Below are 72,089 nucleotides of genomic sequence, written 5' to 3'. Positions count from 1 at the left end.
ATTACCTTTTGCACGAGTACATTCCATGTCTTTGACATGTACTGGGGTAAGTCTGGTCTATCCGCCGGGGAAAGGATGTTGGAGTTAAGCTGACAGGATTGGGGGGATTGCAGGAAGAGAGAGGCAATCACTGTGTGTACTCTTTTTGAGCAACCCATAAACAAAGAGACTAACTAAACTCAAAACATTAAGTGAAACTTAACAAATCAAGTTGAAATTTGGTTGCTGGGTGATGAATCACTCGTGTCCCCACGGGGCCCACCGGTCGCAGGAGGCCCCGAGCGTGCCGGGTTCACCGCGTGCTCCATCTCCAGGGCCACCCGGGCACGAACGTGGCCACGGAAGAGCGGCAGGCAATCCGGCTGAACGACCCCCCCGGACCAATTGATGGCTTTTTTAGCCAGGCCGACAAGGGTGACCGTAGATCAGGAGCGTGGGACTGAAGTGCAACCAAAAAAAACGAGGAGCAGCCCCTTCAGGTAATGAAAGAGGGGCTACAACCTCTCACATTCTATGTAAACGTGAAACACGGACTCCTCCAGGCTGTAAAAAAGCAGGCGGCCTGGGAGTCCGTGAACCTATTTAAAACCATATTGCACAGGACCGCTCTGTGCAACACCCTCCAGGCCAAGTCCCCGATGGAACAAGGGAGGACTCCCGCGTAGAGAGCCCTCCATTGGGGACCTCCGCCACCGCCGGTCAGCAAGATGCCACGCCATGGCGTGTGCAGAGAGCAGACGGCAAAGTGGAGTGTGTGTGCAGGAGCAGCCCGTACAGGAAACTCCTCCGCGCGGAATGAAAAGGCACGGAGGGTCTTTCCTCGAGACGGCGCAAGTTGTGAGGAGCCGGTTCCCGAGGAGAGTTTCGGGGCCGGGCGCCGATTAGGAACTCCGTCTGAACGGGGGTAAGCTCGGACGGGATCGCCCCCGTGCTTAAGCCGCCTCGATACACCTAGTGGAGCCGGGGCCCAGTGCCACTTCACCGACTCGATGGCTTTGACTGCGAGCCGGACGTTGGCCCAGGACAGGCGCCGTGCCAGCTCCTCCGGCGCTATGCAGACCGCTCCTCCGCCGTAGAGCAGATCCCCGACTCTGGTCACCTTGCCAGGCACAGCCCTGCGCTCCGCCAGCCACCCGAACCCACAGTTGTGGAGGTGTGGATTCCTGAGCAACGGCTCCCGCAGGAGAGCCGCCGCTCCCGACGGGGGGGGGGGGGGGGGTGGGGTGGTGGGGGGGGGGGGGGGGAAAAAGAAAGAGTTCTGCCTGGAAGCGACGTAGTTCCAAACCCATAGCAGTTCCTGGTAGAAGACAGGCAGCTCCCGCAGGCTGGCACGCATGCCGCCCACTTTCACAAACAGGAGCTGCGTGGCGTAATTGAGGCCGTGCAGCTGGTGGAAGAAATACGTCGCCAACGCACACCATCTCAGAGGACACAGCCCAGCGTAGCTCTTGTCTGAAGACAACCAAATGTTATCAGAAAATAAGCAACCACTCAAATTTACAAGGAGACAAAATCCAGTCCAATGTTGAACAGTTTATTTACAGTTAGTGACAGTTGATATTACAGAGCCCAGGTCTCACAGCTCTTTGTACAAAGTCACACAACCCATCATTCCCTGAAGGACAGGGTCTCCCACACAATTATATAAACACGAGTACTGAACACAATACGCTTCAGTCACTCTCCCCCAGGGTGTGCTTGTCAAACAGGTACTCTCCCATGCCATTCTCAGGGGCTCCCAGTCTCTTCAAGTTGGTGATGTGATCTCCAAGCTTCTTGATCATCTTCACTTGCTCATCCAAGTAGTGGGTCTCCAGGAAGTCACACAACTGAAAGAAACGAAGTGAAACTAGTTATGGCCAGTAGCAGATATCAAGGAACATCCAAGCTCCCCCCACTTACATAGAAACAGAGATAGGAACAGGAGTAGGCCATTCGGCCCTTCGAGCCTGCTCCGCCATTCAATGAGATCATGGCTGATCTTCGTCCGAGATCATAGCTGATCTTACCAGTTCAGTACCCCGTCCCCGCCTTTTCTCCGTAACCCTTAATCCCCTTAGCCTTCAGAAATATATCCAATTCTCTCTTGAAAATATTTATTGAATTAGCCTTCACAGCCCTCTGTGGCAGGGAATTCCACAGGCTCACCACTGAGTGAAGAAATTCTTCCTCATCTCTGTTTTAAATGATTTGCCCGCTATTTTTAGACTGTGGCCCCTGGTTCTGTGCTCCCCAGCCATTGGAAACATTCTCTGAATTCAGCCTGTCCAGGCCTGCCATAATTTTATATGTTTCGATGAGATCCCCTCTCAATCTTCTAAACTCCAGTGAGTACAAGCCCAAACTATTTAATCTCTCTTCGTAGGTCATTCCCGCCATTCCAGGTATCAGCCTGGTGAATCGCCGTTGCACTCTTTCCATGGCAAGAACATCCTTCCGCAGATGGGGCGACCAAAACTGTACACAATACTCCAGATGCGGTCTCACCAGCACCTTGTACAGCTGTAGTAAGGTATCCCTATTCCTATACTCGAACCCCCTTGATATGAAGGCCAACATACCATTTGCCTTCTTAATCGCCTGTTGCACCTGCATGCTCTCCTTCAGTGACTGGTGCACAAGAACACCCAGGTCCCTCTGCACTTCCCCATCTCCCAATCTATTGCCATTTAGATAATAATCTACCCTCCTGTTTTTACCCCCAAAGTGGATAACCTCGCATTTATCCACATTATAGTGCATCTGCCACGTATCCGCCCATTCCCCCAACCTGTCCAAATCGCACTGTAGCCTCCTGACATCCTCATCAGAGCCCACCCCTCCTCCTAGTTTAGTGTCGTCAGCGAATTTGGAAATATTGCATCCAATTCCCTGATCCAGATCATTTATATATATTGTGAACAGCTGGGGTCCCAGGACAGATCCTTGCGGCACCCCGCTGGTCACTGCCTGCCACTCCAAAAACGAGCCGTTTATTCCAACTCTGTTTTCTATCCGCCAGCCAGTTCTCTATCCACGTTAATACTTTGCCCCCAATCCCATGAGCCTTAATTTTGCATGATAATCTTGTGTGGAACCTTATCGAAGGCTTTCTGGAAGTCAAGGTACACCACATCCACTGGCTCTCCCCCATCTATTTTACCAGTTACTTCCTCAAAAAATTCCAGCAGATTAGTCAAACACGATTTACCCTTTGTAAATCCATGTTGACTCTGTCCGATCCTTTCCCCATTTGTCAAGTGCTCCGCTATTTTATCCTTAATAATGGACTCTAGCATTCTGCCCACAACCGATGTAAGGCTTACTGGTCTATAATTCCCTGCTTTCTCTCTACCCCCCTTTTTAAATATTGGGGTAACATTAGCTACCCTCCAATCCACGGGTACTGTTCCCGAGTCAATGGAGTTCCGGAAGATGATCCTTAGAGCATCTGCTATCTCCAGGGCCACCTCCTTAAGTACCCTAGGATGTAGTTTATCAGGCCCCGGGGATTTGTCGGCCTTCAGTCCCCTCAACTTACCCAACACCATATCCCTAGAGATACTAATTTCTGTCAGCTCCTCCCTCTCATTAGTCCCTATGTTTGCCGATATTCCTGGGAGGTTATTTGTGTCCTCCTTTGTGAATACAGAACCAAAGTATGAGTTTAATTGGTCTGCCATTTCCTTATTCTCCATTATATATTCTCCCGAATCGGACTGCAAGGGACCGACTTGGGATTTTACCAGTCTTTTCCTCCTGATATACCGATAAAAGCTTTTGCAGTCTGTCTTTATGTTTGCTGCAAGTTTACTTTCGTATTCTATTTTCCCCTTCCTGATTAATCCCTTTGTCCTCTTTTGCTGTATCCTGTACTGCCCCCAATCTTCCAGTCTGGTGCTTTTTTTTGCCAGTTGATATGCCCTTTCTTTTGATTTTATGCTGTCCCTAATTTCCCTCGTTATCCACGGTTGAGTCACCTTTTTAGGTTTATTTTTATGCCAAACCGGTATAAACATGTTCTGGAATTCTTCCATTCTATCTTTGAATGCTTGCCATTGTCTATCCACTGTCAATCCCCCCAGAAACACCACCCAATCAATCTTACCCAATTCCCGTCTCATACCCTCGTAATTCCCTTTATTTAAGTTCTGGACCTTAGTCTCTGATTCAATTTCCTCACTCTCCATCTCGACTGAGAGCTCGATCATATTATGATCGCTCTGACCCAAGGGGCCTCGTACAAGAAGATTGCTGATAAGTCCCTTCTCATTGCACAATACCCAGTCTAAAATGGCCTGATCTCGAGTCGGCTCCTCGACATATTGGTCCAGATAACCGTCCCGAAAACATTCCAGGAATTCCTCCTCCTCAGAATTTTTACTAATTTGGGTAGTCCAATCAATATGTAAATTAAAGTCACCCATGATGACAGCTGTGCTCTTATCGCACGCTTCTCTAATTTCCCTTTTTATGCCTTCCCTCACCTCCATATTACTATTTGGAGGCCTATATATCACACCCACTAACGTTTTCCTCCCCTTGCTATTTCTCATTTCTACCCATACAGATTCCGTTTCATCCGAGTTAATATCCTTCCTTTCCATTGCATTAATCCCCTCCTTTACCAGCAATGCTACCCCACCTCCCCTACCTTTTTGCCGATCCTTCCTAAATATTGTATATCCCTGGATGTTAAGTTCCCAGCCTTGCCCACCCTGCAGCCACATTTCTGTAATCACAATCAAATCATACTTGTTTACCTCTATTTCCACAACTAATTCATCCACCTTGTTCCTAATGCTTCTAGCATTAAGATACAAAGCCTTCAGGCTTGCTTTTTTCACACTCTCATTATGAATTAGTTTGGCCCTTTGTGTTTCTCTCCTTTGCTTATTGCTTCTCACCTTTCTACCATCTATTTCTAACTTCATATGACTTCCCTCTTTTCCACTACCTAGGTTCCCATCCCCCTGCCAAATTAGTTTAAATCCTCCCGAACCGCCCTAGAAAATATTACCCCGAGGACATCGGCTCCCTCACAGTTCAGGTGTAGACCGTCCCCTTGGTACAGGTCACTCCTCCCCAAGAACTGGTTCCAATGCCTCAAGAATTTAAATCCCTCTCCCTTGCACCACTGCTCAAGCCACGTATTTAGCTTATCTATCTTACTCTCTCTAAACTTATTAGCTCGTGGCACTGGTAGCAATCCAGAGATTACTACCTTTGAGGTCCTACTTTTCAATTTAGCTCCTAACTCCCTAAATTCAGCTTGTAGGACCTCCTCCCTCTTTTTACCTACATCGTTGGTACCTACATGTACCACGACAACTGGCTGATCCCCCTCCCCCTTCAGAATGCTCTGCACCCGCTCCGAGACATCCTTGACCCTTGCACCAGGGAGGCAACATACCATCTTGGAGTCTCGGTCTCGGCCACAGAAACTCCTATCTATCCCCCTTACAATTGAATCCCCTATCACTATAGCCCTATCCCTCTTTTTCCCGCCCTTCTGTGCAGCAGAGCCAGTCATGGTGCCCTGAACCTGGCTGCTGGTGCCTTCCCCTGATAAGTCATCTCCCCCAACAGTACCCAAAACGGTAAACCTGTTTTGGAGGGAGATGACCGCAGGTGACTCCTGCACTACCTTCCTGCCTTTACCCTGCCTTTTGGTCACCCATTTACTGTCTGAGCTAGCCTTTACCTGCGGTGTGACCAACTCACTGAATGTGCTATCCACAACATCCTCAGCATCGCGTATGCTCCAGTGTGAGTCCATTCGCAGCTCCAGCGCCGCCATGCGGTCCGCTAGGAGCTGCAGCTGGACACTTCCTGCACACATAGTTGTCAGGGACAGTGTCCCCGATTTCCCACATGGCACAGGAGGAGCATGACACGGGTCCGAGCTGCCCTTCCATGACTTAACCCTTACAATACCCTTTTATTTACTACGATTTAGCTTAATTATTGAATTCTACTTAGAATAAGTTTGTGAAAGTACTCACCAACCAGTCACCTACCTGTTTTCTGGTGTTGTATTTTCACTGCCGCCTCCTGTCCTGTAACCTTTTCCACCTAGGTTAGGCTCCTGAAATAAAATAAATTGAACCTACCTTTTCAACTTCCCCTAACCCCTAAAAGGTTAGAGGAGGTGGAAGGGTGGGAGACACCACACTGTAGTGTTTCGGGTTTAGCTACAGCTCCACCTATATAAGAGTTACTGGCCTCCTGCTCTCCCGACTGCACCAGCTGTGATTGGGAGTTGGGATTTTAATCCTCTTGGACTGGAGGATAGTCAAGTGGTGTAATTGAGATGATGTAAATTTGCTCAAATGATCTAGTAATTTCTGTACAATAGATGCTTAGATCCTGGAACCACTGCGACACACTTATTCTCAATGTCCACATAAGGCCAACTGTCCCATCCTCACCCCAACCCCCTTAAGAACCCAGGAGACACCCCAACACAACGCGATTGGGCATGTAGATTGTTGAATCGGCTCAAGGACAGCAAGGTTCCACCACCTCCAACATACCCAAAAACCCACCAAGAACTTACATGAGGGTCAGTGCTCCCAGTGGAGAGTTTGTGCAGATCCAGCAGACTCTGGTTGACATTCTTCTCCATCTGCAGAGCTCTCTGCATCACCTCCAGACCATTGCTCCACTCATCCTGCTCTGGTTTCTGAAGGTGAAAGTCACAGTTCACTTACAATGAATTAAACAAAAAAGACACAAGACAGCACAAGGAAAACAGGGGTGAAAAGCAGCCAGAAATCCATGTTACCATGAACCAATGTGTCACAGGAATATAGAATGACAGCATTGCTTCAGAAAGTATTGGAAACAAGGGGAACCCGACAGAAGGCCACGCATTTATTGAATCCAACCTTGATGTCCTCCAAGATGATTCGGCCTCCACGCCGATTCTGGAATTTCATCAGTTTCTCAGCATCCTCGTGTTTCTCATGTGACTGCTCCTTGAGGAACTCTGCAAAGTGACGCAGGGCAACATCATCCCGGTCAAAGTAATAGGACTGTGGAGAGAATTTTAAACAGCTTCAGCAGACCTAGATCTTCATATACAATGCAAGATTATATTTACCCCTAGTTAGCTAGTGGGTTCTTAATCTTGCAAAAATAGATAGAACCATAGAAGATAGGAGCAGTAGTAGGCCATTCGGCCCCTTGAGACTGTTCCAACGTTTAGTGAGATCATGGCTGATCATCCAAACAAGTACCCTGTCCCTGGCTTCTCCCTTGATCCTGAAGATACCATTGGTTAACTAGCAAAATGCAATTCACTTCACTAATCTGAACATGTTGGCCAGCTTCTCCTCCCAAGAACCAGGATGAAACAGTCAACCAGCAAATAAAAACTATAAACTACAGTTCAGGATTATATTTCATGACCAGTCAAACTAAACTCTACTGCTGGATAAGTAGTCCCTCCTCTACTTCCTGTCATTCAGATGAGATGTTAAACAGAGGCCCTGTCTGTCCTCAGGTGGATGTGAAAGATCTCAAGGCACTACTTCAGAGAACAGGGGAGTTCTCTCCAGATTCCCAGGCCAATATTTATCCCTCAACCAAAACAGATGATCTGATGAGTCTCATTGTTTGTGCAAGCTTACTGTGCACAAATTGGCTGCTGCATTTCCCACATAACAGGTGACTTCATTGACTACCTCCCAAAGTGCCTTGTAGCCAAAGAGATCTAGGCACAGTGAACAAGGCTTCAACACCAGGATTCCCAGAACTTCACTTCCAGTTAAACAGAAAGCTAGTGAGGACCTGCCATCATGTCACTCACTACAGTCACCCCACTGAAACTGAACTTTGTTTCATATCAACAAGCACCAACAGTCACTTGACCAGGTTTGTGCTCTTCTGTTACAAACTCAGGCAGCAGCTGAGCTCGTTCCATATATTAAACCTGCTCAACAGAGTGCAGCTGCTTCAAGGAGCAGGCCATCAACACAACAAGCTCACCCTGAAGTACTCACTGCTCAAAGATTGCTTCCCCAGGTAAGGAAGTCAAGAGAAATATAGTTGAAAGCCAGTTCATGGAACTACAGAATGTCCAGCTTTTAAGAATACAGCAACAAGGAATACAAGACTCACCATGGAAAGATAAACATAGGAGGAATAGAGCTCCATGTTAATTTGCTTGTTGACAGCATCCTCACAGTCCTTGTGGTAGTTCTGACGTACTTGGGAGGCCATCTTCACTATTTCCTGTTATACTATTACTGCTCACTAGCACCTAGAAAGTTCAAAAACTAACCCTTTCTAACTCAAGCTCTTGTATTTATACTACTGGGACAGCCTGCATTCAAACAAGGAATGACAGCACCAATGATGATTGACAATCCCTGAGAGCCAATCAGGAATCTTTCCTGAATCCAGGCACCAATTAACAAAGGAGAGGGTGTGTGGGGGAGGAGGGGGTGAGACCCAGAGCCAATCAGAGCTATGGAAAACCGGCAGGTTTGGGAGATCAGTCTCGGTGATGTCACTGCTTTTGGGTTCCTTGACCTTCTTCAAATCGGAAAGTCTCTCGTTGTTTGATGCTCTCATTTGAATTAAATGACAATTTGCTGCTTTTCTAAAGCTCAAGGTGCTGAGAATCATCCTTCGCTATCGATGAATTTTCCTACAATTGTTCCTTCATCGTCGCTGGGTAAAAATCCTGGAACTCACTGCCTAACAGCATTGTGGGAGTACCTTCACCGCACGGAGTTCAAGAAGGCGGCTCACCCCCACCTTCTCCAGTGCGACTCGCGCCGAGCAATACATTCTGGCCGTTGACAGCGACGCCCACATCCCATGAATTAATATTCTAAAAATGGAATAAATTGATTGGAAACATCTTTGTGTGTTATGGAACATACACCAGAGTATTATTCATTTCACATTTTCAGATTCTGTAGAACCGGGACCCATGAGGCTTGACTTTCCATTAAATATTTCTCCCCATCACACAATCCCTTCGGATGTAAAGACAGAAATTTCTCTTCCAGAAAAAAACAGGCAAGTTCCCGATGGCGGGGAGTCCAGAACCAGGGGTCACAGTCTAAGGATAAGTGGGAAGCCATTTAGGACTGAAATGAGGAGGAATTTCTTCACCCAGAGAGTGGTGAACCTGTGACATTCTCTGCCACACAGGGCAGTTGAGGAAAATTCATTAAATATATTCAAGAAGGATTTGAATATATTTCTTGAGGCTAAAGGGATCAAGGGATATGGGGAGAAAGCAGGGACAGGGTACTGAATTTGGATGATCAGCCACGATCTCATTAAATGGCTGAACAGGCTCGAGTTGCCGAATGGCCGACTGATGCTCCAATCTTCTATGTTTCTCTGTGTATTTTCTAGCCCGTCACTCGGGGAGCTGCTACCAGGGCTGTGCTTCTTTGTAGTCAGACTGTAGGAAATGTATCGGCACGGAGCGGGGTGAACGTCGACCTCATAGATTTTGTGAGATGCAAACAGTTACCATTAGTGCCGTTCTGACCTCAGTGCGGGGAGTGCTTGCAGCCGAACCGCACCCGAGTTCAACGTGTTAAATTGGTATAGAACCTCGGTTAGACTACACTTGGAGTACGGTGCACGGTTCTGGTCTCCATAGATTCATAGAATAGTGCAGCACAGAAGGAGGCCATTCGGCCCATCGAGTCTGTCCCGGCTCGTTCAAAGAGCAATCCAGTTAGTCCCACTCCCCCGCTCTTTCCCCAGGAACCTGGAACTTTTTTCTACTTCAAGTATTTATCCAATTCCCTTTTGAAGGCCACTATTGAATCTGTATCCACCGCCCCATCAGGCAGCGCATTCCCAATCCTAACCACTCCTTGTGTAACAAAGTTTTTCCTCCTGTCGCCTCTGGTTCTTTTGCTAATCATCTTAAATCTGTGTCCTCTGGTTATCGACCCTTCAGCCATTGGAAACAGTTTCTCTTTATTTACTCTTTCGAAACCCTTCATGATTTTAAACACCTCTATCAAATCTCCTCTTAGCCTTTTCTGCTCTAAGGAGAATATTACAAAAAGGATATAGAGGCACTGGAGAAGGTGCACATTTGATTTACAAGGATGATAGCAGAACTGAGAGGTTATATCTATCAGGAATGACTGAACAAGCTGGGGCGCTTTTCTCTAGAAATAAGAAGGCTGAAGGGTGACCTAATGGAGGTCTTTAAAATTATGAAGGTGTTTTGATAAGGTAGATGGAAAGAAAATGCTTTCACTTGTGGGGGAGTCCAGAACTGAGGGCCATAAATATAAGATAGTCACTAATAAATCTAACAGGGGATTCAGGAGCAACTTCTTCAGTGGTGAGAATGTGGAACTCGCTACCACATAGGAGTAGTTGAGGCGAAGAGCAGAGATGCATTTAAGGGGAAGTTTGGAAAGAAGGGAATAGAAGGATATGCTGATCGGATTAGATGAAGAAGGGCAGGAGGAGGCTCGTGTGGAGCATAAACACCGGCACGGAGCAGTCGGGCCGAATGGCCAGTTTCTGTGCTGTAAATTCGATGTAATTCTTAAAACACGGGCGCCTGTAAAGTTTTTCACATCGAGTGAGCTGAAGACTTTGTTTTGTCTGAAACATGAAGCCGTGAAACCCGTCAGCACGCAAACCCATCCCGACTCGTAGAATTGCGGCTCATCATCGTGTGAAATGTGGGGACTCAGATACCCCAGAAATGCCTCCGAGAGATGCAAAGACATCAACGTGGAATGGCTGAAGACGGCAATTTCATTGCACCTGCTGCAGTTCTCAGCGAAGTTCCTAAATTAGCTTGTAAACACTGGCGTGTTGCAGCTGCAGCATCATCAACGGATGAATCCATTCCTGGGGGTGAAGGACACAAATGGAGATGCAGTCGGACTTGGAAAGGATGATTGCTATTTGGTATGAACTGCACAATGGGCCTGAATACCAATCAATACATTTATGGAGGAGCTGCCGGTATTGGGTTTATACATTGATGGAACAGGCAGGGAGGGGGAAGAGAGTTTCAGGAGAAGTATCTATTTAACTTGGGGGTTTTACTTTGTGCATTTAATGAAATACATTTACTCCTTCCGGAAGGATTATATTTTGTGGGAATACAGTTCCGCACGTATTCCTCGTCCTTCAATACCTTACCCAAGACCATGAGTGTTGGCAGGTTAGTCAAACATGGTGGGGGAGGGGGAAGGAGAGTGGTCCCAGAACAAAGCCCAGTAGGGTACTCAGTTTCCCAGTAAGATATTTTCAAATTCTCTACCCCAAAGGGCTGTGGATGCTGAACCATTAACTATATTCAAGGCTCAGATAGATTTTTAGATTGTAGTGGGATCAAGGGATATGGAGATCGGGCTGGAAAGTAGAGGTGAGATTGAAGATCAGCCATGATTTTATTGAATGGTGGAGCAGGCTCAAGGGCCGCATGGCCGACTCCTGCTTCTAATTATGTTATGTGGATAGCAAGCCGATATGGCAATTGTTGATTCTCCTCCACCACCACATCAATTGTAATCCCCTTATCATGAGTTCAGTGAGCTCCAACATTGCTGGTCTGTGCAGCAGTTATTTGTTTCTCTGCCCAGAAAGGCTATAGCGGCAGTGGTGAGTTTGTTAACGGAGTTACCCCCACTAATGACTGATGGGGATCTGTAGCAGTTTACAGAATACAAACTGCTCTTCCCCAGGGAAAATATAATTCTTAGAGAATGCGAAACCAGAGCTTTCTCTTCATTGGACTGAAATGACAGAACACAGTCACAGCAAATCATCCTTGTGTTTATTATAACTTGTATTTCATTGTAGTGGCTAAATTATAACTCTCCAAGCTCTCAAGGGCAGGGGGAATATTCATCACCATGGCAGCAAGTACTTCTATTTAACTGCCTAGAGCCCAAGCTTTGGAATACCCTCCCTAAACCTCTCTGCCTCCTTTAAGACTCTAAAACCTACTTCTTACCAAGCTTCAGGGGTCCCTGGTCCCATTAGCTCATTTGGCTGAACACACCTTTGTACATTAAGCTGTTGTATTACAGCATTGCAGTTTGTTTGCAACACAAGATCGACGAATTTCTTAGAAATACATAGAATATCAAAGTTAAATAGATTAAAATTACCCTGCCAAAAAAATAAATAGAACTGTTCCCATTTGTGGAAGGGTCGAGAACCAGAGGACACAGATTTAAGGTGATTGGCAGGGGGCCCAAAGACAACATGAGGAAAAACTGAACGCAGCGAGTGGTTAGGATGTGGAATGCACTGCCTGAGAGGGTGATGGTGGCAGACTCAATCTCTGTTTCCAAAAGGGAATTAGACAAGTACCTGAAGGATAAAATGGCAGGGCTCCACAGAAAGGGCAGGGTGTAGTACTAGCCAAAGTGCTCCTGCAGAGAGTCAGCATGGGCTCGACAGGCCGAATGGCCTCTTGTGCTGTAACCATTCTATGACCAAATCCCATGACAACACTGCTGCACAGCCCAGTGTAATACTGGAAATGTAACCAAGTTATGCTAACTGGAACAAAAACCACTAAAATTTACAAGGAGACAAAATCCAGTCAAATATAGAACAGTTTATTTACAGTTAGTGACATTTCACATTAAGAGCCCAGGTCTCTCAGCTCTTGCACAAAGTCACAAACCATCATTCCCTACAGGACAGGCATCTCGCACACAATTATAAATACAAGTACTAAACACAATAGGCTTCATCCCTGCAGTCAGTTTAGTCACTCTTCCCCCAGGGTGTGCTTATCAAACAGGTACTCTCCCATGCCATTCTCAGGGGCTCCCAGTCTCTTCAGGTTGGTGATGTGATCTCCAAGCTTCTTGATCATCTTCACTTGCTCATCCAAGTAGTGGGTCTCCAGGAAGTCACACAACTGGAAAAAGAGGGGAACTAGTTATGTCCAGCAGCAGATTTCAAGGAACATCCTAGCTTCCCGAAAGAGTTCAATCCACTTGGACTGCAGGATAGTGTTGTGGTGCAATTGAGATTAATGGAATTACTGCATCATTAGATTAAACTTCCTGCAGAATAGGGGCATAGATCCTAAAATCACTGGGGCACATTCACTAGTCAATGTCCACAGTAGGCCAACCTCCCACCACTCAAAAACCTAAAAGGCAGCAACACAAAGCTATTGGGCGTGAAGATCTTTTGAATAGGCTCACGGTACCACCACCTCCAACTTAACAAATGCCCACATTACAGCTTCAAGAACTTACATGAGGGTCAGTCCTAACAGTGGCGAGTTTGTGCAGATCCAGCAGACTCTGGTTGACATTCTTCTCCAGCTGCAGAGCTCTCTGCATCGCCTCCAGACCATTGCTCCACTCATCCTGCTCTGGTTTCTGGAAAGGGAAATTCAGACAATTCACTGTACAATGGAATAAACAAACAAACAAGTATTGAAGGAAATTAGGGGTGCAAATATCTAATGTTACCATGAACCAATGTGTTAGAAGAAAATAGAACTACAGCATTAAGCCAACACAACTACTGGAGTCAAATAACAGATGTAGTTAAGGGGAAGCTAGATAAGTACTAGGGAGAGGTGTATAGAACGATATGCAGATAGGGTTAGATGAAGCATGGCTCGTGGAGTATAAACTCTGTCATGGACCCACTTGGCCAAATGGCCTGTTTGTTATAAATTGGAACCAATGGCTTTAGAAAGTATTTGAAACAATCAGTCTACGGGTCCCAGACAGAAGGTCACTTGTTCATCAAGCCAAACCTTGATGTCCTCCAAGATGATTCGGCCTCCACGCCGATTCTGGAATTTCATCAGTTTCTCAGCGTGCTCCCGTTCCTCGTGCGACTGCTCCTTGAAGAACTCGGCAAAGTGACGCAGGGCAACATCATCCCGGTCAAAGTAGAAGGACTATGGAGAGATCAGAAAAGTCGTTGGGTATCCCATGGCAGATCTATCATGGGTATTGTACATAAAGCCAACCTGGATTTTGCTTTAATTCAAAGGGTTCAATTCTCACTGAACTTGCAGTACATGGAAACTAGCACAGGCCTACTTACTTAACTAACCTGGTAGCAAGTGGACAATCTTACCCCTAGCAATAGGGAAACTGGCCAATGGAAATGGCAAAAGAACCAGAGGCTACAGGAGGAAACTCAAGTGCATGCACTGCCTGAAAGGGTGGTGGGAGCAGATTAAATAGTAACTTGCAAATATTGGCCCAGATCTATTGCCAAGGGGCACTAGAAACAAACCCATTAAAAGTAGAGTCTAGCCACAGTACACAATTCATGTAGTACATCAAAGAGGAGAAACTGGTCTGAATCTTACTGGCTACATTCATCCCATGGAACTAAAATTACCACAAGCAGCATTAATTTGGCACCTTCAACACTAATCAAGGCATTTCAGAGGAGAACCAGATACCAAGGAATAAAGGTTCATAAACCTTCAGAATTTGAAGTGCTTGGTCAAGGTCAAGAAGTAGGAAAGCAGAGTTAAGGGAGAGTTCCCGAGTAGGGTCAAAGTGGCTGACGGATTTACCACCAGTACGGCAAAGGGAGTTAGCGAAAAGACAGAAGGGCACAAACTGAGAGTTAAAACTAAGGTTAATATTAGGAACATGAGTAGGCCATTCAGCCACTCGAGCCTGCTCCACCATTCAATTTGATCATGGCTGACCTGTAGCTTTACTCCATCCCCCTTGAGGCACTTACCCAAGAAAAGCATCTGTCTTGAAAGCTCCAATTGTCCCAGCATCCACAGCTGGGGGGAAAAGCAGGTAAAGAGAAAAAAAAAAAAAAAAAAAAAAAAAGTGTTCCAGATCTCCACCACCCTTGTGAAAAAGTGCCTCCTGACTTCCCTCCTAAAAAGGGCTATTTCTAATTTTAAGATTACATCCCTTTATTGCAAAAGCAAAGTAGGGAAAGGCCATGGAGTGATTTAGAAGTGAGGATAACAATTCTGATTTCCACACATTGGAATACACTCTGCATTCAAATATAAACTTCAACAACACACTCAAGAGCCCAGGAAAGAGAGTCATTAAGATACTCAGAATATGGTTCAGTTACTGCAAGGACCAGAGAGGCAGTTTGTTAATGGACACACAAAATGATAAATTGCATTATATTTTAGCTTTAAAAAATGAATTTACTGTGCATAGATTGAGGGGTGGGCTAGACACAGCACAGAATTTAGTAAAGTAACATTACATAGTCTCCATTGTGAAGTGGTCAGAAATACAAGACTCACCATGGAGAGATAAACATAGGAGGAATAGAGCTCCATGTTGATCTGCTTGTTGACAGCATCCTCACAGTCCTTGTGGTAGTTCTGACACACTTGAGAAGCCATCCTAATTATTATTTTTTGCTAAATCTAAACTTTGTTGAAGTAAGAAGCTGGAATTTAACCAACCCCCCAAACTCCTAATATTTATACCGCTGGATAATCCAAGGCGTGGCCGCCTAGATGATGAGTGACATTCCTCAATACCCAATCAGAAGTGGCAGCCTCTCTCAGAGCACCAATCAAGTAAAGGGAGGAGGGGAGATGACTCCCAGAGCCAATCAGAACTTTGAGTGCATAATTGGGCTGGAGAACCAAATTTTAATTTGATTATTAAGGTTTATTTGAAGTTTTATTGGGTTATTACAGCTTTATTGGTTTATTTACAGTTTTAATGGTTTATTTACAGTTTTTATCTGTCTAAATTTATGGTTTCACCAAAAGAGGATCAAGTAAAGGGAGGAGGGGAGATGACTCCCAGAGCCAATCAGAACTTTGAAAAATGAGTGTCATTGGCTGACAAGGCAATAAGGACCCCAAGGGTAGGGGATGGTAGCCTAGTGGTTAAGTTACTGAACTAGTCATCCAGAGGCCTTGAACTAATGATCTGCAAGACCTGGGTTTAAATTCCCACAGCAGCTGGGGAATTTAAATTTATAGAAAAAAAAGAAGGATCCCAATCGCCCTGACTTTTCTCAAACACAGTTTGAATATCTGGAATCACAGGCTTATCTTTAGGCTAATCGATTGGGACGATTAAATCATCAATCAGAAACACTTAAACCATAAGTGGCCCCTTTTTAAAGGGGCACAAACAATAAGTTCCAAATTATGACAAAACCAACATAAAAACCTTTAAAATTATAATTGAGTTCCCTGGATCCACTCTGCACTCCAGTCCCTCTGGTGCCCACCGGTTATGGAAAGCCTCAAAGGGAACCGTCAGACACCGCGTGCTCCCTCTTCAGGGACACCCAGGCATTGGTTGTAGCCGCGGAAGGGAGGCGGGCAGCTGGAGCGAACACCCCCCCCATCGACCACACTCTGCCTGGACCAGTTGAGGGCCACCTTGCCCAGGTTAATTGAATCCTCCGTTGTTTGCGAGTCAGTGTCTTTTTAATAGTTCTGCGTGGTTCAGTGGGTTGGTCATTTTCAGGTATCTGTGGGTTTGAGGCAACATCCAACCAGATCAGTGAGTCTGCAAAGCGGGTCAGGTGAAGTGAAAGAGCGTGTGATGAATGTGACAAACACAAGCGCTCAGAAGTAAGAGAGGAAATAGCAGAGGCTCTGACCATCATTTTCCAATTTTCTCTGGCAGAGGACTGGAGGACTGCTAACGTGATACCGATGTTTGAAAAGGGACCATGTACAGCAGTCACCTCAAAGCACGGGAGAGGTACCACCAACGCTGCCTCTGCAAGATCCTGCAAATCCATTGGCAGGAGAGGCGCACCAACGTCAATGATCTCGCTCAGGCCAACATCCCCAGCATCGAAGCTTTGACCACGCTCGATGAGCTCCGATGGACGGGTCACATTGTCTGCATGCCCGATACGAGACTCCCAAAACAAGCGCTCTACTCGGAGCTCCGGCACGGCAAGAGAGCCCCAGGTGGGCAGAGGAAAGGCTTCAAGGACACCCTCAAAGCCTCCTCGAAAAAGTGTCACATCCCCACCGACACCTGGGAATCCCTGGCCCAAGACCGCACAAAGTGGAGTCGAAGAATCCGGGAAGGCGCCGAACACATCGAGTCTCTTCGCCGGGAGTAAGTGGAAGCCAAGCGCAGGCAGCGCAAGGAGCGCATGTCAATCCAAGCACCCCACCCACCCGCCCCTTCGACCACCGTCTGCCCCACCTGTGACAGAGACAGTAGGTCCCGCATTGGACTCATCAGTCACCTGAGAACTCGTTTTTAATGTGGAAGCAAGTCATCCTCGGTTCGGAGGGACTGCCGAAGAAGAAGAAGAAGAAGAAGATTAAAAATGGAGAATGGGATAGACTGAATAATTACAGGTCAGTCAGCCTAACCTCGGTGTTGGGAAAATTATTGGAAACATTTCTGAGCGACAGGATAAATCTTCATTTAGAAAGACACAGATTAATCAGGGACAGTCAGCATGGATATGTTAAGGGAAGGTCATGTCTGACTAACTTCATTGAATTGTTTGAGGAGGTAACAAGGAGGGTCGATGAGAGTAGTGCGTTTGTTGTAGCCTATATGGATTTTAGCAAGGCTTTTGATAAGGTCCTGCAAGGCAGACTGGTCACAAAAGTAAAAGCCCATGAGATCCAAGGCAAAGGGGCAAGTTGGATCCAAAATTGGCTCAGAGGCAGGAAACAAAGGGTAATGGTCGAAGGGTGTTTTTGTGACTGGAAGGCTGTTTCCAGTGGGGTTCCGCAGGGCTCAGTAATGGGTCCTTTGCTTTTTGTGGTATATATCAATGATTTAGACTTGAATGTAGGAAGTATGATTAAGAAGTTTGCAGATGATACAAAAATTGGCTGTGTGGTTGATAATGAAGAAAGCTGAAGACTGCAGGAAGATATCAATGGACTGGTCAGGTGGGCAGAACAGTGGCAAATGGAATTCAATCTGGAGAAGTGTGAGGTTATGCATTTGTGGAGGGCTAACAAGGCAAGGGTTAAATGGTAGGACACTGAGAAGTGCAGAAGATCAGAGGGACCTTGGAGTGCATGTCCACAGATCTCTGAAGTTAGCTGGACAGGTAGATAAGGTGGTTAAGAAGGCATACGGGATACTTGCTTTATTAGCCGAGGCATAGAATATAAGAGCAGGGAGGTTATGCTTGAAATGTATAAAACACTGGTTAGGCCGCAGCTAGAATACTGCGTGCAGTCCTGGTCACCACATTACAGGAAGGATGTGATTGCACTGGAGAGGGTACAGAGGAGATTTACGAGGATGTTGCCTGGGCTGAAGAATTTTAGCTATGAGGAAAGATTGGATAGGCTGGGTTGTCCTATTTATCCCTCAAATAAAAACAGAAAATGCCGGAGACACTCGGCAGGTCAGGCAGCGTCTGTGAAGAGAGAAACAGAGTCAACGTTTCAGGTCGATGACCTTTCGTCAGAACTGGAAAAAAGCCGGAAATGGAACAGATTCTTAAGCAAGTGAAGAGGCTGGGAAAGTGGGGAGGGGAGGAAAGAACAAAAGGGAAGGTCTGTGATAGGATGGAAGGCAGGAGAGATTGAGACATTGAGAGATATTCAAGGCAAAGGGAGATGGTAATGGGACAGGTTAAGAAACAAAGGATGGCTCTAGATGAAGTGTAAATTGTGCTTTCTTTTAATATTAATCCCTCAACAAACATAACAAAAACAGATGATCCAGTCATTATCACATTGTTGTTTGTGGGAGCTTGCTGTGTGCAAATTGGCTGCTATGCTTCCTACATTACAACAGTGACTGCACTTCAAAAAGTACTTCATGGGCTGTAAAGTGCTTTGAGACATCCGGTGGTCGTGAAAGGCGCTATAGAAATTCAAGTCTTTCTTTTCCCTAGTCTCATTCTTTTGTATTTTCCCACATTATATGCCATTTTCCACCCACCTATCCCGATCCCTTTGTATTTGTAGGTCCGCCTCACCCCCATTATTAGATTCATGCCAGCTTTAAATGATGGTTAACTGCGTATGTGTGTTTTTGTAATGTTTTAAATATTACCTTTTGCACGAGTACATTCCATGTATTTGACATGTACTGGGGTAAGTCTGGTCTATCCGCCAGGGAAAGGATGTTTGAGTTAAGCTGACGGGATTGGGGGGATTGCAGGAAGAGAGAGGCAATCACTGGGTGTACTCTTTTTGAGCAACCCATAAACAAACAGACTGTAACTAAACTCAAAACAATAAGTGAAACTTAACAAATTAAATTGAAATTTGGTTGCCGGGGGGTGACGATGCACTCCAGTCCCCGCGGCGCCCACTGGTCGCGGGAGGCCTCAAGCGTGCCGGGGACACTACGTGCTCCATCTCCAGGGCCACCCGGGCACGAACAAGAGACAGGCAGTCGGGCCGAACGACCCCCTGCTGTCTGGACCCAGTTGCTGGCAATCACTGTGTGTAGTGCTGGTTGTGTAGATATTGTCCCACTTGTGAGAAGAGACTATCTGGTATAGACTTGTTTCAGTGATTAATCTCTCGATGTTTGACTGTCCAGGAGGAAAGTACAAATGCAAAGAGGCGAGGAGACTGTTGAATCTTCTCTGGTGGAACAGGAAGTCCAGTAAATCATTGAGATGAGAGTTACTGGCGTTTCCCTAAATCTGGCGAGGGAAGGACAGTGCTGGGATTCCGTGGATACCTCGTGCTCCCGCTAGGATCAAAACACTGTGGGATCAACAGCAAAGAACAGGCTAAGAAAGTGCATCAAAGGTGGAATACTATTGAATTAAAGATGAAGTAAGGAAAAGTGGGACTAGTGGACTGACACGTGTTCATGTGATACAGGCATGTTGAGAATAACCTTGGATTTTCACCCAAGGTAGGTCAAAACTCAAAGCTCTAACACTGTGACCAAGTCTCTAATTGGTTATCCAGTAGTTACCTTGCTCTATTCTCCAACTCTCCATTAGGCTTAGAAGTGGCAGCTTTGGCAGTTGGAACCTAGTCCAGTGTGGTTCTAGGCCAATGGGACTCCATGAAGAGAGTATTCATCTCTCTCTCCCCCCCCCCACAAATTTTCTTCAAGAAAGGAATCGCATAAAGGCCAGTTGGAACTCCGATTTGAATTAGGACAATGCCGCTAGACTAGATTGGGTGTTTAAACAAATTGTCTGCAACTTAAAGCATCAAATGAAACTTAATTAAAATTTGGTTGTTGGGCATGATGATGCACTCCAGTCCCTACCGGTCATGGAAGGGCTCGAGCGCGCTGGCAGACACCGCGTGCTCCATCTCCAGGGAGAACCGGGCACAAACATGGCCACAGAAGAGAGGAAGGCAGGTGAGCCGAAGAACTCCCTCGACCGCCCGCTGCTTGGACCAGTTAATGGCCTTTTTGGGAAGGCCCAGGAACAGCCCTACGCGGAGGTGCTCCAATCTGCCTGCTCCCTCCACACCGGGTGACCGAAGATCAAGAGCGTGGGACTGAAGTGCAGCCAAAAATTGAGCAGCCCCTTCAAATAATGAAAGAGGGGCTGCAACCTCTCGCATTCTGTGTAAACACAGCCCAGTGTAGCTCTTGTCTGAAGACAACCAAATGTTAATCAGAAAATAAGCAACCACTCAAATTTACAAGGAGACAAAATCCAGTCCAATGTTGAACAGTTTATTTATAGTTAGTGACAGTCTCACAGCTCTTTGTACAAAGTCACACAACCCATCCCTGAAGGACAGGGTCTCCCCCACAATTATATAAACACAAGTACTGAACACAATAAGCTTCAGTCACTCTCCCCCAGGCTGTGCTTGTCAAACAGGTACTCTCCCATGCCATTCTCAGGGGCTCCCAGTCTCTTCAAGTTGGTGATGTGATCTCCAAGCTTCTTGATCATCTTCACTTGCTCATCCAAGTAGTGGGTCTCCAGGAAGTCACACAACTGAAAGAAAGAAACAAAGTGAAACTAGTTATGGCCAGTAGCAGATATCAAGCAACATGATCTCCCCCCCAACCACTCCCCCCACCCTGGAGTTGGGATTTTAATCCTCTTGGACTGGAGGATAGTCAAGTGGTGTAATTGAGATGATGTAAATTTGCTCCAATGAACCAGTAATTCCTGTACAATAGATGCTAAGAACACCAACAGCTTTATTCTCAATGTCCACATTAGGCCAACTGTCCAGTCCTCTCCCCAACCCACTTAAGGACCCAGGAGAGAGACACCAACACAAAGCAATTGGGCATGGGGAACATTGAATAGGCTCAAGGACAGCAAGGTTCCACTACCTCCAACACACCCAAAAACCCACATTAAGAACTTACATGAGGGTCGGTGTGCCCAGTGGAGAGTTTGTGCAGATCCAGCAGACTCTGGTTGACATTCTTCTCCATCTGTAGAGCTCTCTGCATCGCCTCCAGACCATTGCTCCACTCATCCTGCTGTGGTTTCTGAAGGGGAAAGTCACAGTTCACTTACAATGAATTAAACAAAAATACACAAGACAGCACAAGGAAAACAGGGGTGAAATGCAGCCAGAATTCCATGTTACCATGAACCAATGTGTCACAGGAATATAGAATTACTGCATTAAGCCACCAGAACCATGGAATCAAATTGGAACCAATTGCTTTAGAAAGTATTGGAAACAATGGGATCCCGACAGAGGGCCACTCATTTATTGAATCCAACCTTGATGTCCTCCAAGATGATTCGGCCTCCACGCCGATTCTGGAATTTCATCAATTTCTCAGCATCCTCGTGTTGCTCATGTGACTGCTCCTTGAGGAACTCGGCAAAGTGACGCAGGGCAACATCATCCCGGTCAAAGTAATAGGACTGTGGAGAGAATTTTAAACAGCTTCATCAGACCTAGATCTTCAAATACAATGCAAGATTATTATGTTTATCTAGTTAGAGAGTTCTTAATCTTGCAAAAAGAGATATAAAAAAAGATAGGAGCAGTAGTAGGCCATTCGGCCCCTCGAGCATGTTCCGCCATTTAATGAGATCATGGCTGATCATCCAAATTCAGTACCCTGTCCCTGCTTTCTCCCCATATCCCTTAAGCCTCAAGATGCCATTGGTTAACTAGCAAAATACAATTCACTTCACTAATCTGAACATGTTGGACAGCTTCTCCTCCCAATAAAAAAACCAGGATGAAAGATTCAACTAGCAAATAACACAAAACTATAAACTAATGTGGAGGATTATATTTCATGTCCAGTCAAACTAAACTCTACTGCTGGGTAAGTAGCACCTCCTCTACTTCCTGTCAGTCATTCAGATGAGATGTTAAACAGAGGCCCTGTCTGTCCTCAGGTGGATGTGAAAGATCTCAAGGCACGACTTCAGGAGAACAGGGGAGTTCTCTCCAGTTTCCCAGGACAATATTTATCCCTCAACCAACACCACTAAAACAGATGATCTGATCATTCTCATGGTTTGTGGGAGCTTACTGTGCACAAATTGGCTGCTCCATTTCCCACATAACAGGTGGCTACAAAAGCACTTTGGGAGGTAGTCAAAAGGCACTATATAAATGCTTATTTTTCCAAATCTAAACTAACATTGGGCATGGAAGGAGAAACTTCCTCAATTCCAGTAGTTTTACACTACAATGTAGTGCAAAAGATCTAGGCTCAGTGAACAAGGCGTCAACACCAGGATTCCCAGGACTTCACTTCCAGTTAAAGAGAAAGCCAGTGAGGACCTGCCAACATGTCACTCACTACAGTCACCCCACTGAAACTGAACTGTGTTTCATGTCAACAAGCACCAACAGTCACTTGACTAGGTTTGTGTTCTTCTGTTACAAACTCAGGCAGCAGCTGAGCTAGTTCCATATATTAAACCTGGTCAACAGAGTGCAGCTGCTACAAGGAGCAAGCCATTAACGCAACAAGATCACCCTGAAGTACTCACTGCCCAAAGATTGCTTCCCCAGGTAAGGAAGTCAAGAGAAATATAGTTTAAAACCAGTTCATGGAACTGCAGAATTTCCAACTTTTCAGAATACAGCAACAAGGAATACAAGACCCACCATGGAGAGATAAACATAGGAGGAATAGAGCTCCATGTTGATCTGCTTGTTGACAGCATCCTCACAGTCCTTGTGGTAGTTCTGACGCACTTGGGAGGCCATCTTCACTATTATCTGTTATACTATTACTGCTCACTATCACCTAGACAATTCAAGAACTGACTCGTTTTAACCCAAGCTCTTGTATTTATACTAGTGGGGCAGCCTGCATTCAAACAAGGAATGACATCACCAATGATGATTGACAATCGCTGAGAGCCAATCAGGAATCGTTCCTGAATCCAGGCACCAATTAACAAAGGAGAGGGGGTGTGGGGGAGGAGGGTGAGACCCAGAGCCAATCAGAGCTATGGAAAACCAGCAGGTTTGGGAGATCAGTCTCGGTGATGTCACTGCTTTTGGGGTCCTTGACCTTCTTCAAATCGGAAAGTCTCTCGTTGTTTGATGCTCTCATTTGAATTAAATGACAATTTGCTGCTTTCGAAAAGCTCAAGGTGCTGAGAATCATCCTTCGCTATCGATGTATTTTCCTACAATTGTTCCTTCATCGTCGCTGGGTCAAAATCCTGGAACTCCCTCCCTAACAGCATTGTGGGAGTACCTTCACCGCTCGGACTGCAGCGGTTCAAGAAGGCGGCTCACCACCACCTTCTCCAGGGAGACTCGCGCCGGACAAGAAATTCTGGCCGTTGACAGCGACGCCCACATCCCATGAATTAATATTCAAAAAATGGAATAAATTGATTGGAAACAACTTTGTGTGTTATGGAACCTACACCAGAGTATTATTCATTCACATTTTCAGATTCTGTAGAACCGGGACCCATGAGGCTTGACTTTCCATTAAATATTTCTCCCCATCACACAAGCCCTTCGGATGTAAAGACAGGAATTTCTCACAGAAAAACAGGGGTGTATTTTCTAGCCCGTCACTCGGGGAGCTGCTACCAGGGCTGTACTTCTTTGTAGTCAGACTGTAGGAAATGTATCGGCACGGAGCGGGGTGAACGTCGACCTCATAGATTTTGTGAGATGCAAACAGTTACCATTAGTGCCGTTCTGACCTCAGTGCGGGGAGTGCTTGCAGCCGAACCGCACCCGAGTTCAACGTGTTAAATTGGTATAGAACCTCGGTTAGACTACACTTGGAGTACGGTGCACGGTTCTGGTCTCCATAGAATCATAGAATAGTGCAGCACAGAAGGAGGCCATTCGGCCCATCGAGTCTGTCCCGGCTCGTTCAAAGAGCAATCCAGTTAGTCCCACTGCCCCGCTCTTTCCCCAGGAACCTGGAATTTTTTCTACTTCAAGTATTTATCCAATTCCCCTTTGAAGGCCACTATTGAATCTGTATCCACCGCCCCATCAGGCAGCGCATTCCCAATCCTAACCACTCCTTGTGTAACACAGTTTTTCCTCCTGTCGCCTCTGGTTCTTTTGCGAATCATCTTAAATCTGTGTCCTCTGGTTAGCGACCCTTCAGCCATTGGAAACAGTTTCTCTTTATTTACTCTATCGAAACCCTTCATGATTTTAAACACCTCTGTCAAATCTCCCCTTAGCCTTCTCTGCTCTAAGGAGAATATTACAAAAAGGATATAGAGGCACTGGAGAAGGTGCACATTTGATTTACAAGAATGACAGCAGAACTGAGAGGTTATATCGATCAGGAATGACTGAACAGGCTGGGGCTCTTTTCTCTAGAAATAAGAAGGCTGAAGGGTGACCTAATAGAGGTCTTTAAAATGATGAAGGTGTTTTGATAAGGTAGATGGAGAGAAAATGCTTTCACTTGTGGTCTTTTGTGGTTGCACAATTTATCTGCAGCTTAAGAAAATGTCAAATAAAGTTTATCAACTTAAATTAAAGTAACATCAGCCAGGGATCAGTTGTCCCTCCTTTTGGTTGTACAATTTATCTGCAAATTTAAGGAAAACGTCAAATAAGGCTTATCAACTTAGATTAGAATGACATCGGCCGGGGCGACGATGCACTCCAGTCCCCACGGCGCCCACCGGTCTCGGAAGGCCTCGAGCGTGCCGGCGGACACCGCGTGCTCCATCTCCAGGGCCACCCGGGCGCGAACATAGCCGCGGAACGGAGGCAGGCAATGCTTTCGCTTGTGGGGGAGTCCAGAACTCAGGGCCATAAGTATAAGATAGTCACTAATAAATCTAACAGGGGATTCAGGAGCAACTTCTTCAGTGGTTAGAATGTGGAACTCGCTACCACATGGAGTAGTTGAGGTGAAGAGCAGAGATGCATTTAAGGTGAAGTTTGGTAAGAAAGGAATAGAAGAATATGCTGATCGGATTAGATGAAGAAGGGCAGGAGGAGGCTCGTGTGGAGCATAAACCCTGGCACGGAGCAGTCGGGCCGAATGGCCTGTTTCTGTGCTGTAAATTTGATGTAATTCTTAAAACACGGGTGCCTGTAAAGTTTTTCACATCGAGTGAGCTGAAGACTTTGTTTTGTCTGAAACATGAAGCCATCAAACCCGTCAGCACGCAAACCCATCCCGACTCGTAGAATTGCGGCTCATCGTCGTGTGAAATGTGGGGAACTCAGATACCCCAGAAATGCCTCCGAGAGCTGCAAAGACATCAACGTGGAATGGCTGAAGACGGCAATTTCATTGCACCCGCTGCAGTTCTCAGCTAAGTTCCTAAATTAGCTTGTAAACACTGGCGTGTTGCAGCTTCAGCATCAACGGTTGAATCCATTCCTGGGGGTGAAGGACACAAATGGAGATGCAGTAGGATTTGGAAAGGATGATTGCTATTTGGTGCGAACTGCACACTGGGCCTGAATACCAATCAATACATTTATGGAGGAGCTGTTGGTATTGGGTTTATACATTGATGGAACAGGCAGGGAGGGGGGAAAGAGAGTTTCAGGAAAAGTATCTATTTAACTTGGGGGGTTGTACTTTGTTCATTTAATGAAATACATTTACTCCTTCCAGAAGGATTATATTTTGTGGGAATACAGTTCCACATGGATTCCTCATCCTTCAATACCTTACCCAAGACCATGAGTGTTGGCAGGTTGGTCAACCATGGTGGGGGAAGAGAGGGGTCCCAGAACAAAGCCCAATAGGGTATTCACACTTTCCTAGTAAGATATCTTTGGAATTCTCTACCCCAGAGCACTGTGGATGCTGAATCATTGCCCTTCGTTTGCAACACAAGGTTGAAGTATTTGCAAGAAATACCTACAATTGAAAGGAGATCTTTCAACCTGTGTCTGAATATCCAAGTTAAATATAGTCAAATTACAGCAGCAAAAAAAAAAAATTCATATGACTGTTCCCATTGGCAGAAGGTTCAAGAACCAGAGGCCACCAATTGAAGGTGATTGGCAGGAGGCCCAAAGGCAACCTGAGGAAAAACATTTTTATGCAGGGAGTGGTTAGGATCTAGAATGCACTACCCGAGGGTGGTGGAGGCTGATTCAATCGTGGCTTTCAAAAGGGAACTAGAAAATACCAGAAAGAAAAAAATTGCAGGACTACAGGAAGAAAGGGTGGGGGAGTGGGATGAGCTGAAATGCTCCTGCAGAGAGCCGTACGGGCTCAACGGGCCGAATGGCCTCCTGTGCTATAACCATTCTATGACCGAATCCCATGACAACACTGCTGCACAGCCTAGTGTAATACTGGAAATGTCACCAAGTTATGCTAACTGGAACAAAAACTACTAAAATTTACAAAGAGTCAAAATCCAGTCCAATATTGAACAGTTTATTTACAGTTAGTGACATTTCACATTAAGAGCCCAGGTCTCTCAGCTCTTGTACAAAGTCACAAGCCATCATTCCCTACAGGACAGGAGTCTCGCACACAATTATAAATACAAGTACTAAACACAATAGGCTTCATCCCTGCAGTCACTTCAGTCACTCTTCCGCCAGGCTGTGTTTGTCAAACAGGTACTCTCCCATGCCATTCTCAGGGGCTCCCAGTCTCTTCAAGTTGGTGATGTGATCGCCAAGCTTCTTGATCATCTTCACTTGCTCATCCAAGTAGTGGGTCTCCAGGAAGTCACACAACTGGAAAAAGAGGGAAACTAGTTATGTCCAGCAGCAGATTTGAAGGAACATCCTAGCTTTCCCCTGAGTGTTTAATCCTCTTGGACTGCAGGACAGTCTAGTGGTGCAATTGAGATTAATGGAATTACTGCATCATTAGATTAAACTTCCTGCACAATAGGGGCATAGATCCTAGAATCACTGGGACACATTTACTAGTCAATGTCCACAGTAGGCCAAGCTCCCACCAATCAAAAACCTAAGAAGCACCAACACAAAAGCTATTGGGCATGGAGATCTTTTGAATAGGCTCAAGGTTCCACCACCTCCAATTTAACAAATGCCCACATTACAGCATCAAGAACTTACATGAGGGTCAGTCCTCTCAGTGGAGAGTTTGTGCAGATCCAGCAGACTCTGGTTGACATTCTTCTCCAGCTGCAGAGCTCTCTGCATCGCCTCCAGACCATTGCTCCACTCATCCTGCTCTGCTTTCTGGAAAGGGAAATACAGACAGTTCACTGTACAATGGATTAAACAAACAAGCATTGAAGGAAATTAGGGGTGCAAATGTCTACTCTTACCATGAATCAATGTGTTTGAAGAAAATAGAACTACTGCATTAAGCCAACACAACTACCGGAGTCAAATAACAGATGTATTTAAGGGGACGCTAGATATGTACTAGGGAGAGGTGTATAAAAGGATATGCAGATAGGGTTAGATGACACACGGTGGGAACTGGTTCGTGGAGTATAAACTCTGTCATGGACCCACTTGGCCTGTTATAAATTGGAACCAATTGCTTTAGAAAGTATTTGAAACAATCAGTCCGAGGGGTTCCAGACAGAAGGTCACTCGTTTATTGAGCCAAACCTTGATGTCCGCCAAGATGATTCGGCCTCCACGCCGATTCTGGAATTTCATCAGTTTCTCCGCGTGCTCCAGTTCCTCGTGCGACTGCTCCTTGAAGAACTCGGCAAAGTGACGCAGGGCAACATCATCCCGGTCAAAGTAATAGGACTATGGAGAGATCAGAAAAGTCATTGTGTATCTCATAGCAGACCTATCATGGTTATTGTACATAAAGCCAACCTGGATTTTGCTTTCTTTCAAAGGGTTCAAGTCTCACTGAACTTGTTGTACATTAGCACAGGCCTACTTACTTCACTAACCTGGTAGAGTGGACAATCTGACCCCTAGCAATAGGGAAACTGGCCAATGGAAATGGCAAAAAAAAAAAAAGAGGCAACATGAGCAAACTCAAGTGCATGAACTGCCTGAAAGGGTGGTGGGAGCAGATTAAATAGTAACTTACAATTATTTGCCCAGAGCTATTGCCAAGGGGCATTAGAAGCAAACCCATTAAAGTCTAGTCACAGTGCACAGTTCATGTAGTACATCAAAGAGGAGACACTGGTCTGAGTCTTACTGGCTACATTCATCCCATGGAACTAAAATTACCACAAGCAGCATTATTTTGGCACCTTCAACACTAATCAAGGCATTTCAGAGGAGAACCAGATACCAAGGAATAAAGGTTCATAAGCCTTCAGAATTTGAAGTGCTTGGTCAAGGTCAAGAAGTAGGAAAGCAGAGGAGTTAAGGGAGAGTTCCCCTGAGTAGGGTCAAAGTGGCTGAAGGATTTACCACCATTAAAGCAAAGGGAGTTAGAGAAAAGACAGAAGGGCACAAACTGATACTTAAAACTAGGAGATTAAGAATATTAGGAACAGGAGTAGGTCATTCAGCCACTCAAGCCTACTTCACCATTCAATTTGATCATGGCTGACCTGTAGCTTTACTCCATCCCCTCGAGACCCTTACCCAACAAAACCATCCGTCTTGAAAGCTCCAATTGTCCCAGCATCCACAGCTAGGAGGTGGGGGGAGGAGAAAGCAGGTAAAGAAAGTGTTCCAGATTTCCACCACCCTTGTGAAAAAGTACCTCCTGACTTCCCTCCTAAATGGGCTACTTCTAATTTTAAGATTACATCCCCTCATTGCAAAAGCAAAGTAGGGAAAGGCCATGGAGTGATTTAGAAGTGAGGATAACAATTCTGATTTACACACTTTGAATGCAGAGTGTATTCCAAATATAAACTTCAACACCACACTCACAAGAGCCCAGGAAAGAGAGTCATTAAGATACTCAGAATATGGTTCAGTTACTGCAAGGACCAGAGAGGCAGTTTTTTAATTAATGCACAAGATGATCAATTGCATTATATTAATTATAGCTTTAAAAATGAATTTACTGTGCATAGATTGAGGGGTGGGCTAGATACAGCACAGAATTTAGTAAAGTAACATTACATAGACTCCACTATGAAGTGGTCAGAAATACAAGACTCACCATGGAGAGATAAACATAGGAGGAATAGAGCTCCATGTTGATCTGCTTGTTGACAGCATCCTCACAGTCCTTGTGGTAGTTCTGACGCACTTGAGAAACCATCCTAATTATTATTATTTATTGCTAAATCTAAACTTTGTTGAAATAAGAAGCTGGGATTTAACCAACCCCCCGAACTCCTAGTATTTATACTGCTGGATAATCCAGGGCGTGGCCGCCTAGGTGATGAGTGACATTCCTCAATACCCAATCAGAAGTGGCAGCCTCTCAGAGCACCAATCAAGTAAAGAGAGGAGGGGAGATGACGCCCAGAGCCAATCAGAACTTTGAAAGGGGGTCGTCCGGCCGGATTGCCTCCCTCTCTTCCGTGGCCATGTTCGCGCCCGGGTGGCCCTGGAGCTGGAGCACGCGGTGTCCGCCGGCACGCTCGATCACTTTCGTGACCGGTGGGCGCCGTGGGGACTGGAGTGCATAATTGGGCTGGAGAACCAAATTTTAATTTGATTATTAAGGTTTATTTGAAGTGTTATTGGTTTATTTACAGTTTTAATGGTTTATTTACAGTTTTTATTTGTCTAAATTTATGTTTTCACAAAAAGAGGATCAGAACTTTGAAAAATGAGTGTCATTGGCTGACAAGGCAATAAGGACCCCAAGGGAAGGGGACAGTAGCCTAGTGGTAAATTTAGTGAACCAGTAATCCAGAGGCCTGAATCATTCTCTGCCTTGCTCTGAGTGCTGCAGGTTGTCTCTGGCTTCCTCAGAGTGCTGCAGGAGGAAAGAAGAGCGTGGTGGCCTCCTGACCTGGCAAGAAGGAGAAGCACCAGTCCACCAACAGCCAGACCATCTACAACTGAGGTGCCTGGAGGGAGAGGAGGAGAGGAAAGGCCTCCATCTCAGGAGAGGGAGAGAGGGGAGAGGAACACCAGCCAACGTCTACTTGGAAGGAGGGGAGGAGCTGCATCGTTACTTCCAACATCTGCAGGTGGGTGTCTTTTTTGGGCATTCCCCAAAAGACTGTGTATTCTAGGTGGGGGGAGGAAAGAAGACGGGCCGGAAAGCCTGGCCTGGGTCGGCTGGAGCTGCCCAGGTGAAGCCTCTTACTCGCTTACCTGCATCGAGAAGACCTGGTGTGGGGCTGAGCCTGGGCTTTTTCCAGCCTACCCAGGCGAAGACATCTTCTCCCCCTGCCCGAAGATCATCTTCATAGACTTTGTTACCATCGGGGAGTGCACCCCTGCTGACACCCACCCACCAAATACCACCTAGAGTGGTGACCCTGCCTTTGCGGGCCCCCCCCTCCTATCCACCCACCCCCTCTCTCACTCTCTTATCCCTCTCTTTTGTCTCTCTCAAAGGGCACCTCCCTTAAAATCACCAATAGCCACTTTGAGCAGAGAGGAGGAGGCCCCTCTCCCAATCATTCCATCAAGGGGAGAGGTGGGCCATTGGCTTTAAACTCCCTCTGCTCGGTGGCAGACCTTACATTTTTACTGAGGCCACTTAATACCACATGGCCTGTGACTTGGGGTGTGTGTAGCTCCCAAAAAATCACCCCAGTATGGCTTCGACATCTTCGGCGGTGACGGGGCCAGCGAGAACGTATGCGGCGGTGACGGCCAAAGCCGCGGCTGCTCCCGCTCCTTCCGCTGCCCTGTCACCGTTCCGACTTATTACGAAGAAGCTCGGGGTGAAGAGCTACACTCACCCCAACATGACTATCGAGGAATGTGTGAAGGCGATGGCTGGGGTTGTCGGCCCTTCAGCCATCCTCGCCGCCTCGAGGATGTATGGGAAGGCTGTGTTCTTCCTGGAGTCCGAGCGGGCGGTGGCCCTGGCCATCGCCCAGGGGCTCACCGTGGGCGGGACCATCCTGCCGGTGGACCCTCTTGAGGCCACCGCGCAGAGGGTCGTGTTGTCTAACGTCCCGCCCTTCATCTCCGGTGAGCTCCTCCTCCCCCACTTGCACCAACTTGGGGAGGTGAGGTCGGGGATTACGCCGATCCCGCTCGGATTCCGGGAACCCAGCCTTCGCCATGTCTTCTCCTTCCGGCGCCAGGCCTTTATCCAGCTGGCGCGGGAGGGGGAGACGGACGGGGCCTTTTCCGTCCTCCGCGAGGGGACCCCGTACCGCGTCTTCTATACGACGGACGGCGTGCGGTTGCACGCCTGCAAGGAGGTGGGGCATATCCGTAAGAACTGCCCCGCCTCCAAGGCCGCCAGATCGTCTGGCGTGGCCGTAGCTGGCGCCGCCGCCGCTCCTCCCCCCGGGTGTAGCCGTGCCCCCCCTCAAACAAATACCACCGGGGTGCGGTCGTCGTCGGAGGTCGATGCCATCCTGGCCTCCGGCGGGGGGGGAGGAGGGTTGTCCGGTCGGGAAGAAGACGCGGGGGAAAAGTAAATACCGGAGGGCGGGTCCCCCCGAGGAGGGCGTGCCCCACAATATGGAGCCCCTGACGCCAGAGAGCGTCGCCGCGTTAATCGCGGAGTGCGGCGGCGGGGGGGACCTCGTGCCCGAGCCTGTGGCCGCGACCGCCGAGGCGGTAGCGCCAGAACCTGCAGCCGGGCTTGGGCCCGAGGGACCCGAAAAACCCGCTCCACCGGGGGGAGCGGGGGAGGCCTCTGCGGAAATGGAGGTTTCCCTCTACCCCTCCGCACTTAAAAGAAGGCGCGACCCCCTGGATGAGGAGGAGGACCGGGAGGAGGAAGGTCCCTCCGGTCAGGAGGAGTCGTCGCCCGCCGCGGGTACTGCACCACACCCCACCGCTAATACCATCACGGGCGAACGGCAGGGGTCGCCTGTCCCTAGGGGGGCTGAGGCAGAGGTTTCTGCCCAGCTCGTGCCTCCCGGGGATGGGGACGAGACCCTGCCCGTGGGGGGGGTCGCGGAGCAACCCGCGGCAGAAGTAGATCCTCTTTCAGTACCGTTACCTCTCGACGGGTCGGGCGGCCTGGGGTCCGGGTCGGGCGAGTCCTCGGATAATGAGCTCGCCCAAAGTGACCCGGTCGTCTCCCAGGTGCTGCTCGACCTCGTCGAGGGGTTAAATGAGATTACCCCATCCGCTGGGTCGGAGGCCGGTGGCGCAGAAGAGGAAGGCCCTCTGTCTCTGTCTCCGGTGCCGGGCGACATGGAGGAGTTCGTTTTTACGTACTCTCCGATCTCTCCGGTCGTTCTGGCGCCTGGGGCGGAGGGGGGCTCTGAACCGCCGCCGTCTTCTGGCCCGGCACCCCTAGAGGAGCCCAGGGAGGAATCCTCCGCTACCGATCCTGGGGGTGGGATCCGGGCGGAGGCGGGGCCGGCCGTTGCGGCCGAGCCGCTCGCTGCGCTCCGCGTGGCGGACGGGTCGGCCGCCGGTGGCGACCCCCCGGAGGAGGAGGGGGACTCGGTGGTGGGGGCGGAGGAGGAATGCGACTCCATCGCTGATGAGGAGATGGAGGACCTCGCGCCCCTCGCCGGGTCCCCCCTCATTCCCATTGAGGATCTCCGGGACTTTGTGGCCACGTGCCAGGGTCGTCAAAGGACCCGGCTGGCCCTCGATAGATGGTCGGGGCTGGCGCTGCTCGTCGGGTCGGCCCGCGTCGCCTTCAAGACCATGGTCGCGGACGCGGGCGTGGACCCGCTCGAGCTGCGTCAGTTCCGGTCCTTCCTCACTGGGCTGCAAAGGGAGTGGCGGTCGACTAGCGGCCGCCCTCCCTTCCCCCGTTAGAGTTAAGTAGGGGTTGGATTATGCTTCTGAAATTAAGATAACCATAGCCAGCCTCAACATCAACGGCAGCAGGGAAGCTAGCCGCAGATTTAATAACTTTTCGGTCCTTCGGGACGGGAAGTATGCGGTGTGCTTCCTGCAAGAAACCCACACCGTTCCGGGAGACGAGGCCACGTGGCTCCTGGAGTGGCAAGGAGGGGTCAGCATGAGTCACCTCTCCAATGTTTCCAGTGGGGTGGCTATTTTGCTGGCCCCGCATTTTCAGCCGGAGATCTTGGGGGTCAAGGAGCTCGTGCCGGGCCGCTTGCTCCAGGTCACTGTTCGCCTGGGGGGCGTGCCGCTCCATTTAGTGAACGTGTACGCCCCTGGGGCCGGTGCGCAGCAAGCGCGCTTCTTTGAAGAGGTGTCCACTCTTCTGGGCTCCATCGACGCGGGCGAGTGCGTCGTCCTCGGGGGGGATTTTAATTGCACCCTCGAGGCAAGGGACCGCACCGGCCACCTGCGATGCCCGGCGGCGATGGAGAAGTTGAGGGACCTGGTCGGGTCCCTCGACTTGGTGGACGTCTGGCGAAATCTCCACCCCGACTCCAGCGCTTTCACTTGTGTGAGGCCTGGGAGAGGAGCGTCCAGAATCGACCGCCTCTACATTTCCAGGGCATACGTTTCCTGCGTTCCGGCGGCTTCCATGCGGCCGGTGCCGTGCGCGGACCACCACCTGGTGTGGGCGGAGCTCGTTCCGCTGCGCGCGGCGGGGGGGGTCCGCGTACTGGCATTTTAACAACCTGCTGCTGGAGGACGCGCGGTTCCAGGATTCGTTTCGTCGGTTCTGGGCCGGCTGGAGAAGGAAGCAGGGGGGCTTCCCCTCCTTGAGGCTATGGTGGGACGTGGGCAAGGCTCACGTCCGTCTCTTCTGTCAGGAGTATGCGAGGGGGTCGACCAAGAGGCGGGAAGCCAGGGTCGGGCGGTTGGAGAAGGAGGTGCTCGACCTGGAGTCCCGTCTCGGTCAAGTCGTCGAGGACCCGGCCCTGCGGTTGGTGTACGAAGAGAAGAAGGGCGCGCTGAAGGACCTGCAGCTCGTCGGGTCCCGAGGCGCGTTCGTGAGGTCGCGGATTCAGTTCCTGCGGGACCTGGACCGCGGCTCCCCCTTCTTCTACTCGCTGGAAAAAAGACGGGGGGTCCGTAAGCAGCTCCTGGAGCTGCTGGCCGACGACGGATCTCCGGTCTCGGATCCGGAGGGAATCCGCGCGGAGACCCGCGCCTATTACGGGGCTCTGTTCTCTCCGGATCCGTCCAGCGAGGACGTGCGCAGAGTTTTGTGGGAGGACCTGCCGAAGGTCGGCCTGGAGGGCGCCGAAAAATTGGATGCTCCTCTGTGTCTGGAGGAGCTGACCGGCGCCCTCCGCCAGCTCTCTAGGGGGAAGTCCCCGGGGCTGGACGGGCTGACCGTGGAGTTCCACAGGGCGTTCTGGGACGTCCTGGGGGGCGACTACGCGCGGGTCCTGGGGGAAAGTTTGGCGACTGGGGAGATGCCCCTCTCGTGGCGCAGGGCAGTGATTGTCCTGCTGCCTAAGAAGGGCGATCTCCGGCTTCTTAAGAACTGGCGCCCGGTCTCCCTCCTCAGCACGGATTATAAAATTTTTGCCAGGGCCATGTCTGCTCGCCTTGGCGCCGTGCTGGCCCACATGATCCACCCCAACCAGTCCTACACGGTCCCGGGCCGGTCTATCCATGATAACATCCATCTGGTCCGGGACCTGGTCCACCATTCCCAGAGGGCTGGTCTGTCGGTCGCCTTCCTTTCCCTGGATCAGGAGAAGGCGTTCGACAGGGTGGATCACGAGTATCTTTTCGGGACTCTGCGCGCATTCGGGTTCGGGACGCATTTTGTCGCCCGGATCCGACTTCTGTACGCTGCCGCGGATTGTCTGATTAAAGTTAACGGGTCCTTGACGGCGCCCCTTCGCTTCGGGAGGAGGGTGCGTCAGGGATGCCCCATGTCCGGCCAGTTATATGCCATTTGCGTGGAGCCTTTCCTGCGCCTCTTGCGGAAGAGGTTGACGGGACTGGCTCTGCAAGGGCCGGGCGTGGAGGTGGTCCTCTCGGCATACGCCGATGACGTGCTCCTCATGGTCACGGATCCCGTTGACTTGCGGAGGATGCGGGAATGCCAGCAGATTTACTCGGACGCATCCTCCGCCAGGATCAACTGGGGGAAATGTTCTGGACTCCTGGTGGGTCAGTGGCAGGTGGACTCCCTGCCGGAGGAGTTCAGGCCCTTCGCCTGGAGCACTACGCACCTCCTCTACTTGGGAGTCTACCTCTGCCCGGCCAAGGACGCCTGGCCGGCGAACTGGCACGAGTTGGAGGCCAAAGTCGTCACTCGCTTAGGACGCTGGACAGGATTGCACCGAGTGTTGTCCTACAGGGGTCGGGCGTTGGTCATAAACCAACTGGTGGCCGCCATGTTGTGGTACCGGTTGGTTACTCTGATCCCTCCCCCTGCGTTTGTCGCCAAGATACAGAAGAAGCTCGTCAACTTCTTCTGGAACAATAGGATGCACTGGGTCTCTGCCGCGGTTCTGAGTCTCCCGCTTAGGGAGGGCGGTCAGGCGCTGGTGTGCCTTCGCACCCAGGCTGCGACTTTCCGTCTTCAGACGCTGCAGAGATACCTGTACGTTGAGAATCCTCCAAGATGGTGTGCGCTGGCGACGTATTTTTTCCGCCAGCTGCACGGCCTCAATTATGACACGCAGCTCCTGTTTGTGAAAGTGGGTGGCACGCGTGCCAGCCTGCGAGAGCTGCCTGTCTTCTACCAGGAACTGCTATGGGTTTGGACCCAGGTCGCTTCCAGGCGCAGCTCTCCCCCGACAGGAATCGTGGCTGTCCTTCAGGAGCCACTGTTCAGGAATCCGCACCTCCACGTCCGCAGGTTCGGGTGGCTGGCGGAGCGCAGAGCTGTGGCTGGCAAGGTGACTCGAGTCGGGGACCTGCTCGATGGCGGAGGAGCGGGCTGGATGGCGCCGGAGGAGTTGGCAAGGCGCATGTCTTGGGTCAACGTCTGGTTCGCGGCCGATGCCATCGAGTCGATAAAGGCGAAAGTGCGCCCCGGCACCACTAGGCGTATCGAGGCGGCTCAAGCGTGTGGGGCAATCCCGTCTGATTTTTCCCCCGTTCGGACGGAATTCCTTGTCGGCGCGCAGCCCCGAACCCCCCCTCGGGAACCGGCGCCTCACAACTTGAGCCGTCTCGAGGAAATACCCTCCGTGCCTTTTCATTCCGCACGGAGGGGTTTCCTGTACGGGCTGCTCCTGCACACCTTCCACTTTGCCATCTTCGCCTGCCGTCCGGACACGCCGTGGCGTGCCGTTTTACCTTCCGACGGAGGCGGAGGTCCCCAATGGGGGGCTCTCTATGCGGGAGTCCTCCCTTCTTCTATTGGGGACTTGGCCTGGAGGGTGTTGCACAGGGCAGTCCCGTGCAATAGGTTCTTAAGTAGGTTTACGGACTCCCAGACCGCCTGTTTGTTCTGCGGTCTGGAGGAGTCCGTATTTCATATATATATCGATTGTGAGAGGTTGCAGCCCCTCTTCCATTATTTGAAGGGGCTGTTCCTCAAGTTTTGGTTGCACTTCAGTCCCACGCTCTTGATCTACGGTCACCCGGTGCGGAGGGGAGCGGGCAGGTTGGAGGACCTCCTCGTGGGTCTACTCCTGGGCCCGGCTAAGAAGGCCATTAATTGGTCCAGGCAGTGGGCGATCGAGGGGGTCGTCCGGCCGGATTGCCTCCCTCTCTTCCGTGGCCATGTTCGCGCCCGGGTGGCCCTGGAGATGGAACACGCGGTGTCCGCCGGCGCGCTCGATCATTTCTGTGACCGGTGGGCGCCGCGGGGACTGGGGTGCATTATTGAGTTGGAAAACCAAATTTTGATTTGATTCTTAGGGTTTATTTGAAGTTTTGATGGTTTATTTACAGTTTTTATTTGTCTAAATTATGTTTTCACAAAAAGAGAATCAAGTAAAGGGAGGAGGGGAGATGACTCCCAGAGCCAATCAGAACTTTGAAAAATGAGTGTCATTGGCTGACAAGGCAATAAGGACCCCAAGGGAAGGGGACAGTAGCCTAGTGGTAAATTGACTGAACTAGTAATCCAGAGGACTGGAATCATTCTCTGGCTTGCTCTGAGTGCTGCAGGTTGTCTCTGCCTTGCTCTGAGTGCTGCAGGAGGAAAGTGGAGCGTGGTGGCCTCCTGACCAGGCAGGGAGGAGAAGGAGAAGGAGAGACACCAGACTACCACCAACCAGACCATCCATATCTGAGGTGCCTGGAGGGAGAGGAGGAGAGGAAAGGCCTCCATCTCAGGAGAGGGAGAGAGGGGAGAGGAACACCAGCCAACTTCTACTTGGAAGGAGGGAAGGAGCTGCATCATCACCTTGAACATCTGCAGTCCTCCTACTTTGACCGGGATGACGTTGCCCTGCGTCACTTTGCCGAGTTCTTCAAGGAGCAGTCACACGAGGAACGGGAGCACGCGGAGAAACTGATGAAATTCCAGAATCAGCGTGGAGGCCGAATCATCTTGGCGGACATCAAGAAACCAGAGCAGGATGAGTGGCGCAATGGTCTGGAGGCGATGCAGAGAGCTCTGCAGCTGGAGAAGAATGTCAACCAGAGTCTGCTGGATCTGCACAAACTCTCCACTGAGAGGACCGACCCTCATTTGTGTGACTTCCTGGAGACCCACTACTTGGATGAGCAAGTGAAGATGATCAAGAAGCTTGGAGATCACATCACCAACCTGAAGAGACTGGGAGCCCCTGAGAATGGCATGGGAGAGTACCTGTTTGACAAGCACACCCTGGGGGAAGAGTGACTGCAGGGATGAAGCCTATTCTGTTTAGTACTTGTATTTATAATTGTGTGCGAGACTCCTGTCCTGTAGGGAATGATGGCTTGTGACTTTGTGCAAGAGCTGAGAGCTGGGCTCTTAATGTGAAATGTCACTAACTGTAAATAAACTGTGCTCTATTGGGAAAAAAAAAATTAACAAAGGAGAGGGGGTGGTGTGTGATACCCAGAGCCAATCAGAGCTTTGGAATACAGAGGTTTGGATGATTATTCTGTGATGTCATTGCTGTTGGTTTCTTTGACTTTCCTCAAACTGAATTTGAAAGCGTCTCTGTTCTCAGAATCAGAGTTTCACAACATATCTCAAAGAGCTCGATGAAATTCCACCCTACAGATGGTGTCGAGCACAGCCGGCTCTAAGTTAACCCGTCTCTCGGAGAATTGATGGGCATCTCGGTGGGTCCAGAATGAGTCCATGATACCAAGGTTCACAATGTTGACCACAATAGATTGAAAGAGACTGACCTACACCAGTCAGTCTGCAGTGGATCTGCAAAGCAGCCCACAACGAGTTGGAGAAATGGAAAGTGGATCAGTGGGGAGCTTCAGACAGAATCTGTTGCTCCGTCACTGTAAAGTGCGATGTGGACTTTTATCCCCATGAAATTTAAGAGCTGTAAAGTCCTGTGGTTAGTTTGCACTGTTTCCTCATCTCCTGCAAACCCCGGGTCTGTTTTGAGGAATGGTTTTATACCAGAAAGGTCAAGTGTCTCGTGTTTTCTCGACCGATGCTGCCTGACCTGCTGAGTGTCTCCAGCGTTTTCTGTTTTTCTTTGAGATTTCCAGTATCTGCAGTATTTCGGTTTGTGTTCCTATCCTGTTGTAACTCTGGTCCAACTACCAGGCATTTAATAGGACCACAAAACTGTTATGTTCATTAATAACTAGTCGTTTGTATTAAGAACAGCTAGCTTTTGCTAGACACTTTATTGAGCACATGTGGACTAGGTACAGTATCTGTAGAGGCCTCCATCTTGACTGCTGCCTTGTGGGTGGCCTAGTGCATTGTGGGTAGCCCACTCTTATATACATACAGCACCACCTAGTGTATCATTCCAGAATGACAGGTTACTGATCATTACATCCCCCTTTCTTTGAGGTTAAACAAAATCAGTATCAATCAATATCAATCAATAACAACATAAACATCTTCAACAGTCAATACATTTTCAATGTCGTTTTCTTTGTACTCAAAGATTAAGTCTATCAGGCTATTTTACTTCACGTGTGGATCTTCTCAGCACAGGTAAGTCTGATGTTTTTTCATGAGAGCCTGTATGTGTATTTGTGTTAGATTGTTCTGGTGGTGAGTGACAAGATTCAGTTGCGGCATTGTCATCGATTTGCTCTTCGATAGTCTCTTGTGTTTTTAGGAGGGAACGGCGGTTCCTCCTGAGAATATGTCCTTCCTCAGTTCTAACAGTGTATGACCTTGGTCCTACTTCCTCAAGAACTGTAGCTTTCCTGTTCCATGCATCTGGATCCTCAATCCTGACAACATCATCCCTTGTCAATGGTTTCAGAGTTTTGGATGACTTGTCATAGTATGATTTCTGTTTCAGCTTTAACAGTTGAAGTCTCTGTCTCAGTTCCTTACTCTGCTTTTCTTTTGCACAGCAGGGTAGTGTGGTACGCAACTTGCGACCCATTAGGAGTTCAGCAGGTGAAGAACCAGAGTCGAAAGGCGAGGCTCGGTAGCTCAGCAGGGCGAGATAAGGATCAGACTTGCTTTCTGTCGCTTTCTTCAGTAGCTGCTCGAGAACTTGAACACCTTTCTCTGCCTTACCATTCGACTGAGCGTACAAAGGACTGGATGTGATGTGTTGAAAGTCATAATGTGCTGCAAACTGTTGCCACTCCTTACAGTTGAAGCACGGACCATTGTCGCTAACGGCAATCCTGGGAATTCCATGTCTGGCGAAGATGGATTTCACATGCATTATGACACTGCTTGCTGTGGTGCTTGAGAGCAGCGCCATCTCAGGATAGTTAGAATAGTAGTCAATCACTATTAGATAGTCTTTACCATTTAAATGAAAATGGTGCATACCAACCTTTTGCCATGGTGCTGTTGGTATGTCAGCTATTATCATTGGTTCCTTTGCTTGTTTGTTTTGGTGTTTCTGACATGTCTCACATTTGCCTATCATGTTCTCAATGTCCTTATTTATACCAGGCCAATAAACAGTGTCTCTTGCTCTCCTTTTGCATTTTTCAATTCCGAGGTGTCCCTCATGAATCCTTTTGAGCATGTCTTGACGTAGAGCCTGTGGAATGACTATTCTGTTCTGTTTTAGTAATAGTCCACTTGCGACACTCAATTCTGACCTTATGTGAAAATATTTTGGACAGGAACCTTTTGGCCAACCATGATGAATGTTCTCTATTACTGTTTCTGATACTGTGGCCTAGAAATTCAGTTGCGTTCGCCCGCCGTTAACGCCATAAGAGGGGTAGATTTCCAGTGCTAGGCACTTAGCGCCCGGGCGCAGAATGAACTGCGCCTACGCCCAACATCAGTTGTCATTTAGCGCCGGCGCAATGTTTTTGCGCCCGCTCAGCTGCGCGCGCAACTTATGACGTCATTTCGTCGTGCAATGTTGTTTGTGCGCCCCAAACCGGAAATTCAAGTGGCGCCCGCCCAATGTGGGCGTGGCGCTGTTAAGAACTGTGAAGTGGAACGCAGCAGAGGCCCTGCGGGCCTCGGGGAGCGCTAATTAAAGGGCACTTACACTGACCTATAAAGCCCAGCCATTTTGCTGCAATGACTTTAGTGCTTTGGATTTCTGGACAGAGACCAAGGAACAGAGCTTACTGATTTGGGACAACATAGGAGAGGTATTTTTGGCTTCTGGCCAGAGCTTGGAAATTTGATTCATTGTGATTTCACTGTTTACAAGTTTATTATGGGGGCTGTATGGGGAGGCAACCCTCAGTTGCAGCATTATGTGCGAAGGGCTCGCAGACGCTGTGTGAGAGGGCCAGCCATGCCTAGACGCAGAGGGGCCATGAGGCGTCGGCAACGTAGGCCTTACCCACTCAGGGAATACCGGCAGCAGGTGTCCTATCTCACCATGACTGCTGCGCAGTGTGTTAAGAGGCTGCGCTTCAGAAGGAGGTGGTTGCAGAGATCTGCCAGCTGCTTCACTGAGATCTGCGTCCGCAGCTGATGTGCAGGACGTCTCTCTCGGTGGAAGTGAAGGTCACGGTGGCTCTGAACTTTTATGCAAGTGGCTCCTTCCAAGCCACTGCTGGGGACATAGCGAACATCTCCCAGTTCGCCGCGCATCGCTGCATCCGGCAGGTCACCGATGCCCTTTTCACGAGGAGACACCAATTCATCTCCTTCCCCATGACCCTAGAGAGGCAGGAGCAGCGTGCAGTCGGATTTGGCAGGATCGCGGACTTCCCCATGGTGCAGGGCGCCATTGACTGCACGCATGTGGCTATGCGGGCACCTATCGACAATGCTGAGGATTACTGCAACCGGAAGGGCTACCATTCCCTCAATGTACAGCTGGTGTGTGACCACAGGCAGCGCATCCTAGCTGTCAATGCCCGCTTTCCAGGAAGCAGCCACGATGCATTTACCCTGCGCCAGACTACTGTGGCTGACATGTTCGAGGCACAGCCTCCACCAAGGGGATGGCTTATTCGGGACAAGGGCTACCCTTTGTGTACATGACTCATGACCCCGCTCCGCGTGCCCAGGACCCCTGCGGAGGAGGCATACAACGAAAGCCATCAAGCCGCAAGGAACATCATAGAGCAAACGATTGGCGTCCTCAAGCAACGGTTCCGTTGCCTGGATCGCTCCGGCGGATCTCTACAGTATTCGCCGGATAGAGTCTCCCAGTTCGTCGTCGTTTGCTGCATGCTGCACAACCTGGCTATCCGCAGGACTCAGGCACTGCCACCTGACGTAGCACCACCACCTCAGGAGGACGCACAGGAGGACCATGAGGAGGAGGAGGAGGAGGAGGAGTACCAGGCCAGGAGGGAGCCACAAGGTCCAAGGGCCGTCTGCCGGCGGCTTATTGAATGACACTTCTAGGCCCCCTGTCAGGGAATGGCTTGTGGCAATGAACGCACCTGAATGCAGCCGCTCCGCAAGCCCTCAGCCGCTTAACGCAACAACCACTGGAAACATGACACCTGGACAAGCTGAATAAATCAAAAGCTTTATTTAACAAACTCAGGGCCCTTCCCACATGAAACAGAAAAACAGACAACACCCCCCAAAAAACTGTGAAAAGAATATCTCACTCCCACAACCTGGGGAGGAATAACAAAACTTGCCCATCCAATTGGCCTTCATCCTCGGCCTTACCAAAAGAAGACCCCCCCACAACAGAACACAAACACCCCCATATAAAAAACCATTGGCCTTCATCCTCGGCCTTACCAAAAGAAGGCCCCCCCACAATACAAACACCCCCATATAAAAAACACCGTTGCCACCATACTCTACTGTGTGTGCCGAGAGGGCGAGTCCTTGTGCGGCCTTGTGTGGCCCCTGCCCGACCTGTTGCTCTGCCTCAACCTGGGCCCTGTGGGTGTTGCAAGGCTGGGGGAAGGCTCCTGAGGGGCAGAATGCGTGACGGCAGATGCCCTTGGGGGTCGGCCTAGACGAGGTCCGGCCCTGGAGGGGCCGGCTGCTGACTGCTGCAGCTGTGGCTGCGCAGCATCAGTCTCTGCAGCAGCTCGTCGCACCTTGGCTGGGGGAGTTGCAGTGGCGGCTGCAGCAATGGGGGCAAGCTGGCTGATGGCACGCGCTCGCTGTTCGCAAGAGCCACAGACACTCGGCCGGGCTGGCAGTGCAGCAAGCGCAGCAATCTGGTGGAGGCCAGACCGCTGTGCTGCAGCAGGGCGGCGGGTGCCCTGGCGATGCTTCCGCGACACAGCGAGTGTGGCAGAAGTGAGTGCCTGAACTGCCCTGGTCTGTGCCCGCATCAGATCAGTGAGTGTCTGCACGGCACCACTGATGAACTCGCGACTCGCGTCCTGCACTGCCGCGAGTTGGTGGACACCCCTGTCCTGCGCTGCCGCGAGTTGGTGGACACCCCTGTCCTGTGCTGCCGCGAGTTGCTCGACAACCCTGTCCTGTGCTGCTGCGAGTTGGTCAACACCCCTGGCGTGTGCTGCCGCGAGTTGCTCAACACCCCTGTGTAGTGTATGTAACTGTTCTACCTTTAAGAGAACTATTGTATGTAACCGTCCACCTTTAAGAGAACTATTTTAGGTGTGGCACTACTTTATCCTGGCTGCTGTATACTGTAATACCGATGGTGACCACACCGGTATATAAGTGCTGTGGCAGAATTTATTGGGCAGATTCGCCCTGACCTTCGAATAGTAAAGTCCTGTTTAAGTTACTCTTGTAGTCTGTGTATTACTTCGCTATACAACCCACAGACTTTACACCCTGGCCTGTGATTCCCCAAAAGCGGCCACACTATGAGCCAGGGACTCAATGGCCTGAGGCAACTGTCCCACAACCCCCATGAACTCCTTGTGGCGCCGCTCCGAATCTGCCGACATTTGATCAAGGAGGCGCACCTCCTGGGCGAGGTCCGTCTCCGGGCTGGAGGCCGGACTCTCCCTCTGGGGAGAAGGCCGCCGTTCTGCCCGACCCTTCCCGCGTGCCTGGACGGCACTGGGCCCAGGAGCTACACCCCCCTGCAACACTTCCCCCTGGCTCTCCTCCAGGGAAGACGTGTCCCCTCCATTGCCATCCCCTGGCTCAGATGATGCTTCCCCCGATGTGCCGCCTTCCTGTTGGTCCTCGTCGTGCTCCTCTTCCGAGGGTCTGGCACTCTCTGCTTCAGGGACCTCCTCCTCACCAGCTGAAAGCAGGAAGGCACAAGAGTAGCTTTACAGTGAGGACAGGGCGTCAGCGAGGGAGGCATGAGTGGTGGCATTCAGCACATTGGTCGGACAGTGGCAAAGGATGTAGATCTGATGCGCAAGGGGAACGAGAGAGGTCCAAACGGTCATGTCCTTACCATTGGGTCGCAGCACAGGGTCGGCATCTCCAATGGCAACAGGGCCAACCACCCGGCCACGCATGAGTCGAGCCACGCTCTCCTCCAGCTCACTGAGCTCCTGGAACTGGGCACGGCCTCCCCCGGTGACATTCTGGCTCTTCAAATTCCGGGCCATCTTGGCCTGCAAGAGAAAGGACGGCCTCTAAGTACATTGTGGTGGCCTGTTGTTGTGTGCACTGCCTCCCATGGTCGAATAGCTTGGCCAGTGTGGTGCCCTGTTGTTGTGTGCACTGCCTCCCATGGTCGAATAGCTTGGCCAGTGTGTTAAGTGCAGAAAGTGCAATTGAGGATCATGCCAGTGCCATAGCTGCGGGAGGAGAGCTGGCCATTAGGCCTTTGAGGTCCCTTTGCCCATAATGTGAGGTGCACATGCAAGGATGAGGAGGACACTGGAAAGGGTACTCACCTTGACCATCCGAGTGAGGTCGTTGTACTTCTTGCGGCATTGGTCCGCACTCCTGGGGACATCGCTGTTGACTGACACCCTGTGGGCGATTTTCCTCCAGGCTCTCCTGTACTGCCTCCTGGGAGCCTTCTTGCCACTGTCCGGGCACAAGATCTCCTTGTACCTTTCCAACCCCCTAACCAGCACCCTCAAAGCATGCTGGGAGAAGCGCTGCACTCGTTCACGGGCCTTCTCCATGGCTTCAGGCGCTATTTGGGTTCACCAGCAGTGTTCAGGCCTAGCTGCAGGGCTTCACTATCCAGGGCGTGGCTGCAGACAAAGTCGACCCTTCCCCCTTTAAGAGCTGGCCGGCGTCAGGGTGTCTGCTGTCAATCAAAACATGACCGCACCTGCGCTGCGCCCGGCCTCGGCATTATCAGTCCACACCGCCGGCTTAGCGCCTGAAGATAGGAGTGCAACACCAGTTTCAGCGCTCGCCCAAACTCTTGGCCAGATCTACTGAATTTCGGCGAAGTGACCTGCAGTTTCTGGCGGGCGCTAACTTTAGCGACCGCCCGACTTTACCGCCCCAAAAGTGGCTATACTGAATTTCTAGGCCCGTATCTTTTACTGTTTCTTCTGCTATTTGCTTTGATTTTGTGTCTGACACGGGCAGCGCAGCAGTGGCCATACTCACATGAACATCCACGTCTTCTTCAGTAGAGCTCACATGACTCATTGTGGGTGCTCGGGATAGTGCATCTGCTAACACTATGTATTTGCCTGGTGTGCAGATCAGTTCAAAGTCATATCTTTGCAGCTTCATCATGAGTCGTTGAATCCTTGGAGACATCTCATTCAGGTTCTTTTTCATGACGGCAACCAGTGGGCTGTGGTCTGCCTCGACTGTGAAGGTGGGAAGTCCATATATGTAGCTATGGAACTTTTCTAGTCCAACTACCAAGCCTAGACATTTCTTTTCAATCTGGGCGTATCGACACTCAGTATCAGTCATAGACCTGGAGGCATAGGCAACAGGCTTCCAATCTTCACCCTCTGCTTGTAGCAAGACCGCACCTAGGCCATCTTTTGATGCATCTGTTGACACTTTGATTTTGTTGTTGGGTCAAAGAAGGTGAGTACAGGTGTGGTTGTCAGCACTGTTCTGAGGTTGATCCACTCTTGTTCATGTCTTTCTGTCCATGCGAACTCATTTGTTTTACGTAGCAGGTCTCGCAGACAGACTGTCTTGGCTGACAAGTTAGGAATGAACTTTCCAATGAAGTTTATCATCCCCATGATGCGTAGCACTCCTTTTTTGTCAGTGGGTCAGTGCATTTTGAGTACGGCGTTTACTTTTTCCATATCTGGCTCTATTCCTTTACCAGATAGATTATCTCCTAGGAAAGTAACTTCCTGGATGCCAAACTGACACTTGGCTTTGTTGAGCTTCAGTCCATTCCGGCATATGCTCTGTAGCACTTTAGTCAGTCTCTCATTGTGTTCTTTCAGTGTGGAGCCCCAGATGATGATGTCATCAACATAGACCCGAACTCCTTCCAGACCTTCAATTATGTGTTCCATCGCTCTATGAAAGATTTCAGATGCAGATATTATCCCGAAAGGCATTCTGAGGAAACAATACCTGCCAAATGGTGCGTTGAAGGTACAGTATTTGGTGCTGTCTTCATCCAGTTTTAGTTGCCAAAATCCTTGTGAGGCATCGAGCTTTGTAAAGTATCTGGCACCTGACATTTCACTGGTGATTTCTTCTCGCTTGGGAATCTGGTAGTGTTCACGTTTTATGTTTGCATTTAAGTCCTTTGGATCCATGCATATTCTTAGATCATTGTTCTTTTTCTTGACACATACCATGGAGTTAACCCAGTCTGTTGTCTCTTCGACTTTCCTGATGACTCCTAGTGTGGTCATTCTGTCCAGTTCATTCTTGAGCCGGTCATGCAGGGGTGCTGGAACTCTTCGTGGAGCATGTACCACTGGCTGAGCATCCTCCTTTAGCTGGATCTTGTAAGTGAATGGTAGAACTCCAAATCCTTTAAACACATCCTGGAAATTATTCACTACAGAATCCACCGAGTCATCTGGTCTGCTTATGGCACAGTTTATACGGTAGACTCTCTTGACCAGTTCTAAGTCTTCACAAGCTTTGTCACCCAGTAGTGAATCAAGTCCTTCAGCCACAACAGAAAACATGAGATGATGCACTTTGTCTTTGACTGTCACTTTAAGTCTGCATACACCTAAGCTATCTATTTTCTGTCCATTATAGTCCTTCAGTAGTACTGACTTTTTCTGTATTTTGGGCTTTTCTTTCATATTGTTAATGTCACTCATACTGATTAAGTTTGCTTTTGCCCCAGTGTCTAGTTTCAATGTAACTAATGCTCCATTTACCTGCAGTGGGATCATCCATTTGTCCTCTTTTACTGCATTGACGTTATGTTCAGCATTGTTTATTCCTGAGGGCTGCACATTTTCTGTATCCTTTTCTATATTGTCACATGACACCATTCCTACAAAAAATGTCTCACTTAAATCAGTGTCCTCAATCACATTAACTCAGACTTGTTGCCCTTTCTTTGTTTTTACTTTTGAAAAGCATTGTTTGGCAAAGTGATTATTTCCATGACATTTTGTGCACATTTTCCCAAACGCTGCACATTGTTTTAACTGGTGTTTGTAACCACAGCGTTTACAATTAAAAATTCCTTCCTCCGATTGCTTTTCACTTCTGTTCTGCCCATGTTTCTTCCCCTTGTAGGACACATCACCGACAGCAGCACTTACTGCAATCGCATCATCATTGATTTCACTGAAAGTCTTGGCATGCTTTTGAGCTAGCTCACTAGCTTGGCATATTTTCACAGCAATTTCCAATGTCAGTTTGGTTTCTCTCAGCAGTCGTTCCCTGACTTTTTTTTATCATGAATACCAAACACAATCTGGTCACGAATCATGGATGCTTTCAGCTCAGAGAAATTACATGTCTGTTGTAGTGTATGCAACTGTTCTACCTTTAAGAGAACTATTGTATGTAACTGTTTACCTTTAAGTGAACTATTTTAGGTGTGGCACTGCTTTATCTTGGCTGCTGTATACTGTAATACCGACAGTGACCACACCGGTATATAAGTGCTGTGGCAGAACTTATTGGGCAGATTCGCCCTGACCTTCGAATAGTAAAGTCCTGTTTAAGTTACTCTTGTAGTCTGTGTATTACTTCGCTATACAACCCACAGACTTTACAGTGGCGACGAGTTCGATCTTACCCTGCGGCATCAATACTTCTGAAGAAATAAACGAGTGTCGAGAAGAGGCACCCGCCCTCGTCGTTTTGCTGAGAGAAAACTCGAGTCTGCAGACCAAGAAAGGAGGAAGATTTCAAACACGAAGGCCTAGAAATTCACTTGCCTTAGCGCCGCTTTTGAGGCGCTAGAGGGACTAGCGCCAGAGTTATGGCCAGTTGAAAAATTCCCTGGGGCCCTAAAGCGGCGTTGCACCGGTAGCGCTGCGCCGGCACCGATGACATCATCGGTGTGCGCAGCATCCCGGTTGCCATGCCGACGGGCCCCAGCGCCGAAATTCAGTTGCGGCCGCCTCGCCCGTGGCAGCCGCAACTAAGACTCTGGCAACAGAGTCCAACATGTGTTTGCGCCGGCGCATTAAAGGCCCCGTGGTGGCCGGCCGCTTTCCCGCCGGCCGCCTGCCCGCAGCTCCCTCCCCGGACTTCTCCCCCCCACCGCCCCCCCCGGAACAGATGCAAGCCCGGCACTTGTCCGAGGTGCCGGGCTCATTTTTAAACAGATTTGCGCGGGCCGCGGCCGGGTGCAGGCAGCTCCTCCTTAACGGAAGGAGGAGGCCTGCACTTCCCCAGCCTGCCGCACCGCATCGGGTGCCGCAGCGCCGGAATTGCGGCGCTAAACGGCAGTTAGCGCCCTTTTCCAGGCGCTAAGACCCTTCAGTAGCGCCGGCAGCCATTTGGGCGCGGCGCTACTGAATTTTTGGCTCGCGCAGGGGAAATTAGCGCCGGCACTAACTTCCGGCGCTGAAGCCCTGGCTAAGCCAAAACCCAATTTCTAGGCCGAAGTCTTCCATCAGCAACAGGCATGGATTGTCCCTTCTGCCACGGTGGTGAGTGAGCTGATCAACACGAGAAGCAAGTTGGCCACGGTGACTGTGAGTAAAGGGAAAATAGAAACAAATAAACGGAGGATAAGGGTGGTGCACTCGACCACGGTCGAGGGGGAAAGGAGCCGGACAGAAGTCGGGCCCAGAGGCGCTGAGACTGGGGCAGCGTGGAGCAGAAGCCGCGGTACAAGCGGGCGAGGGCGCGTCGTGAGACGGCTAGACCGCGACGGCGAAAAAGGCCGGACAACTACCGCGACCACGAGGCGCTGCGACCGGGATCGTAAGGCGCGGGAAGATATAAAAATAAATAAGCCACGGAGAACTCAGCCGCAGCCGGGGAGGAAAGCACCGGACTGCGAGAAGCTGGGAGGCGCGATTGGGGTGAAAAAGGCCAGATAGTGATTGAGGACACGAAGCGCTGCGACCGGATCGTAAGGCGCGGGATGATATAAAATAAATAAACCGCGGAGAACGTAGCCGCAGCCGGGGAGGGAAGCACCGGACTGCGAGAGGGCTGGAGGCGCGACTGGGAGCCGAGCGAGCGGGAGAGACAGAGCCCGAGCAAGGAAGGCTGAGCGAGAGCCAGCCCAGCGGCTGAAACTGTTCGCCGCCAACGGGTTGTACCCAGCACCGGCCGCCCTGCCGAGAGAAGGGAACGCGCTGAAGCCGACGCGCAGGCTGCAAACCCGAAAGCCAGCGGCCGTCGCCCGAGGGAAGCTTACCCCTCCGGCCAGGGGAAGAAACGCGGGAAGCCGCCAGTAGGCGGGGAAGAAGACAGAAGTGGGAACCGCCATTTTAAAGTGGGCGGGGAAAGAAGATAAGCGCGGGAAACCGCCATCTGGAAAAAAAAAGTTAAAGAATATTGTTGTTGTTTCTCAGGAAGAGTGTGAAGATGCCTAAGCATCGTAACAGCAACGGTTTCAATGCCGAGGTGGAAGATGGCCCACGTATGTAGAATGCATCGAGATATATTGTACGGCTAATAAGATAGCAAATTATGAAAAAGCTCTAACCTTATTAAATTCAATGGGTGCGAGGACATACGGGTTATTGAAGCATCTTCTATCACCAGCTAAACCGGCGGATCAGTCTTTTGAGAATATTGTTGCTGTCCTGAAGGATCATTTTAACCCCGCACCGCTGATGTTAGCGGAACGATCTAAATTTTACGGGAGAACACAACGAAAAGAGGAAAGCAACGCGGAGTACTTGGTCGAGCTGCGTAGACTAGCGAAATACTGCCAGTTTAGAGGAAATCTGACAGAGGCATTGCGAGACAAGTTCGTGTGTGGATTGTCGAAGGAAGGAACGCAAAAACGACTACTCGAAGAGAACGATCTTACACTTGATAAGGCTGTCCGTATTGCAGCATCGCACGAAGCCGCAGCGAGAGGCACGGCGGAAATGCAGCGGAAGACAGCGGTACTCAGTGTGGATCAAATGACTTCGGGTACAACGAAATGTTCTCTTTGTGGGAAGACAACACACGACCAGAACCAATGCTGGGTTAAAAACCAGGACTGTAGGACATGTGGCAAGCTTGGCCACATAGCTAAGGTATGCCGGTCAGGAAAGAAGAACAACAATAATAAGTCACCGCACAAGAAGTACAGAAAGGTACATGAGGTGACTGGGAAGAGTCCAGAGGAACAGAATTCGGACTCAGACTCCAACAGCAAGGCACTGGGTAGTCTGAGGATTCATAATGTGAGTAAAGAAGCTGACCGACAAACTATCTGGATCACACTACAGATTGCAAAAGTCCAAGTGAAGATGGAAGTGGACACCGGATCGGCATTGACGGTCATGAATAAGCATGATTACAAAAAGTTATTCAAACATATTCCCCTACGGGATACGCAGATAGTATTGCAGACATACACGGGGCACAAAGTATACCCCATCGGGAAGATAGAAGTCAAGGTGAGATACAAAGACAAAGATCACCGAAGGATGGACTTGTATGTGCTGCCCGAGGGAGGTCCACCACTTCTGGGACGGGAGTGGATCAGGAAAATAAAGATAGACTGGCATTCACTAAACACAATGACGGTAGATTCTGGGAAGGAAGAGGTCAAACCTGAACGGTTGTCCAGAATATTGGACGAAGCTAAAGAGGTATTCCAGCAAGGACTGGGAACACTGAGAGGAATTAAAGCAAAAATCAAGATTGCAGAACATGCAAGCCCAAAATTTTTCAAAGCCAGATCGGTACCTTACGCGATACGATCTGCTGTGGAGGCAGAACTGGAAGAGCTTGAACGTTCAGGGGTACTGCCTAAGGTGGACTGGAGTGAGTGGGCCACGCCCATTGTTCCCGTCATGAAGTCTTCATCAAGTAACAAGCCAGGGGGACTGGGGAAGGTCCGCATCTGCGGAGATTTCAAGATCACAGTTAATCCGGTGCTTCACACGGTACAATACCCGCTTCCGCGGATTGAGGATATCTTTGCTTCATTGTCTGGCGGGCAACACTTCACCAAGATAGACCTGGCACAGGCATACTTGCAAATGGAAGTCGAGGAAGAGTCGCGCCAGTATCTCACAATCAACACGCACAGAGGCTTGTATCGTTATAATAGACTGGTTTTTGGAGTAGCTTCGGCTCCAGCAATTTGGCAGAGGGCAATGGAGCAGGTCTTACAAGGTGTTCCAAGCGCACAGTGTTACTTGGACGATATCCTGATTACGGGAGAAGACGAGGAGGAACACCTCACAAATTTGAAACTGGTGCTCACCAGGTTGAAGGAATATGGCCTTCGAGTTAATCGCCAGAAATGTGAGTTCTTCCAGAAACGGATCTTGTACTGCGGTCATGTCATTGACCAAGAGGGGCTGCACAAGTCGCCTGACAAGATAGAAGCTGTCGTGAAGGCCCCCGCTCCGGAAAACGTTTCACAGTTGAGATCGTTTCTGGGGTTGATTAATTATTATCACAAGTTTCTGCCAAATTTATCCACTGTGCTACATCCGCTGAATGCTCTGTTACGGAAAGAAGTGCCATGGAAGTGGAGCGAGGACTGTAAAAAGGCCTTTCGCAGAAGAAAGGCGTTGATTACCTCTGAGGAAGTGTTGGCTCATTTCAACCCAACGTTACCTCTTCGTCTAGCTTGTGATGCTTCTCCTTATGGAATTGGAGCAGTACTTTCACACAAGTTACCAAATGGCTCGGAAAGGCCAGTCGCATTTGCGTCCCGATCGTTGACCTCCGCGGAGCGAAATTACGCTCAGATAGACAGGGAGGCCCTCAGCCTTGTGTGGGGAGTAAAGAAATTCAATCATTACCTGCAGGGCAAGAAGTTCACATTACTGACAGACCACCAGCCGTTGGTGTCCATATTCAACCCTAACAAGGCCGTTTCCACTATGACAGCGCAAAGGTTACAGAGGTGGTCCGTGTTACTTGGGGCACACCAATATGACATTGAATACAAAAGCTCCAAACAGCATGGAAATGCTGATGGGTTATCGCGCCTACCGTTGCCGGTAGTAGAAGAGGCGGCTACAATGGACCCGGTAGAGATGTTCCACTCATCCATAGTAGAATGTCTACCAGTAACCAATTCGATGATCGAGAATGAAACAGGAAATGACCCGACTCTCTCACGGGTCTACGATCTAACAGTGGAGGGATGGCCAGCACATGGCGAACCAACACTGCCAGCAGTTTCACAACGGAAAGAACAGCTGTCAGTGTGCCGAGGAACCTTGATGTGTGGATCGAGAGTGGTGATTCCACCCAAACTTCAGCATAAGGTGCTAAAGGAACTTCACGAGGGGCATCTGGGTGGAGTGAAAATGAAGAACCTAGCAAGAGCGTTTGTGTGGTGGCCAGGTATTGATGGAGACATCGAGGAAATAACCAAGAGTTGTCTAGGATGCCAGAAGGTCCAAAACGCGCCACCACAAGCTCCTCTGCATCCATGGGAGTGGCCCTCATCTCCTTGGCAAAGGGTACACATCGACTTTGCTGGTCCATTTATGGACTCAATGTTTCTAATAGCGGTGGATGCACACTCCAAGTGGCCGGAGGTAATAAAGATGTCCTCCACCACCACGGAAAAAACCATCACAGTATTAAGGACCATGTTTGCCAGGAATGGGCTGCCGGAACAGGTCTGTTCTGATAATGGACCACAATTTGTGTCCGAAGAATTCAGGAAATTCTTAAAAAGCAATGGGGTCAAGCACTACACGTCAGCCCTATACCATCCCGCCACCAAAGGCTTAGCTGAAAGGTTTGTCCAGACCTTCAAGAAGGCCATAAAGGCCATGGGTAATGAGAACATCAACTTACAACATAAGGTAGATAACTTCTTGTTGGCGTACAGGAATGCAACACATGTGGTCACAAATCAAACTCCCGCCATGATCTTTTTCAATAGAAGGCTAAGACGCCGGCTGGATTTGATTAAGCCAAACGTCAGAAGGGACGTAGAGAACCGGCAATTCCAGGGCCTGAATGAAAGGCCAACTAGATCTTTTCAGACAGGTCAACAAGTTTTGGCCCGGGACTACCGTACCGAGAAATGGCAGCCTGGAACTATTGTAAAAAGGCTAGGGCCGCTGCTGTATACAGTGGACATTGGTGACAGCATCATAAGGCGTCATGTTGACCAGATCATAGGGTCATCCACAAAGAGCCAACCTACTCCACAACCTTACACGGCTAATGTCGAAACAGAGATACCCAGAGCCCCTACCTCCGATCTGGTAATACTGGAATCAGATGATCCGGACACTGTCCTTCAAGCTGAATCGGCCTTGCCGGAAGAACCGACTACCCCACCGAAAACTGCTACGCCACCGAGGCGTTATCCGGAGAGAGTCAGGAGACCTCCAGAGAGACTGAATCTGTGAACTGTTTTACATAATTTGTATATATGTTCTAATGATATGGTTAATGGGAAATAAGTATGTTGTAAGCTAAAAAGGGAGGATTGTAGTGTATGTAACTGTTCTACATTTAAGGGAACTATTGTATGTAACCGTTTACCTTTAAGAGAACTATTTTAGGTGTGGCACTACTTTATCTTGGCTGCTGTATACTGTAATACCGACGGTGACCACACCGGTATATAAGTGCTGTGGCAGAACATATTGGGCAGATTCGCCCTGACCTTCGAATAGTAAAGTCCTGTTTAAGTTACTCTTGTAGTCGGTGTATTACTTCGCTATACAACCCACAGACTTTACATCTGTGCTTTCAGTTTCAGATCAGTCAAAAAGCTATCAAAAGTCTCATTTTGCTGCTGTGTCCGAGAACGGAAGATGTACCTCTCGTAGGTTTCATTCTTTTTGGGAGAACAATGTGTATCAAACTTCTTTAGCGCATCGTCTAATTTTTCTCTGTTCTCCTCTGGATTAAATACAAATGTATTAAATACCTCTATTGCCTGTGGGCCTGCAACCGTGAGCAGCAATGCTATTTTCCTTGTGCCTGGCTTCGTACCATACCCGATGGCAGCGATGTAGAGTTCGAATTGTTGTTTAAAAGTCTGCCAATTGTAGTCGACATTTCCTGTGAGTTTCAAATGCTCTGGTGGCTTCAAATTCTCCATGTCGCGTTGCACAATATTCAGCAGATCTTACCAATCCTGGTACCATGTTATGTTCATTAATAACTAGTCGTTTTTATTAAGAACAGCTAGCTTTTGCTAGACACTTTATTGAGCACATGTGGACTAGGTACAGTATCTGTACAGGCCTCCATCTTGACTGCAGCCTTGTGGGTAGCCTAGTGCATCGTGGGTTGCCCACTCTTATATACAGACAGCACCACCTAGAGTACCATTCCAGAATGACAGGTTACTGATCATTACAAAAACCTCCAGAACAGAGAAGAGTGAATTACATAAACCATACAACACAGAAATAGGATGTTTGGCCCAACTCTCTTCCGCAAACAGCAGTTGATGCTCGGTCAAGTGTTAATTTTAAATCTGAGATTAATAGATTTTTGTTAACCAAAGGTATTAAGGGATATGGGGCAAAGGCGGGTATATGGAGTGAGGTCACAGATCAACCATAATCTCAATGAACGGAGGAACATGTTCGAGGGGCTCAATGGCCGCCTCCTGTTCCTATCCAGCTCATGTTGTTTATTCTCTACACAAGCAGTGGTCCTAATCCCATGTGTCTGCCCTGTTCCTATACCATGGCATCTAATCTCGTTTAGGTACATCATCGGAGAGAGGTTCAGTTGTAACTACAGTGGTGTTTGAACTTGGCTCCCACCAGCAGTAAAAGTGAAGGTGGTCTCCCCAGAGTGTCAGAACAATCATGGGTGTGCAAGACACGTGACGCATCAATCGGCTGAGCCATTACAAATGTCCAAAGAGCTTTCATTTCCCTTGTGGTGTGGAAAACCAATGTATTTTCCAGTTTAACTCCTAGAAACAGTCCAGCCAACATTTTATTATGAATCAGTCTATCCATGTATACTCGCTCAGTGCTGGAGAGAATATTTAAAGGGCCCTTGTGGCTTGGTATTTTCAAATGGAGTTCATTCATTCCCTTTAGATGAACTATTTTTGAACAGCTTTAATGGATGTTTAATTTGTGGATTCTTCAGGAACACTCAGAAATCACCGCACACTTTGTGGGTTAAGGGCAGTCTTTTGGAACAGTTGTGGCCATTAGCGATATACCGAATGAATTAGCGAAAATAATCTAGCTACTATTTGATCAGAATTAGCTAGTGGATCCCTACTGTCTTGTTTTGCACACTTTGTATAAAAATAATAAATTGCAGGACAACGGATTATTACAATTTAAACTCTTTTAATGAAGCATCAAGTCTGTAAGCTGTCTCAATCAATAGAGCACCGTGTGGACAAGATGGAGTTCGGACCCCTGGGCCTTCTAAACAATAGCAGTCCTTACAGATGCCTGCAGGCCAATGATAACGCAACATGTGATCACGTGAATACAATAGGTATTGCTTCGATGCCTGCGGGCCAATGATAATTCAGTATGCAAATGTTACACCTACAACAATGCTGCTGCAATAGAAAGTAAGTTAGTTTTTGGTAGAAAAATCATTGGCTTTAATAGGATTGATATGATTGTGGCAGAGAGCACATAGGGACAGTAACACAATTCACTATGTATAGGCAATGTTATCGCTCCACGTTATGTACGGAACTTGGTTGGGTTATCGGAGCAGGGTCCCTTTAAGAGTCGTCGATTGTGTGTCGATGTCATAGCCCTGCGACGAGGCCGAGTCCCTCAGTCCATGCGGAGAGTTAATAAAGCTAACACGTGTTTTTCTTTGCTGCTATGAAAGTCTCGCACTCTATTTCCAGTGACTCCTACATGATTACTGATTTAGCTTCACTTTACCCAACACCAACAAACTCCCCGTAGGACACACTACTGCTCGATTCAGACTAGTGCTTTACTTAATCCCAGACATCAAGTATTGCCGTGGGTGGGGCTAGAAAAAGAAAGTAACCTGGGAAAGAAAGAGAATGATAAACAGAAATGATCCTGCCCAAATGGAAGTTTCTAAGATGGCCAACGCTGTACTATGTACACATGTCACACAGCTTTGGCAATCTAGTGCGTGACTTGTGCCATCAGTCAAATGTAAAGACAGCTCAATAGCAGATCATTCCCCCACCTTTACAGGTAAAAGTCTGAAGCAAGACACCAGGCATGTACTCTCCCTTCTCCTGACTGAAGAGTCACTACTGTCAGCACTAATTCAACCCCCTTCACCCTTGCCCATTTCTTTGTTTTAAACCACCACAGCTTAATGACTGTTTGCTGGCAGATGTTATAAAAAACCCTTTTCAGCAGGAACTGTTACCGAGAGCTCAGAAAACCATTAGAATCCTCTCCAGTGATGATTTGAAGATGTGGGCACAGCCATCCTGGGAGTGACTTCTGTATTTTTAACTTGGATCATATTACACAGCTGTGTATTGTGCAGTGGGATCTTAACCAGATCAGCTATTTAATTAAACAAAAAGACAAACCAGTTCAATGATGAATAACCTTTATTTCCATGTACTGTGACAGTTAGATGAGAAAACTGGGAAATAATGACAACCAAAGTATTCACCACCAGAAGTTGGTCACACTTCATTTCCAACCTGTATGGAACTAATGGTTCAAGAATCCCATTCAACTCAGGCTGTGCTTGTCAAACAGGTACTCTCCCATGCCATTCTCAGGGGCTCCCAGTCTCTTCAAGTTGGTGATGTGATCTCCAAGCTTCTTGATCATCTTCACTTGCTCATCCAAGTAGTGGGTCTCCAGGAAGTCACACAACTGAAAGTGAAAAACAAAGCACAATTAGCTCAGAGGAGACATCATCAAAGGCCTTCTGAGCTTCACCGCCCATGGAGATGGTCCTTTATCTTCTACTGGATGGGGTAACTGGTACAAGTGCTGCAGAGAAATAGGTGGATTGGACGTCAGATTAGATTTACTCCAGGAGTAATGCATTTACCAATTTAAAATTGGAAAGCAGAACCCCCTTCAGTTACAACTTCTCCTTTGGTGTCCCAATTTCAATCTGCTTTATGCACTGGCCTCATCTCAGTGAGATCCTGATGTTGAAGTCTTTTGTGAAAGATCATCAGAAACCTATTGGGCATGGAGATATTGCTAAAGATCAGTGATCAGATTAAGCTCCCCAGATAGCCTTCAACTCACCCAAAACATGGCAAGTGTCAGCCATGGCTTACTGGTACCACTGCCAGTCAGAAGGCCCTGGGGTTGTCCCATTTCAGAGAATTGAGTGAAAACCAAACACTTCACTGCAGTACTGAGGGAGAGCTGCAATGTCAGAGGTATTGTCTTTTGGATAAAACAGTACACAAGGTCTTGTCTGCCCACATGGTACTATTTCAAAGAAAAAAAACTGCAATGTCAGTGTCCTGGCCAATATTGATCACTAACCAACTTAATAAAACAGACTATCTGGTGATTTCTCTCATTTCTGCAGCAGGATCTTGGTGTGCAGATTGACTGCCATGTTGCAAACATTACAATAATGACACTTCAAGAAGTACTGAATTGGCTGTAGTGTTTTTGGACACCGACGACAAGGAAGGCACTGTAGATATGCAAATCTTTCTTTAAATGAGACATTAGGAACTTACATGAGGGTCAGTGTTCCCAGTGGAGAGTTGGTGTAGATCCAACAGACTCTGGTTGACATCCTTCTCCAGCTGCAGAGCTCTCTGCATCACCACTAGGCCATTGCTCCACTCATCCTGCTCTGGTTTCTGAGAGTTTGTAGGGGTGGGGTATAGAGTAACATTGGAAGAAATTAGTTAACAGACTTGAACATTTCAGGAGTTAGTCAGATCACAACTCAATGTCATTCTTGATATTCTAAGCCAGGATTTTAACCAGACAGTTCATCAAGAATTCTCTTTGGAATGAGTTATTTGACTTGAAATCACAGCACTATAGGCTCTAAAGTGAGATCACCTAAAATGGAGCACAATATTCCAAATGAGGTCTATCTAGCAGTAATTGCAGTAACACTTCCTTGCTTTCTATTCTATGCCAGAACATGAAGCCCACCTTTCAATCAGCCTTTTGTCTCTGCAAGCTAGCTTCTAAATGACATCTGTACTGGGACACACCCCAAATCCCTACACTCTTACATCTGATGTGAACATCAACCACTTCCTTCCAGTCAACCCCCTAGCCAGTCTCCAATTTTGCCCTGGAGCTCACTATAGACCCTAGCTCAGCAGATCACTATTTGCACATTTAGATCATATGCACTAGTCACCATCCAGTGGTCTATTTTATACCAACTGCCTCCTACTCCACCCAGTTTTATTGGGGTCACAAGGTTGCTTCTAATGCACTTCCAATTTCTGCCAGCAATCTCCTGCCTTCTGAAAATCCATGCATACAACAATCATTGAGCCTCCTCTTGGAACAACTTCCATGACTCAGATAATCTAGTATGAGGTAACTAGCCTACTTTTCACAAAACCATGGCAATTCTTCAAAGTTTGCTGAATCTAACCTTGACATCCTCCAGGACAACACGCCCCCCACGCATATTCTGGAATTTCAGCAGTTTCTCAGCATGCTCACGTTCCTCATGTGACTGCTCCTTGAAGAACTCGGCAAAGTGACGCAGGGCAACATCATCCCGGTCAAAGTAATACGACTGCAGGTAGAGAGAAAAATGGAAAAGAGACAATTGAAATCTAGATCTGATCCATGGCCAACTCAAATGGTAGCAACACCAATACTTTCCAAATCCTTTTTGAATATGTTGGAAGCTCCTCATTGAAGTAGCTCAACAGAATAGGAGGTTATGTTACTAGAAAATATTAGCGAGCTTTAATGCTTTTTGGAATAAAGCTCTCAACTACACTTGGTCAAAATATCTGTGGTATCTTCTTTTGTTCCCAGATGAAAGTCTAAAAGCAGAGAAGGAAAAGAGCCAAATCTTTAAAATTAAATAGTTTAACACCATCCTCAGGTGAGAAAGACTAACAGGATTCACTCAATTAGAGGGGGATAAAAACTGGCCAGAACCAGCCAATGTTTCACTAACTAGTCACCCAATTCAATCTAATTGTTGCCATCCAAGTTGGAAGTTGACTAGTTTTAGTGAATCTTCAAGATGAACCCTCCATTACAAACTTGATGAAACCCTGGAGTTAGTTTCAAATATAAACACATCAGAATAGGACAGAGCTATTACAGAGCAGGAAAGAGTCCTTCTGCAAGATCACTGTCTTAAGAGCATTCACTGGATTAAGACTGGGGAGGGCTATAGAGAGACCCTCTAAAGCCCATTCATTGACCTAGAGAAATTCTACCTGCTTAGAATAAAATAACAGCCTTAATTTTGAAATAGGACCCCAAAAATACAAAACTCACCATGGAGAGATAAACATAGGAGGAATAGAGCTCCATGTTGATCTGCTTGTTGACAGCATCCTCACAGTCCTTGTGATAGTTCTGACGCACTTGGGAGGCCATCTTAACTCTTCCTGTTGCAAAGCACTGAGCTCAAACTCCACTGTAGTAACAACCTAACCTCTACCCTCACAAGCTCCTGCATTTCAACAGGGTCTGGCATGATCAATGATGATTGACAATCCCTGTGAGCCAGTCAGGATCTTCCATCAATCCAGGCACCAATTAACAAAGGAGAGGGGGCGGTGTGTGATACCCAGAGCCAATCAGAGCTTTGGAATACAGAGGTTTGGATGATTATTCTGTGATGTCATTGCTGTTGGTTTCTTTGACTTTCCTCAAACTGAATTTGAAAGCGTCTCTGTTCTCAGAATCAGAGTTTCACAACATATCTCAAAGAGCTCGATGAAATTCCACCCTACAGATGGTGTCGAGCACAGCCAGCTCTAAGTTAACCCGTCTCTCGGAGAATTGATGGGCATCTCGGTGGCTCCAGAATGAGTCCGTGATACCAAGGTTCACAATGTTGACCACAATAGATTGAAAGAGACTGACCTACACCAGTCAGTCTGCAGTGGATCTGCAAAGCAGCCCACAACGAGTTGGGGAAATGGAAAGTGGATCAGTGGGGAGCTTCAGACAGAATCTGTTGCTCCGTCACTGTAAAGTGCGATGTGGACTTTTATCCCCATGAAATTTAAGAGCTGTAAAGTCCTGTGGTTAGTTTGCACTGTTTCCTCATCTCCTGCAAACCCCGGGTCTGTTTTGAGGAATGGTTTTATACCAGAAAGGTCAAGTGTCTCGTGTTTTCTCGACCGATGCTGCCTGACCTGCTGAGTGTCTCCAGCGTTTTCTGTTTTTCTTTGAGATTTCCAGTATCATAGAGTCATAGAGTAATACAGCACGGATAGAGGCCCTCGGCCCATCGTGTCCGCGCCGGCCATCAAGCCCTGTCTAATCTAATCCCATATTCCAGCATTTGTTCCGTAGCCTTGTATGCTATGGCATTTCAAGTGCTCATCCAAATGCTTCTTAAATGTTGTGAGGGTTTCTGCCTCCACAACCCTTTCAGGCAGTGAGTTCCAGACTCCAACCACCCTCTGGGTGAAAAAGTTCTTTCTCAAATCCCCTCTGAACCTCCCGCCCTTTACCTTGAATCTATGCCCCCTAGTTATTGACCCCTCTACTAAGGGAAAAAGCTCCTCAGCATCCATCCTATCTATGCCCCTCATCATTTTGTACACCTCAATCATGTCCCCCCTCAGCCTCCTCTGCTCCAAGGAAAACAAACCCAATCTGCCCAGTCTCTCTTCATAGCTGAAGCGCTCCAGCCCTGGTAACATCCTGGTGAACCTCCTCTGCACCCTCTCTAACGCGATCACATCCTTCCTGTAGTGTGGCGACCAGAACTGCACACAGTATTCCAGCTGTGGCCTAACCAGTGTTTTATGCAGCTCCATCATAACCTCCTTGCTCTTATATTCAATGCCTCGGCTAATGAAGGCAAGTATCCCATATGCCTTTTTTACCACCTTATCCACCTGTTCCGCCGCCTTCAGGGATCTGTGTACTCGCACACCCAGATCCCTCTGACCCTCCGTCTTGCCTAGGGTCTTTCCATTCATTGTGTATTCCCTTGCCTTGTTAGTCCCCCCAAAGTGCATCACCTCGCACTTTTCCGGGTTAAATTCCATTTGCCACTGTTCCGCCCATCTGACCAACCCATCTATATCGTCCTGCAGACCGAGGCTACCCTCCTCGCTATTTACCACCCTACCAATTTTTGTATCGTCCGCGAACTTACCGATCATACCCTTTACATTCATATCCAAGTCATTAATGTAGACCACAAACAGCAAGGGACCCAGCACCGATCCCTGTGGTACCCCACTGGCCACAGGCTTCCAGTCACAAAAACAACCTTCGACCATCACCCTCTGCCTTCTGCCACTAAGCCAGTTTTGTATCCAATGTGCCAAGGCACCCTGGATTCCATGGGCTCTTACCTTCTTGACCAGTCTCCTGTGCGGGACTTTATCGAAGGCCTTACTGAAATCCATCTATACCACATCCACTGCGTTACCCTCATCCACACACCTAGTCACCCCCTCAAAAAATTCAATCAAATTAGTCAGACATGATCTTCCCTTGACAAAGCCATGTTGACTATCCCTGATTAATCCTTGCCTCTCCAAGTGGAGACAAATTTTGTCCCTCAGAATTTTTTCCAAGAATTTTCCTACCACTGATGTTAGGCTCACTGGCCTGTAGTTCCCCGGTTTTTCCCTACTACCCTTCTTGAATAATGGTACTACATTAGCGGTTCTCCAGTCCTCTGGCACATCCCCTGTGGCCAGAGAGGTCCTGAATATATGTGTTAGAGCCCCCGCAATCTCTTCCTTTGCCTCACCCAGCAGCCTGGGATACATTTCATTCGGGCCTGGGGATTTATCCATTTTTAGGCCAGCTAAAACCGCCAATACCTCCTCCCTCTCGATGTTAATATGTTCGAGCATATCACAGTCCCCCCGCCCTATTTCTATGTCTACATCGTCCTTCTCCATCGTGAAAACAGATGCAAAAAATTTATTTAGAACCCCTCCTACGTCTTCCGGCTCCACACACAGATTGCCACTTTTGTCCCTAATGGGCCCTATTTTTTCCCTAGTTATCCTCTTACCCTTAATCTATATATATAAAGCGGCTCTTCTGTCTGTCCCGATGTCTGTCTGTCTGTCCGCCTGGTCTCTATGCGTTTGGAAGTTACAGAGCGTACCGACACGCGCGTCGCCTCAAAAGAAAGCTTGCGATTCCGGACCTGTCATCGGCGTATTTACGTTTCGGCCGGACAAAAATCCCGCCCGGGTATCCCAAAAACGCTCAGCATTCCGCTCATTAGCATCTCATTAGCGACCGTGTGACGTCGAGGTCTTCCTACAGTTGAGTGTCGAGTGACTCGACCATTGACCAATCCTACGCTTCGGTGACCTGACCGGTCGACCAATCGGTGCGTGTGTGGGCGGGCCTTATCCTTCTGAACCGAGGTGAGTGGCCGCCATCTTGATTTTCCACAATTTTTTCCCCCACACTTTCTGTGTGTTAGGGAACTAAGGTAAATATTTGAATTATGTGTTAGGGAATTAATTAACAATTTATTTCAGTTTTATATTGTGTTTAGCAACCCCCCCTCCACTCCTCCTCCTCACCCTCGCGCAGGGGGGACTCGGTGCTGGTCTCCAGGCCCGCTGCAGGCAGGCCTGAAGCTCCAAAAATTTCTCTATCTCTCTCTCTTCCCTCTCTCTCTCTCCTTCTCCTCTTCCCTCTCTCTCCTTCTCCTCTTCCCTCTCTGTCTCTCTCTACTTCCCCCTCTCAGGTTTGACGGTGTCGGGGCCCGAAGTGAGCCGCTCTAACGGCTGCCAGCCTGCGGGGTTTCCCTGCCTACTCCCCGCGGGCCGCCTCGCGGTGCTGGCACTGACCGCGCATGCGCCCGCGAGAGCCCGCTCTGGCTTTTTTAAAAAAAAAGGCAACCACGCATGCGCACGGCCGTTGCGCAGCCGCCTTGACGTCGGCACGCATGCGCACGGCCCCCGTGACGCCACAACACAGCCTCGTGAGATCGCGGGGGGGGGAGAGCCTCGGGAAATCGCGGGGGGGAGAGCCTCGGGAAATCGCGGGGGGGAGAGCCTCGGGAAATCGCGGGGGGGGGGAGAGCCTCGGGAAATCTCGGGGGGCGGGGGGGAGAGAGCCTCGGGAAATCGTGGGGGAGAGGGTGGGGGAGAAGAGAGAGAGGGGGAGGGGAACGGAGAGAGGGGGAGGGGAGAGAGGGTGGGGGAGCGAGGCAGGGTGGGGGGAGGGCAGAGAGGGTGGGGGGAGCGAGAGGGTGGGGGAGTGAGGGAGGTAGGGTGGGGGGAGGCGAGCGAGAGGGGGGAGGGCAGGGAGAGGGGGGGGAGGGAGGGTGAGAGAGTAAAGCAGGGAGAGACGGGGAGGGAGAGAGGGTGAGGGAGGGAGAGCGTGAGGAGAGTGGGAGGGAGAGTAAAGCAGGGAGAGACGGGGGAGGGAGAGAGAGGGTGAGGGAGGGAAAGAGTGAAGGGGCGGGACAGGGAGGGAAAGAGTGAAGGGGTGGGAGAGCTTACCTTCTTCCTTCCTTCGCACGGGTCCATCGGGCCACCTTCCCCCCCCCCGCCCCCGTCGCGCTCTCTCTCTTCCCCCCGTCGCGCTCTCTCTCTTCCCCCCCGTCGCGCTCTCTCTCTTCCACCCCTTCGCGCTCTCTCTCTTCCCCCCGTCGCGCGCTCTCTCTTCCCCCCCGTCGCGCTCTCTCTCTTCCCCCCCGTCGCGCTCTCTCTCTTCCCCCCCGTCGCGCTCTCTCTCTTCCCCCCCCGTCGCGCTCTCTCTCTTCCCCCCCGTCGCGCTCTCTCTCTTCCACCCGTCGCGCTCTCTCTCTTCCCCCGTCGCGCTCTCTCTCTTCCCCCCATCGCGCTCTCTCTCTTCCCCCCCGTCGCGCTCTCTCTCTTCCCCCCCGTCGCGCTCTCTCTCTTCCCCCCGTCGCGCGCTCTCTCTTCCACCCCGTCGCGCTCTCTCTCTTCCCCCCCGTCGCGCTCTCTCTCTTCCCCCCCGTCGCGCTCTCTCTCTTCCCCCCCGTCGCGCTCTCTCTCTTCCCCCCAGTCGCGCTCTCTCTCTTCCCCCCCGTCGCGCTCTCTCTCTTCCCCCCCGTCGCGCTCTCTCTCTTCCCCCCCGTCGCGCTCTCTCTCTTCCCCCCCGTCGCGCTCTCTCTCTTCCCCCCCGTCGCGCTCTCTCTCTTCCCCCCCGTCGCGCTCAGTCTCTTCCCCCCCGTCGCGCTCTCTCTCCTCCCCCCCGTCGCGCTCTCTCTCTTCCCCCCCGTCGCGCTCTCTCTCTTTCCCCCCCCGTCGCGCGCTCTCTTTCCCCCCGTCGCGCTCTCTCTTTTTCCCCCGTCGCGCTCTCTTTCCCCCGTCGCGCTCTCTCTTTCCCCCCGTCGCGCTCTCTCTCTTTCCCCCCGTCGCGCTCTCTTTCCCCCCGTCGCACTCTCTCTCTTCCCCCGTCGCGCTCTCTCTCTTCCCCCCGTCGCGCTCTCTCTCTTCCCCCCGTCGCGCTCTCTCTCTTCCCCCCGTCGCGCGCTCTTCCCCCCGTCGCGCTCTCTCTTCCCCCCGTCGCGCTCTCTTCCCCCGTCGCGCTCTCTTCCCCCCGTCGCGCTCTCTTCCCCCCGTCGCGCTCTCTCTCTTCCCCCCCGTCGCGCTCTCTCTCTTCCCCCCGTCGTGCTCTCTCTCTTCCCCCCGTCGCGCTCTCTCTCTTCCCCCCGTCGCGCTCTCACTCTTCCCCCCGTCGCGCTCTCTCTCTTCCCCCCGTCGCGCTCTCTCTCTTCCCCCCGTCACGCTCTCTCTCTTCCCCCCGTCGCGCTCTCTCTCTTCCCCCCGTCGCGCTCTCTCTCTTCCCCCCGTCGCGCTCTCTCTCTTCCCCCCGCCGCGCTCTCTCTCTTCCCCCGTCGCGCTCTCTCTCTTCCCCCGTCGCGCTCTCTCCCCCCCGTCGCGCTCTCTCTCTTCCCCCCGTCGCGCTCTCTTCCCCCCGTCGCGCTCTCTCTCTTCCCCCCGTCGCGCTCTCTCTCTTCCCCCCGTCGCGCTCTCTCTCTTCCCCCCCAGTCGCTCTCTCTCTTCCCCCCAGTCGCTCTCTCTCTTCCCCCCCAGTCGCTCTCTCTCTTCCCCCCCTCGCTCTCTCTCTTCCCCCCCGTCGCTCTCTCTCTTCCCCCCCGTCGCTCCCTCTCTTCCCCCCCGGCGCTCCCTCTCTTCCCCCCCGTCGCTCTCTCTCTTCCCCCCCGTCGCTCTCTCTCTTCCCCCCCGTCGCTCTCTCTCTTCCCCCCCGTCGCTCGCTCTATTCCCCCCGTCGCTCTCTCTCTTCCCCCCCGTCGCTCTCTCTCTTCCCCCCAGTCGCTCTCTCTCTTCCCCCCCAGTCGCTCTCTCTCTTCCCCCCAGTCGCTCTCTCGCTTCCCCCCCCAGTCGTTCTTTCGCTTCCCCCCCCCAGTCGTTCTCTCTCTTCCCCCCCCAGTCGCTCCCTCTCTCTCTTCCAACAACAACATGCCCTCAAAAAAGCCTCTGCACCGCCCCCCCACTCGCTCTCCCTCTCTCTCTCTTCCCCCCCCACTCGCTCTCTCTTCCAACAACATGCCCTCGAAAAAGTCTCTCTCCCCCGTCTCTCTCTCTTTCTCTCCCCCATCTATCTCTCTCTTTCTCTCCCCCATCTCTCTCTCCCCCAGTCTCCCTCTCTCTCTCCCTCAGTCGCTCTGTCTCTCCCCCCTCAGTCTCTCTCTCTCTCCCCCCTCAGTCTCTCTCTCTATCTCCCCAGTCTCTCTCTCTATCTCCCCAGTCTCTCCCTCTCTCTCTCTCTCCACATCTCTCTCTCACCCATCAGTCGCTCTCTCTCTCCCCCTCAGTCGCTCTCTCTCTCTATCTCCCCATTCTCTCTCTCCCCAGTCTCTCTCTCTCACACTCCCAGTCTCTCTCTCTCACACTCCCAATCTCTCTCTCTCACACTCCCAATCTCTCTCTCTCACACTCCCAATCTCTCCCTCTCACTCCCAATCTCTCTCTCTCTATCTCCCCATTCTCTCTCTCTCTCCCCAGTCTCTCTCTCTCACACTCCCAATCTCTCTCTCTCTCTCTATCTCCCCATTCTCTCTCTCTCTCACTCCCAATCTCTCTCTCTCTCTCTCTATCTCCCCATTCTCTCTCTCTCCCCAGTCTCTCTCTCTCTCACTCCCAATCTCTCTCTCTCTCACACTCCCAATCTCTCTCTCTCACTCCCAATCTCTCTCTCACACTCCCAATCTCTCTCTCACACACTCCCAATCTCTCTCTCTGACACTCCCAATCTCTCTCTCTCTTACATTCCCAATCTCTCTCTCTCACTCCCAGTCTCTCTCTCTCTCACTCCCAATCTCTCTCTCTCACACTCCCAATCTCTCTCTCTCACACTCCCAGTCTCTCTCTCTCACACTCCCAATCTCTATCTCTCACACTCCCAATCTCTTTCTCTGACACTCCCAATCTCTCTCTCACATTCCCAATCTCTCTCTCTCTCACTCCCAGTCTCTCTCTCTCTCACTCCCAATCTCTCTCTCTCACACTCCCAGTCTCTCTCTCACACTCCCAGTCTCTCTCTCTCACACTCCCAATCTCTCTCTCTCACACTCCCAATCTCTCTCTCTCACACTCCCAATCTCTCTCTCTCACACTCCCAATCTCTCTCTCTCACACTCCCAATCTCTCTCTCTCACACTCCCAATCTCTCTCTCTCACACTCCCAATCTCTCTCTCTCTCACACTCCCAATCTCTCTCTCTCACACATTCCCAGTCTCTCTCTCTCTCACTCCCAATCTCTCTCTCTCACACTCCCAGTCTCTCTCTCTCTCACTCCCAATCTCTCTCTCCCTCCCAATCTCTCTCTCTCTCACACTCCCAATCTCTCTCTCTCACACACCCAATCTCTCTCTCTAACACGCCCAGTCTCTCTCTCTCTCTCACACTCCCAATCTCTCTCTCTCTCTCACACTCCCAATCTCTCTCTCACTCCCAATCTCTCTCACACTCCCAATCTCTCTCTCTCTCTCCCAATCTCTCTCACACTCCCAATCTCTCTCTCTCTCACACTCCCAATCTCTCTCTCCTTCCCTCTCTCTCTCTCTCTCTCCTTCCCTGTCTCTCTCTCCTTCCCTCTCTTTCTCCTTCCCTCTCTCTCCTTCCGTCTCTCTCTCCTTCCATCTCTCTCTCTCTTTCCTTCCCCCCCTCTCTCTCTCTCTCTCTCTCCTTCCCTCTCTCTCCTTCCCTCTCTCTCTCCTTCCCTCTCTCTCATTCCCTCTCTCTCTCTCTCTCCTTCCCTCTCTCTCTTCCCCCCAGTCGCTCCCTCTCTCTCTTCCAACAACAACATGCCCTCGAGAAAGCCTCGGCACCGCCGGGCTCCCCCAGCCAGTATACTTATAAAACATCTTAGGATTTTCCTTTATTTTGCTCGCCAGTGTTATTTCATGGCCCCTCCTTGATCTCCTAATTTCTTTTTTAATATCCCCCTGCACTTTTTGCACTCCTCTAGGGCTTCCTCCGTCTTTAGCCTTTTGTATCTACCAAAAGCCCTCCTTTTTTTCCTAATCCATTCTCGTATATCCCCTGACATCCAAGGTTCTCTGTGGTTTTTGGAACCACTCTTGACCTTTACGGGAACATGTTGCCATTGTATGATCTCAATCTCCCTTCTGAAAGCCTCCCATTGCTCCGATGCGGATTTTCCTACAAGTAGCTGATCCCAGTCCATTTTGGCCAGATCCTGCCTTATCCTATTAAAATCGGCCTTCCCCCAATTTAGAACCTTTATTTCCGGCCCATCCCTGTCCTTTTCCATGACCACCTTAAATCTTACCATATTATGGTCACTATCACCAAAGTGCTCACCTACTAGCACTTTTTCCACTTGGCCGGCCACATTCCCTAGAATTAGGTCCAGTACCGCCCCCTCTCTTGTAGGACTTTCTACATGTTGGCTCAAAAAGCTCTCCTGGATGCACTTTAAGAATTCTACACCCTCTGAGCCTTTCACACTCTGACTATCCCAGTTAATATTGGGGAAGTTGAAATCCCCCATTATTATTACCCTATTATTTGCACATTTCTCTGAGGTTTGCCTACATATCTGTTCCTCTATCTCCCCCTGACTGTTTGGAGGCCTATAGTACACTCCCAGCAAAGTGCTTGCCCCCTTTTTGTTTTTAAGCTCCACCCATATGGCCTCATTAGAGGAACCTGCTAATATATCATCCCTCCTTACTGCAGTAATTGACTCCTTAATTAACATTGCGACACCCCCTCCTCTTATACCTCCCCCTCTGTCTCGCCTGAAGATTCTGTACCCCGGAATATTGAGCTGCCAGTCTTGCCCCTCCCTCAACCATGTCTCCGTGATAGCAACAATATCATACTCCCATGTGTTTATCAACACCTTCAGTTCATCCACCTTATTTGCAAGACTCCTTGCATTAAAATAGATGCCATCCAGCCTTGCCCTCATATATTTGCCCTGTCTACCAAGCTGACTTGTTTTTTTCTCTATAATTGGCAGCACATCACCCCCTATTTCAGCTCCCCTCTGTATCCCATCCCCCTGCCAAGTTAGTTTAAACCCCCCCCAACAGTGCTAGCAAACCTCCCCGCAAGGATATTTGTCCCGCTCTGGTTCAGGTGCAACTCGTCCGACTTGTACAAGTCCCACCTTTCCCAGAAGCAGGCCCAGTGATCCAGGAAAGTAAAACCCTCCCCCCTACACCAACTCTTTAGCCACGCATTCATCTGCTCTATCCTCCCATTCCTATACTTACTAGCACGTGGCACTGGGAGTAATCCAGAGATTACAACCTTCGAGGTCCTGCTCTTTAATCTGTTACCTAGCTCCCTAAATTCTTGATGCAGGACCTCCTCCCCCTTCCTTCCTATGTCGTTGGTCCCAATGTGGACCACGACCTCTGCCTGCTCACCCTCCCCCTTAAGAATGCCCTGTAGCCGCTCAGTGACATCCCAGACCCTGGCCCCAGGGAGGCAACAAACCATCCTGGAGTCATGTTTGCGGCCACAGAAATGCCTATCTGTTCCCCTTACGATAGAATCCCCTACCACTATTGCTCTCCCACTCTTTTTCCTCCGTTTCTGAGCAGCAGAAGCGTCCCTGGTGCCAGGAAGCTGGCTGCTGCTGCCTTCCCCTGGTGAGTCATCCCCCTCAACAGTGTCCAACTTGGTATACTTGTTTGAAAGGGGGATGTCCGCAGGGGTTCCCTGCACTTCCTGCCTGCCTCTGTTGCTCCGCCTGATGGTCACCCGCTGTGCAGCCCTACCCTGAGGCGTGAACAACTCGCTAAATGTGCTATCCACGACCCTCTCAGAATCGCGCATGCTCCAAAATTCATCCACCCGCAGCTCGAGCGCCGCAATACGGTCTAGAAGTAGCTGCAGCTGGATGCATTTCCCGCACACATGGTCGTCAGGGACACTGGCAGCGTCCCTGATTTCCCACATGGAGCAAGAGGAGCAGAACACGGGTCTGAACTCTCCTGCCATGACTTACTCCTTTAATTAATCTAAAAAATTATTCAATACCCCAGTTACAGGTATACTCTAGGGTGCTTTATTTACCAACTGTCCCCACTACACCAGAGACCCTAGAAATTTAACACCACAGAAGTCAAGCTTGTATTGAAAAGAAATACTCACCAACCAATCACTTACCTGCTCCCTGGTGACGTCACAGTCTGATTACTTTTTACCTCTCTCCTCTGCTGTTGCTTTGGTATGCCTCAGTATCTGCAGTATTTCGGTTTGTGTTCCTATCCTGTTGTAACTCTGGTCCAACTACCAGGCATTTAATAGGACCACAACACTGTTATGTTCATAATAACTAGTCGTTTGTATTAAGAACAGCTAGCTTTTGCTAGACACTTCATTGAGCACATGTGGACCAGGCACAGTATCTGTAGACTGCTGCCTTGTGGGTGGCCTAGTGCATTGTGGGTAGCCCACTCTTATATACATACAGCACCACCTAGTGTATCATTCCAGAATGACAGGTCACTGATCATTACATCCCCCTTTCTTTGAGGTTAAACAAAATCAGTATCAATCAATATCAATCAATAACAACATAAACATCTTCAACAGTCAATACATCTTCAATGTCGTTTTCTTTGTACTCAAAGATTAAGTCTATCAGGCTTTTTCACTTCACGTGTGGATCTTCTCAGCACAGGTAAGTCTGATGTTTTTTCATGAGAGCCTGTATGTGTATTTGTGTTAGATTGTTCTGGTGGTGAGTGACAAGATTCAGTTGCGGCATTGTCATCGATTTGCTCTTCGATAGTCTCTTGTGTTTTTAGGAGGGAACGGCGGTTCCTCCTGAGAATATGTCCTTCCTCAGTTCTAACAGTGTATGACCTTGGTCCTACTTCCTCAAGAACTGTAGCTTTCCTGTTCCATGCATCTGGATCCTCAATCCTGACAACATCATCCCTTGTCAATGGTTTCAGAGTTTTGGATGACTTGTCATAGTATGATTTCTGTTTCAGCTTTAACAGTTGAAGTCTCTGTCTCAGTTCCTTACTCTGCTTTTCTTTTGCACAGCAGGGTAGCGTGGTACGCAACCTGCGACCCATTAGGAGTTCAGCAGGCGAAGAACCAGAGTCTAAAGGCGAGGCTCGGTAGCTCAGCAGGGCGAGATAAGGATCAGACTTGCTTTCTGTCGCTATCTTCAGTAGCTGCTCGAGAACTTGAACACCATTCTCTGCCTTACCATTCGACTGAGCGTACAAAGGACTGGATGTGATGTGTTGAAAGTCATAATGTGCTGCAAACTGTTGCCACTCCTTACAGTTGAAGCACGGAGCATTGTCGCTAACGGCAATCCTGGGAATTCCATGTCTGGCGAAGATGGATTTCACATGCATTATGACACTGCTTGCTGTGGTGCTTGAGAGCAGCGCCATCTCAGGATAGTTAGAATGGTAGTCAATCACCATTAGATAGTCTTTACCATTTAAATGAAAAAGGTCCATACCAACCTTTTGCCATGGTGCTGTTGGTATGTCAGCTACTATCATTGGTTCCTTTGCTTGTTTGTTTTGGTGTTTCTGACATGTCTCACATTTGCCTATCATGTTCTCAATGTCCTTATTTATACCAGGCCAATAAACAGTGTCTCTTGCTCTCCTTTTGCATTTTTCAATTCCGAGGTGTCCCTCATGAATCCTTTTGAGCACGTCTTAACGTAAAGCCTGTGGAATGACTATTCTGTTCTGTTTTAGTAATAGTCCACTTGCGACACTCAATTCTGACCGTATGTGAAAATATTTTGGACAGGAACCTTTTGGCCAACCATGATGAATGTTCTCTATTACTGTTTGTAATACTGTATCTTTTACTGTTTCTTCTGCTATTTGCTTTGATTTTGTGTCTGACACGGGCAGCGCAGCAGTGACCATACTCACATGAACATCCACGTCTTCTTCAGTAGAGCTCACATGACTCATTGTGGGTGCTCGGGATAGTGCATCTGCTAACACTATGTATTTGCCTGGTGTGCAGATCAGTTCAAAGTCATATCTTTGCAGCTTCATCATGAGTCGTTGTATCCTTGGAGACATCTCATTCAGGTTCTTTTTCATGACGGCAACCAGTGGGCTGTGGTCTGTCTCAACTGTGAAGGTGGGAAGTCCATATATGTAGCCATGAAACTTTTCTAGTCCAACTACCAAGCCTAGACATTCCTTTTCAATCTGGGCGTATCGACACTCAGTATCAGTCATAGACCTGGAGGCATAGGCAACAGGCTTCCAATCTTCACCCTCTGCTTGTAGCAAGACCGCACCTAGGCCATCTTTTGATGCATCTGTTGACACTTTGATTCTTTTTGTTGGGTCAAAGAAGGTGAGTACAGGTGTGGTTGTCAGCACTGTTCTGAGGTTGATCCACTCTTGTTCATGTCTTTCTGTCCATGCGAACTCATTTGTTTTACGTAGCAGGTCTCGCAGACAGGCTGTCTTGGCTGACAAGTTAGGAATGAACTTTCCAATGAAGTTTATCATCCCCATGATGCGTAGCACTCCTTTTTTGTCAGTGGGTCAGTGCATTTTGAGTACGGCGTTTACTT

The 72,089-nt window shown here is 49.3% G+C and overlaps 1 protein-coding gene across 1 annotated transcript; it reads left to right on the top strand.

Moving 5' to 3' along the window:
* Positions 1-20,102: 20,102 nt before the first annotated feature.
* On the top strand, positions 20,103-37,895 carry LOC147099779 (ferritin heavy chain-like). Its single transcript, XM_085969233.1, has 2 exons — positions 20,103-20,219; positions 37,455-37,895. The coding sequence occupies exons 1-2, from the start codon at positions 20,103-20,105 to the stop codon at positions 37,878-37,880; spliced, it is 543 nt and encodes a 180-aa protein (XP_085825359.1). The 3' UTR covers positions 37,881-37,895.
* The last annotated feature ends 34,194 nt before the right edge of the window (positions 37,896-72,089 follow it).

Source organism: Somniosus microcephalus, chromosome 28 (genome assembly GCF_052327205.1).
Source record: "Somniosus microcephalus isolate GS21.2 chromosome 28, FLI_Smic_1.0, whole genome shotgun sequence".
NCBI lineage: Eukaryota > Metazoa > Chordata > Chondrichthyes > Squaliformes > Somniosidae > Somniosus > Somniosus microcephalus.
This window is presented reverse-complemented; position numbering and strand designations above follow the sequence as displayed.

Bases quoted from the DNA above. Each gene is read 5' to 3' on its own strand.
- LOC147099779 (XM_085969233.1), top strand. From the start codon at position 20,103: ATGATGCACTCCAGTCCCTACCGGTCATGGAAGGGCTCGAGCGCGCTG. The intron at 20,220-37,454 runs GTGAGCCGAAGA...GAACATCTGCAG, and splicing joins CACAGAAGAGAGGAAGGCAG to TCCTCCTACTTTGACCGGGA.